The 72,089-nt window shown below is 41.6% G+C and overlaps 2 protein-coding genes across 2 annotated transcripts; one reads left to right on the forward strand and one right to left on the reverse strand.

Moving 5' to 3' along the window:
- Positions 1–277: 277 nt before the first annotated feature.
- Positions 278–23,844, reverse strand: siah2l (seven in absentia homolog 2 (Drosophila)-like). Its single transcript, XM_085289955.1, has 3 exons — positions 23,280–23,844; positions 2,262–2,441; positions 278–1,671 (listed from the first exon to the last, which is right to left on the reverse strand). Exons 1-3 carry the CDS (start codon positions 23,724–23,726, stop codon positions 1,300–1,302), a joined length of 999 nt encoding a protein of 332 aa, XP_085146081.1. The 5' UTR covers positions 23,727–23,844; the 3' UTR covers positions 278–1,299.
- Positions 23,845–29,438: 5,594 nt separating this feature from the next.
- LOC146566325 (neuronal acetylcholine receptor subunit alpha-10-like) lies at positions 29,439–54,926 on the forward strand. Its single transcript, XM_085289957.1, has 6 exons — positions 29,439–29,580; positions 48,381–48,526; positions 48,621–48,775; positions 48,853–49,099; positions 49,173–49,458; positions 50,968–54,926. Exons 1-6 carry the CDS (start codon positions 29,523–29,525, stop codon positions 51,666–51,668), a joined length of 1,593 nt encoding a protein of 530 aa, XP_085146083.1. The 5' UTR covers positions 29,439–29,522; the 3' UTR covers positions 51,669–54,926.
- The last annotated feature ends 17,163 nt before the right edge of the window (positions 54,927–72,089 follow it).

Genomic DNA, 72,089 nt, shown 5'->3' on the forward strand with positions numbered 1-72,089 from the left:
TCTGCAGCTGCAGGGATCTGAACCGGCAACCTCTCAGTCAGAATGTTGGTGTTCACATTACTCTGCTTTACCTGAACTGCTGGCAGCCTTCTTCCACCAGCTGACTCCAGGTCTGTGGAGCTTTTTCACAGTATTTGTTTTTTATGAACACAGACGGATTAACCTGCAGATCATTTTCTATACGTGCATATTAAAAACACAGCTGACAGCCCGACCCACGGCCCTTTCTTTACTGAGTTTATCAAAAAGGTTTAAAAAAGTGTGAGGAAACAGCCAATGAGAATGAGAATGACAGTTTTTAATTTACTGACACGTGACAAAGAAAACTAACGAATCAGACAAACATTTTCCTCGGATTAAAAGTGTCTAATTCCTCATTTTGCTTTAAATTCCAGTCTTAAAATGACATTTATCCTCTTTCATACTAAAACGTTACAGCAGAAATAAACATGTTCACATGCCTCACCTCTATGGACATGTAGATAGTTTTCACCAACTCCTTCAGTGCACAGAGATTATTGAAATAAGTCAAATTCACCTTGAATAATATTTCCTGAATATTTTTGGTCTGTTGGCAACAAGGTTAGACTCATTTTCCGCTCTGTCCTATAATCACTGGATGATTTCTTTGTTATATGTGATACTAAAGCAAATATCTTTACATTCTCCACTTCCTTTCAACAAAAAAGCCAAAACAATAAATAATCTGCACATTAACCAATAAAGAAGCCACGGCTGAACTCTGCATGTTCAGAATCTCTCTGTAAACAACTAATCAGACGTGAACGTTATCAGAGCGTTTCCTGAACCATTAACTGTGAATGTCGTAACAGTCGTGGTGTATTTGGCCTCTGCTGGTGAAGAACGTAAACTCAGTCTGATAGCACCAGAACTGCAGAGCAGAATATTGTGAACACGCCGGCCTGACAGGAAGCCGATTAACCCGACGCAGGAAGAGGGAGCCGCTTCGGCAGAGAGAAGTGTTTGTTTCCACCAATGAGGACCGAGTCCTCGGGAGTTTAATCTCTAACCAGGCCAGACGTCCTGGCTGCGGTCGAACCAGCAGATCCGACCGTTCCTCCATCGAGGAGTGTTGGAGGCTCGAGGTGACGCCCTCGCTTCCAGACAGGTAACCAAAGGACATTCTGCCCCATGTCCATCGTTAGCTGACCACAGAGGTCAAAGGGCTGCTGCTGACTGTTTGAGCCGACTCCTCGAACGACTCCAACTGAGGCTGTCAGCAGGTGCACTCTGCACCTCCTTAACTCCTCCCTCGGCAGGAGGCTCCCCTCGGCTCCGTCAGCACATGGAGATGGTGACGTTGATCCCCAGGTTACCATTGTCAGCGAACAGATGGGCGATGGAGGTGTCGAAGACCAGGCAGTCACTGTTCATGATGGCGGCGGCCACGCCATCGTGGATGGAGCGCGGCGTGGCCTCCCAGGTGAGCCGGCGCCGGTTGCCGTTTAGCTCCAGGCGATAAGCGAAGTTTTCGGCCTGCTTACGGGTGCCGATGAGCAGCACGACAGCAAAGAACTGCTGGTGACCTTCATACTTCTCCTGCTTCTCCAGCACCAGCATGAAGTGGTGGCTGAAACATGACTGCATCATCACCCAGTCGACGGCGCCCGGCAGATTGATGTCCGTCGCCAGGAAAACGATGTCCTCCCCCTGCAGCACGGAAACAAGTACCGATTAGGAAGAACTCAACGTTTTCACACTTCACACCTGAAATCATGAGGAAAACAAGCTGAAGAACCAAGAAGTGCTGTGGTGTCAGAGACGTGAGCAGAAAAGGTGAAACGTTCACTTACACGAACGTCACACAGTTAAGAACACTTGTGATCCCGTTTCTACACAGTGCCGTGTTTCTCTGTTTCGCTGCTGAGGATTCCTTAATAATTTACATTGTTTGTCTCAGCAGCTTGTAGACCTGATGTGTAGGATGTCCTGAAATCTCTCCTAGCTGCGTTCCAACTACATCCTGCATGTTCAGTTGGTGAGTAGTTAAATCTGCTGGTTACTTCAAACGGCGCTTTTGTTTGATTCAGAGGTTCCACTGATACTGAATGCAGGGCCTTACACTGGTTAACGGTTGGAACGCTGACATGACAGCTCGACATTCATTGTGGATGCATTGTGTTAAAGCCCCAAAGTGCAGAAACAGTCAGAAGGACAGGCTGCAAACAAAGATGGTTCCCACTTTGCCCGTGTTTCTACCCCATACTGTGTGTCTGTAGAATCAAAGTTTGGATCTTGACCTGCAGCGTGGTGATGGACTTGTGAGCGTGCATGAGGTGAGGCATGACGGCCTCCAGTGAGCCATGCCACTTGCAGGTGGCTCCTGGGCACGGGCAGGTGTACGGCCTGAACTCGCACACCTCCTCGTGATCGGGCTTCTCGCTGTGGTGAAGAGACAGCGGGCAGCCGGCTGACGAATACTGCAGGGAGGACACACAACACAGTTAGAGGCACGCTCGACCTGAAACATCAGCTGCTGAAGGAAAGTCGCATCTCACATGAATATTACATCAAGGAAATTGACCCTTTTCTCTCACCGACAATCTACTTGAACTAATGTGGAAGTGCCTTAAACTTGCATTCTTTTCAATGTTGTAACATGACGGGGAAAATGACCCTTGGCCATGACCGGTGTTACCGCTTTGATGAGTTCATGGACTCACTCAGATCATACTTAATAAAAGTCCATTAAGAGTCAAAGACTGGTTATGCTCACTGGCTAACGTACAGTTTTTCTGCCATCGTACGGTTTCTTGTTGAGATCCGGCCCTCGCCATCCAGGTTCAGCGTAAACACTCATCTTGAGGAAGTAACAACATTTATACTTTCTACAGTTAAAACTACGCTGTGTGCTTAAAACAGAATAAACACAGAAAAGTTGTAATATTTTTAGTCATTGTTAGTTTGGTTCGTTTTAAAAACTAAACTGAAACATTGTTATGTTAGTCCAGGTCCAACACAAACCACTTTTCATTTCAACGGTTCATTGATGCTTCTGTACTGATGTTTTGCCATTTCCACATTTTTCCTCCTGATAAATGTCTGAACTGTTGCCTCGGCTCAGAGGACATTAAATGAGGAGTAATTTAAATTTTCTGGATGAATTAAGAAGCTGGGATATAAAGACAGCCGATGGCTGCTGCCTTTATGCAGACAGGAGTGCGTTACTGTAATGGCTGCAGCTGTCTCCTTCATTTTCTGAAACGCTGAAGGTCACAGCGGTGAGACTCTCCCTCCCTCATCCCGTTTCATCTCCAACAACAGACTGACTACAGACAGACGGAGCTTATAGCGGGGCATGAAGGGGGGGGAGTGATGAGGAAGGCAGTAAATGAGGTATGAAAACAGCGAGGCGGTGAGGAGCTCAGGGAGACGGGAAGGCTCTCGGGGGAAGCGGACGATGTCGTTAGCGATGCTGTTTGAACATCGCCCCCTGGTTTCGGCGTGCTGGGAGAGCATCCATAAACATGAGGGGAGACACATCCAGACAAGAACGGCGTGTTCAGAAGATGACTGCTGATTGGGTGGTTTGACACCGGAACACCACACAGTACACGCTCTGCACCCAGCTGTCACAGCACATCATCGAGATATGGATCCATTATTTATACATCAAATATATGCAGGAGAGTAGCTTTGAACAGAAAACAGGATCCCAGATGCAGAACGGACATCTGTGCCATGTCTCTGATGTTCAATGTCATATCTTTCCCAGTCTTACTAACGCGGTGCTGGAATGGGGCAGACATGTGCCCCGAAGATTTTTAAACTTCAGGAAGCACCTCTCAGGTCTCATTGGCCACTTTGTTCAGCTAAAGCATGATCTCATTTTAAGATTCTTCAAACTTAGAAGAACTATGGAAAAAGGTCTCAAAGTCTTGGAGATAGTCCACTCTTCTTAAGCTCAACTTCTACATCGGTGTAGCCTACACAAGGTTCAACTGTAGCACTTACATTACATTCATACTATACATTAGTCAGTTCAAACTGATCCATTCTGCCGATCAAGGTGAAAAATGGTGACAGAAGCAGCTGGAAATGTGAGGAAATAATCACAGTAATTGTGGGCTGTGCCAACATGACATTAGCTGTACTGAGAGTGCAAGTCAGGTTATGGAGTAAGCTCTGCGTAAGGGTTTCAGGATATGGTAAATGGCCTGTATTTATATAGCGCTTTACATTTCCAGTCATCCACACATTCACACACTGGTGATGGCAGCTACATTGTAGCCACAGCCACCCTGGGGCGCACTGACAGAGGCGAGGCTGCCGGACACTGGCGCCACCGGGCCCTCTGACCACCACCAGTAGGCAATGGGTGAAGTGTCTTGCTCAAGGACACAACGACCGAGACTGTCCAAGCCGGGGCTCGAACCGGCAGCCTTCTGATTACAAGGCGAACTCCCAACTCTTGAGCCACGATCGCCACCAGGATACTCCGTAGACTCAACACAAAAGTACAAAGTAAAGTATGACTGAGTGTTTCTCTAGGACTTAAGAACCATCAGTACGTTCACACCAAACACAAAGTTTTTCTTGAACTTTATGTTCTGCTCCTCCTCTTCCCATCAGCTGGGCAATTTTTCTGTGTCCATCATGAATGAATATGTTCACACAAGCAAGAACTGGTCTGTTTTTCAGGGACTTTGGTTTTTAGCAGAGATGGCACGATACCACTTTTTCATGTCCGATACCGATATGAATCTGATATAGTGTGTTTTTAATATCTTGCTGCATTTTGTATAAGTTCATACTCAAGTTTTAAAAAACAAAACATTAAAGCTATTCTGTTATACCTGTATGTAAAAAAAAAAAAACTTTGGGTGTAAGATTCAGATAATTATTTATTAAAAGCTCGACATGACAGAATAAGAAAGAAAAGTATGTCTTTGTGCCCCCCTTTCCCTGTTCATGCCCTATCGGCCCCCCTGGCTAAACTTTGCTAGATCCGCCCCTGCACAGTTACCAGCGTCAGCTACGTAGAAAAAGATCCTCGAGTAGAAAGTAATATTAAATAAATTCTAACAACAGCTGATCAAGCTTAAACGTGCAGCTGTTGTTCAGCCGCTGGTTTGCTCTTTCTGGTGCAAAGTGGGCCAAAAACAAAGAAGAGAGACGGACTCACGACAGAAAAGCCGATCAGCTGATCGTTAAGCAGTTTCATGATTGAAGTAGCAGCAAGAAGAGGCAGTCGCTCCATATATCGCTTGTTAAGCTTAACGCAGGAATGCTTTACAAACACTCAGAGATGAACTTACACACTTGCTTTACTTCTCTGGGATCACTTCCTCGGAGATGAAATGCTGGTTTGGAATGCTCAACCAGGTCTCGCACGCCACAGCCGCTCTATCACGTGACCACACTGCTCCGACGTGCTACGGTTATGAGCCGAGTTACGCCATGTCACAAGTTTTGTGAGGTGCTTTGATGATATTTAATGGATCGGATTACATTTTTTATTTCTCTCCGATATCCGATCCAGTAATTTAGGTCAGTATCGGACCGATACGTGATATCGGATCGGTCCGTCTCTAGTTTTTAGTAGAGATGGACCGATCCGATATTACGTATCGGTATCGGTCTGATACTGACCTAAATTACTGGATCGGATATCGGAGAGAAATAAAAAATGTAATCCGATCCATTAAATATCATCAAAGCACCTCACAAAACTTGTGACATGGCGTAACTCACCTCAGAACGTTAGCACGTCAGAGCAGTATGCATCACGTGATAGAGCGGCTGTGGCATGCAGGACCTGTCGGTGGTCTGGATAGCATGTGGAGCTTCGCTAGCAACCCGGCATTTCATCTCCGACAAAGTTATCCCGAGAGAAGTAAAGCAAGTGTGTAAGTCCATCTCTGAATGTTTGTAAAGCATTCCTGCGTTAAGCTTAACGAGCGACTGCCTCTCGCTCTCCGGCTGCTACTTCAATCGTGAAACTGCTTAACGATCAGCTGATCGGCTTTTCTGTCGCGAGTCCGTCTCTCTTCTTTGTTTTTGGCCCACTTTGCACCAGAAAGAGGAAACCAGCGGCTGAACAACAGCAGCACGTTTAAGCTTGATCAGCTGTTGTTAGAATTTATTTAATATTACTTTCTACTCGAGGATCTTTTTCTACGTAGCTGACGTAACTGTGCAGGGGCGGATCTAGCAAAGTTTAGCCAGGGGGGCCGATACGGCATGAACAGGGAAAAGGGGGCACAAAGACATACTTTTCTTTCTTATTCTCATTTAAAATGTCTAGCTTTTAATAAATAATTATCTGACACACAAAGTTTTAATTTGATGTAAAATGAATAGAAGTCAATTACTGTATATAGTGACTATTAAGTCTATACCCTAGTAAGCTATAGTACTTTTTCCTTTGGGAAGGTACCATCTGTGCAGTCTGCAATTTTGTTGAAGAAAGATGTTGAATCTATTTAATATTTCTTGAAAAATAATTGATTTCTGTGCATTTTTTTTTCACACTGCATCAAATTAAGGTTGATTACGTCGATTAAGCATCATGAGGTGGAGCGTGAGGGGTGGTTCCCTATTTTTTTATTTTTTTATTTTTGTTGCTGCTGGGAGTTGGAACCCTATTAGTTAGGTTGCTTAATATTTATGCTAAGTACTCTTTAAAATACCAGAATAGGGAGGATGGTGTAGGTTTAAGTTTATTAGATTGATCAGTATTGCTGAACTATGAAATATTTTTTTTGCATACAGGTATAACAGAATAGCTTTAGTGTAGTTGTTGTTTTAAACTTGAGTATGAACTTGCAGACTTGCAAAATGCAGCAAGATATTTTAAAAAACAGTTTTGTTGATTAAAAAAAACACTATCGGATTCATATCGGTATCGGCAGATATCCAAATTTATGATATCGGTATCGGTATCGGACATAAAAAAGTGGTATCGTGCCATCTCTAGTTTTTAGTTCCTTCCTCAGTCTCTAGACTTCATTTAGACTCCTGCAGCAAATCTAAATCCAACTCACGCATTAACCACAAAACCCTTTTAACTCCCACACAGCAACGTTTCACGCCATCCAAGTTGCCGTGGTATGTGTCGGCCTAATGTGTAGTCAGATGCACATCAGGTTATGTAAAAGGTTTTAGGTTAGGGTTAAACTGGGGTTCTGGTTATGGTGTAAGCCATAAACCCGACGCAGAAGTACAATTCAAGTTTAGGAGTAACTGATATTTAGTGTCGGAGTTCCATCCATCCTTTTTTTCCCGCTTATCTGGGGCCAGGTCACCGGGGCAGCGGTCCAAGCAGGGAAGCCTCCTCCAGCGAGTCCTGGCTCTGCCTGACAGTCGATTTAGAAATTAGCTAATTTTTCTAACAGTCGTTAAAACTCTTGTTAAGTTATGAGTCACGCACAGCTCAGAGCTGGAGGTCAAGGAGGAATGCAGAGCAACCGGTGAATTAACAGCTTCACGTTCACGCTTTGCTACATTGGGAATGAGGTGGGTTGAGTTTGGCGTGGGGAGTTTCAAGCTTGTTTTGGATCTCTGGTCCTCGAGTGGAGCAGGTCTGCTGTGGCTGAGAGAGCTGAGAAAATGAAACGGACCAAACTCACAGCTCTGATCATGTTGTCCTCAGTGTCAGTGACACGCCAAACACCAGCATTCCCACTGATTCAATGCAACTGGTGTAAATGCAAAAGAAAAAAAGCTTCTGAAGCTTTGCTGTTCTTGAAGGATGGGGAGCAGGTCGTTACCCTCAGGACGCTCAGAGAACTCTTTGGTGATAAAGTGGAACATATTTAGCCTCCTGAGCTTCAGCCGCTACAGTCTCCACCCAACGAAACATTCTCACGCCAAACAAGACGCTGTGATTTCTGCTAATGTGTGCTTATAATACAGTGAGGATAAAATGTCTGACAGCAGATCTGCCTTTGTTGAAGCTCATTATTGAGGCATTCTGGCCAGTGTAGTAATCATTTAAGCTGTAAAGCATCACTCTGCTGCCTAAACACAATAAATAAACCTCAAACACGCTCTGTTAATAAAATAGGATATAACCGGTTTTGGCTAAGCCTGAAGAACTGCTGTCAAAGACTGAGCGTTATCTCAGTCGGCAGCACGATAAGTAGATTAACGTCTGGAAGGCGACTGCTGGAGAGGGTCTGGCTGTCAGGATGGATAAGGAGCACACCTACACATCTGCAGGAGGAGAAAACAGGATGATCATCCATTTATTCACTAATGTATAACACGAACCACTTCCTGTTTGTGTTAACACAGATCTGGTGAAACACTTGTCTACTACAACAGGCAGCACAACCTGCTGCGAGGTCAGGAGACAGCATCAGACTCATGACCAGGAGTCCAGTTCAAGCCTGTGAGGACTAGAGCTCCTCTTTCCAGTAACCGATGACTAACCAGCAAACTGACAGTTTCACTCAGTTTCTCAACTAAGTGCAGGCTTTAAACAAAAGCTCTCAATGAAATGAGACTTTTCAGACAAATTCAACCAGATCTGGCTCGTTAGCTTCCTTCAGACTCCCATTTCTGAGAGACAATCTGCGTAACGTAGTTTGAATTTTCCCCCCAACTGAAGGTTATACTGAAGCCTCCTATGGATGTTTCTGGGGTATCCAGGTTACCTGGATCTAAACTGAGAGCAGATGATAAATTAACCAGTGATAAACTTAAATATGCTATGATGGGTTAACCAGTTGGCGAAGAATACGCCGACTAGCCACTTCCTGTGGGTAACACTATTACAGCATCCCATTTGTTCATAGAGCTTTTAGTAACTTGAGAGTTTGGGTGTATGGATGTCATCTCAATGCAACCCCACCAAAGAGACAGTTCAACTCTAGAGACAATCGATAACCAAGGGACACAAAATAGCCTCGACAGCATTAATGATCAGAATAATGTAGCAGGCATGAAGCCACTGCAGGCGAAGTCCTCGATCGCTGCTCAGCAGGAGCTTTACTCAGTGATTAAATATTTACGATCTGCGGGTCAAAACACAGCAGCGGCTTCCTGGAAAGGGCAGCAGACACAAAGGCCACATTAACAGACTTCTATTCATTAAAGCAAACTGCTGGTTCAGATGTAACAAGCGCAGCTCTCTGAATTATTAACTTGTAAGCTAATTTATAAACTTACATGAGTTGTTCTTCATTTGTCCTGGGTTTAGATTATTTATTTGGAATGATTACTTAGTTGAAATTGTGATTTATTAACTACAACCTATAAAAAATAAAATAAAAATTGTAATATGAATATTCATCTGTTGTCCAAAACCCAGAAAACATGTCCACCACCTTCTGAAGCCAAAACGCAGATATCAGCAGAACTAGGGCTGCTCGATTATGGCAAAAATGATAATCACGTTTATTTTCACTGAAATTGAGATCTCGATTATTTGACGATATTTATTTAACAATAACAATGTGTTGGATAATGACTTTAAAGATTGTCAAAAAATAATATAAAATAGTGTGCAAATACTGATAACAGTGCAAATGTTTGCAATATAAAAAATAAATGAAAAATTAGTTCTGACTCCGCGAGCCCATAATGTTTCCACACCACTGAAGTTTTTTTTACCTCTCTTTTCAACCAACAGCAGTCACTCTCCTCTCCAAATAACTTCTGCTTAGCTTTCCGAACTCCCTCGGGTCCTCTTAATCAGCGGTCCCCAACCCCCGGGCCTCGGACCGGTACCGGTCCGAGAGTCGTTTGGTATGAGAGAGTTGAGGCTCAAGTGTGAAATGTATAGTTTTCAGGGTTTTTATCGGTTTTCAGCGTTATTTTGTTATTGTTTTTATCGTTTACTCGGTTTTCCTGGGTCTTTTCACGTGTGTTATGAATAAATCTTCTTTTTTTTTGGTACCGGTACTAGTTTTATTTTGTTGTATTTATCCGCGACACCTTAAAGGCCGGTCTGTGAAAATATTGCTGGGCATAAACCGGCCCGTGGCGCAAAAAAGGTTGGGGACCGCTGCTCTTAATTGTTGTGACACGTGTTCGAAATGCAGAGAGGTGCGCTTGATTTGCCACACGGAGCAGCGCGAGAGTAAACCACGAGGGAGGGGCTAATAATCGGCTCAGTCATTTTTAATGATCGTTGAAAGCCCAGATCGTAATCGTGATTAAAATTCGATTAATTGAGCAGCCCTAAGCAGAACTAAAAAGAACGACCTGATTTCCATGATCAATTTTCAGGACTCGATTTAGAACAGGTCAGAACATTTTGTCACTTTGTGCCAAACACACAGCAGGCAGGAATCCTCTTATCCAGATTGCTTTAGCAGAGGATTTAGAACAAAACCTGTGCAGCGTCTCATCAGGACTCCAACGGCACAACCTGCTGTCAGGAAACACCTCGCAGTCCTGACCAACACAGGCTGAACATCTCTGCATTAGTCTGCTGTGAATCTGATGAATCAACATCTGTCATGTACAGGAAAACCAAAACTGTAGAGTAAACTGTTGAATTTAAAAGCATGACAGTACTGAGAGTTACGGGCAAACCAAATGTATGCAGGGTTTTCTCACAGAGGAAGCATGGATGATGAAAAACCTGTTGGTCGAAGCACAAACCCCGTGGAACACCACGGACAACTTGTGTGTGAAGCAGATAAATAGATGTGATTCAAACCAGCACATTTCCTTTAAAGCCAACATGTGCTCAGGTAGCTGCAGTGAAAAGCTGCACTGTAAATATAAGTGTCTCATTATGTTCGATGAATTTCATCTTTGAGGTCTTAAAGTATTTTTTTTTATTTGCTGAGTCATGTTTTGATTATGAGTCAGCCATAAAAGAGAAAACCAGCTCTGTGCAGCCGAGGTATCAAACTCCACCCTCGACCATCAAGGCTGGTTTTTAGGGTAGCTAAATCTTCACATCCATTAACCTCATTTCATCATCGATCTCAGTCAAACTTACTGGACCCATTTGTTCCTAATAAAAACCCGACTGCAGAGGAGGGAGGTTTCTTTACCCCCAACTCGTTTAGCAGCACGTCTCGCTCAGCCTCTCTGATCCTTTCAGCCTGATTGGTATTGATCGTGCTGGGCTCAGCTGAGTGCTTTCCTGGCTGTGCTGCTGCTTCAGCCGGCGCAGATCTGATGAATCTGTTCTGTTGGGATTGGTGAGACGATGAAGGGCGCTGTGGTTCAGGATAATGGTTTTGGTATTCCTGCCGGCTGTTCACCACCTGCCTGAGGATGCTGCTTGTGATTACAGACACATATGTGCACAGTGAACGGCATCTGAATACGAGCTGGGACTCTGGTTCGCTTAACCAACTCTGGATTTGTCATTCGCCTCACAAAGGTGGCTTTTGTCTCTCCATTTCAACAAAGCCTATTTTTAGACCCCTTTATTCTTTTTTATTTTTAGTCATCTCTTCAAGGAGCCTGACAAGCTTATCAAACTCTGCACATATCTTAGAAGTTATGAAAATGTGTATACCTCAGTGATTATCTCTATGAGAGATGCAGCCACATCCTAAGACATTGATAAAGCCTCCTAAAGCAGTCATGCTCAAACATTGTAAACCCACAGCACACCTGCAGTCAAGAAGAGACCCTTTCACCTTATTATTAGACTAAGACATACGCCATAGCACCTTTGCTCTACCGACACTTCTCACAGCCGCAACTTTGCAGTAAGCTAAAGCACATCAACTAACCTCCATTGCCTTATCAGATACTTTCAGACAGTCTTCCTGCCTCTGGTTGAAAGAAGTGTTTCTTTAGTTCACTTGCGGTTTAGATTTAGTCGAATGAAGCAGTTGGTCTGTAGGCCGATGTAACCGCCAGTACGCTGCAGAATCAGATGATGCTCGTGGTCTTTTCAAGACCTTGTGAGGAAAAAACGATGCGACTGGTATGGTATTAGCTCTGACATGAAAAGGTGCACCTCTGCAGATGCGTTAATTGCCAAAGACATATTCAACTGATGTTGCAGCGAGGCCCCAGTCCTTTGGATGAACACCAGCTTCACCCTTTGCATTGCAGCTGGTATTTCCCGCTTATACTCTGCGACCATGATCAGTGAAGCAACACATGAACTGGACCTCACAGTTCAAGGCGGAAAGACGCAAGACTGCAACAAAAAGGACGACCAACGCTACAGGATCCAACCACCGAGCGAGGAAATTCGTGCAGACGCAGCTCAGCGATACCGGCGAGAACTGTTGCAATCCGGCTTCACGTGCAGCACAACTTTACAGTAAGCTTTTAAAAAGCTCTGGTGTACACGACAGTCCATAAGCTCAGTGTTGGTTCATTCCCTACTTTGTTTAGTGTAACAAACGCTCGCTCAGAGGACATTGTTCAGATTTTGTCTCTAGTATAGTCAGATGTTTACCTTGGCATTACCTTGGCCTCCAGTAACACTGTGAGGAACCTTGGAGTCATGTTTGACCAGGACATGTCCTTCAACGCACATATTAAAACAAATATGTAAGACTGCTTTCTTCCATTTGTGCAACATCTCTAAAGTTAGAAATATCCTGTCTCAGAGTGACGCTGAAAAACTAGTTCATGCATTTATTACTTCCAGGCTGGACGACTGTAATTCATTATTATCAGGAAGTCCTAAAAACTCCCTGAAAAGCCTTCAGCTGATCCAAAATGCTGCAGCAAGAGTCCTGACAGGGACTAGAAAGAGAGAGCAGATTTCTCCTGTTTTGGCTTCCTGTTAAATCCAGAATTCAAAATCCTGCTCCTCACATACAAGGTCTTAAATAATCAGGCTCCATCTTATCTTAATGACCTTGTAGTACCATATCACCCTATTAGAGCACTTCGCTCTCGCTCTGCAGGCCTACTTGTTGTTCCTAGAGTATTTAAAAGTAGAATGGGAGGCAGAGCCTTCAGTTTTCAGGCCCCTCTTCTGTGGAACCAGCTTCCAGTTTGGATTCAGGAGACAGACACTATCTCTACTTTCAAGATTAGGCTTCAAACTTTCCTTTTTGCTAAAGCATATAGTTAGGGCTGGACCAGGTGACCCTGAATCCTCCCTTAGTTATGCTGCAATAGACGTAGGCTGCCGGGGATTCCCATGATGCATTGAGTTTTTCCTTTCCAGTCACCTTTCTCACTCACTATGTGTTAACAGACCTCTCTGCATTGAATGGCCGATGGCAGATGGCCCCGCCCCTCCCTGAGCCTGGTTATGTCGGAGGTTTCTTCCTGTTTAAAGGGAGTTTTTCCTTCCCACTGTCGCCAAAGTGCTGCTCATAGGGGGTCATATGATTGTTGAGTTTTTCTCTGTATCTATTATTGTGCGATCTACTGTACGATATGAAGCGCCTTGAGGCGACCGCTGTTGTGATTTGGTGCTGTATAAATAAAATTGAATTGAATTATGTCTGGGCATCCATAAACAAAATGTGATGATGTGTTTTAAAATTAAAATAAACTGAAAATCTGTCTTGACGCAGCCGTACGTTAAAGCTCGCCAGCATCATTCAGGACTCACCTGACTGCCCGGCAGGGGTTTGGTGCGTCCGACAGGTCGACGGGCTCTGTCCCTGACCTCTGACCCATGCTGCTGCTGCTGTACGGTGTTAGCAGTCAGCCCTGCAGCACTAGCTGAACCAACCCCATGGCGGTGATGCCAGCCCAGAAGGCAGCGCCAGTGAGCCAACTCTCTGAGCAGAGGTAGGCAGGAGGCTGGGCACAGCATCGGCACAGGCTAGAGCTGCAACAATTTTACTGATTAGTCGACTCTAGTAACTGTTTTTGATCTTTTCAGCTCATATTTCCAGGTTTCTTTGGTCTTCTGTGAAAGACAAGTGAGTATTTTCTGGTTCTGTTGGGTGGACAAAACAAGACATTTGAACTCATCACTATGGACAATGACGAAAGCTGACTCCTGCTGAAGCCGACAGCTCACCAGCATAAAAGTCTCTCACTCTTTTAAACACTACAAGTCAGAATCAAAACTTTAGTTAAAGTTTTTCTGCACATGCTCCATGTGTGCAATTCCTTTCTTTGAAATTTGTCCTGGAAACTCAGAGGCTCCAACTCTAAATTTAACTTTGATTTCTCAAGTCTTTTGTCCCTTTGGGCTCACCATACTGAACCAGACAAAACAAGCAGCAGCTGTTCAGACAGACTGCAGAGCCACGTGGAGATCATATAGCAGAGTGATCAGAAGTTCACAGGAGGACAGAGACCGGACGAGCGTCTGACCATGTTTGGTTTCTGTTTAACTCACCAAGTCAGACGATTGGCCTCAGTCTGCTTTAGTGTGAGCTCTCAGATTTACTGCAGAGTCTTGAAAACAAACACAATGAGTTTGGTTTGAATACATGCTTACAGTACAGGAGCACCTTTATAGTCACACCAAGTATCCAAAACCATAGTAAAGCTATTAATCAGTACATTTTCTAACAGAATGGTGCGTTTAGAAAAAAAAAAAAAAAAGACCTCTTCTGTTTTCATGATCAACTTCAAAGGACCATGAAATAAAACCAAGCTGATGGGTTCAAACATCTTGCTTATTCTTCTCAGTAAAAGATTTCAAAGTATGAAACAAAGAACACACATTAATTATCAACAACGTTGATAAATGAAACAACCTCATGTTAGTTGGATTAAATAATGGGGACATTTTTTTTATACAAATATTTTTCTAATTGTCCACAAATCTCATGTTCAGACTCAAACCCTCACCTGTGACTGTAAAGTGTGCTTCAGCATCCTTTGGTTTGGGAGGCTGCTTCCATGGTTTTGTTCTCACTGTGAGGAATCTGTGTGGAAACCGGCGCCTGAGCAGCGTTAGCCTTCACCGCACGCACCATGTGAGTTTATAGAGCCATATTGCTATTTAAAATAAAAATCTGAGTGATTTTCAGTGATGATGGCTGTTTTTGTTGTGATTTATCAAAGAACAAAAAGAAATGACATGGTCTGTGAATATAAGGCCAGATACACATCAGCCACTGCCAGCAGTAAATTAGCAAAAATCACAGCGACAGGCCGGCTATAGCGATGCTGCTGATCTCAATAGACTATAGAAATAAACACATACAAAGAGCCTGCTGCAGAAACACTTTAGGTCTTTATTGCTAACTGCATTAAGTTTCCTGACAGGTGGACGATGAGACAGGTGCTAGCTGCTGCTAGGCTTCACCTCAGCTAACTGCAGAATCCTTGGACTGGATCTCTGTGCTGTGTGAGTCTATTTGAGCATTTTTAATGCAATGATCCAATAACAGGCCCGTGTGAGGCCAATTCTACTAGATATGGTAGCAAGTAACAATAGTTATATTGTTACTTGCTACAGTTATTTGATATTATATTTTGCACTATCCTACTGTATACTTGTATTCTATTGTACATATTGTATATCTTATTCCTCTGCTGCATTGAGCATGTGTATGACAAAAGAATTTCCCTCGGGATAAATAAAGTTCTTCTTATCTTAAATTCTACAGTATCTGAGCATTAATTAGCAGGTATCCTGTGTCTGTGAGGCACCATTACAGCCAGGCTAGCTAACGTTAGTTGCTAACGTAACACCCTGTTGTCCAAATACAGTCCAACATGGCAGCAGCCAAAACACCAACACCGAGACCAACAAACCAACACTCTTTCTTTTTATATTAGAGTCAGTTAGGCACTGTTTTCATTTACTGAAAACTCTTCATACACTTTTAAATGTATAACTTTTTTAATGTTTTTGTGGTGAAATCGTAGCACACTGTGACTCAAAACACAGGTTTAGTGTTTAGTTTGAGAGGGTATGAACATGAGCTTTGTTGGCAGAAAGAATAAAATGTTTTATATTATTTTTAATTATTAAATAAAAGAACTTGTAAATATTTTAAAATAAAAATGTTTGCTGTCCAACGTCACACGTCAGCTACCCCCCAATTTGTTTAAGCAGCGCCACCCTGTGGTTCAGTGTGAATGTTTATTCTAATTGTTAATTAATCTGCCAATTATTTTCACGTTTCATCGTCTGGGTTTAAACTGCCCAAAGACACTCCGTGATTTTACAGCATTTTTGAATGAAGCGTTTTCTTTGCTGCAGTGATTAACACATTCACTGTGCACGCCAGTTTGAGACCCGGACACAAATACAAGATCCGGGTCACGAGAGTACTCCGAGTGCTGGTCCCAAGTCCGGATCAAGTGGAGGAAGATCCAAACCAAAACATGTGGGGGCCATTTAAGAAACACCGGAGCAGCCAAAAGAGACTTACGTGCTCGCTGTTTTCCATCTAATGTAGATGAAATTGATTCAGTTTAGTTTTATTTATGTTTTATTTATTATTATATGCCGATTCACACTAACAGCCACCTCAGTGTAACGCTTAATTCAACTGTTTTTGCTGTAAATTTGTTTTTTTAAATCTGTGAAAACACCGAGCCTCCGAGTCAAACCACAAATGCTGTACAAACAACATAAAACAGTGAAACGTCTCTAACATGGGAGGAAGTAGAAATAGAAATATTTTTCATTGGCTTTTTTTGGCTTGAAGAGCAACAAGCAGTAACACAATCGACAATCAAATACTCATTATTGCTGCTTCACTGTACACACATTTATTATCATTTTAATTAATGAGGAAATTAACTGGCAGATTAATCAGACCCACAGCTGCACCACCAACATGAATCAGGTAATCGATTACTTTGACAAACAAAAACATTTTCATACGTTGTTCTGATCAACAGCATTCGTCTCCAGTTCAGGCGGTAAAACATCAACATCGGTTCAAACCAACCTGATGACTCAAATCAATCGATAATCGATCGGTAAACGTACCAGAACCTGTCGGATCAAACAGACGCAGCCGTAATGCAGCTGAACCTCGCTCGCCCGCTCTCTCTCTCCTGCTGCAGCAGCAGAAAAGAAAACACGGGCAGCTGTTTTCTTCTTCTGTGGTGACGAAAAAACAAAACACGCAGGGCCTAAACACACGCACACACTGAGTGTGAGCTGTGTGGCGTCCGTCTGACTGACCGGCGGTGAATAACACCGACACACACTCGATCACTGTTTCTGGTTTTTAGTGAATGTCTCTCGGAGCTCTCCCTCTCACTGTCTGAGCAGCAGAAAAACGTGCGTCCTCCAACCGACACTGAGACACTGCAGCGTGTGCGCGCACACAACACACGCACACACACACAGTGGGGGCGGGGAAACATGAGAGAGAGAGAGAATAAAAGGGGAGTATCGCTTAACCGAGTGCCATCCTCCTCCTCCAAGCATCTGTCAGCACTGCTCTGCATGCACAGTGTGTGTGTGTGTGTGTGTGTGTGTGTGTGTGTGAGAGAGACCAAACACAGGACCTCTGTCTTCACTCTTTTGTTTTGTTGTGAATATAGAAATAAAATAATTTCTATTCAATTTTATTTCTTTTGCAACATATTGGTAAAAAGGGTAAATGGCCTGTATTTGTATAGCGCTTTACACATGCAGTCATCCACCCATTCACACACTGGTGACACAGTGTGTGACCAATACAACAACAATTTCCTCAAGGTGCTTTATACTGTGAGGTAAAGACCTTACAGTAATACAAAGAAAGTAGAGATAGTGTCTGTCTCCTGAATCCAAACTGGAAGCTGGTTCCACAGAAGAAGGGCCTGAAAACTGAATCCCCATGAATTACAGTCGTCCAGCCTGGAAGTAATAAGATAAGATAAGATAAGATAACCTTTATTAGTCCCACACGTGGGAAATAAATGCATGAACTAGTTTTTCAGCGTCACTCTGAGACAGGATATTTCTAACTTTAGAGATGTTGCACAAATGGAAGAAAGCAGTCTTACATATTTGTTTAATATGTGCGTTGAAGGACATGTCCTGGTCAAAAATGACTCCAAGGTTCCTCACAGCGTTACTGGAGGCCAAGGTAATGCCATCCAGAGTAAGAATCTGGTTAGATACCATATTTCTAAGCTTTTCAGGGCCGAGTACAATAACCTCAGTTTGATCTGAATTAAGAAGCAGAAAGTTAGCGGCCATCCAGGTCTTTATGTCTTTAAGACATTCCTGCAGTTTAACTCATTGGTGTGTGTTATCTGGCTTCATGGACAGATAGAGCTGGGTGTCATCTGCATAGCAGTGTAAATGTATGCTATGTCTTCTAATGATGCTGCCTAAGGGAAGCATGTATAATGTAAACAGACTTGGTCCTAGCAAAAATCCACGACACTTCAGGCAAAACCTGACTGATTTTATTATTTGATGTGCCTGAAGTCTGTTCCTGGTGTCTGCCTCCTCACTGACAGCTCTTTAAAACAAATTCAATGCAAAATGCTGTTTGCTGGATTCACATCCACAAAGAAAACCACTACAAAGCGCTGATTCACTCCTGACATCTGTAATCATTCTGAATACAAAGCCTTCTCAGATTTGTTCATCTTGCACCACTGTCAGATCAACTGTAGAAGCTTTAAAAACATGAAAATTAAAGCTTTTTTCCAAAAGTCTATAAAAATGTCCATGTGCCAGTAAAACTGACCTGACAGGTTTCAGGTAGGACGGTAAAATTATTGCCAAGATTAAATAACGTCTACATCATCACACCATCTTGTTTTCAGCAGCACAAAAGCTCTGCATCAAAGCGCAGAGCAAACGTCAGAGTGCTGATATACTGGCTCACACTAAACGTAAAGCCTCAAAGACATACAGTAAAGATTGATGTTTATGCCTCAGTTTAGATTGTGTATTTATCTTGTTGTATTTCAAGGAGTTACACAGAACTTCCTCCTGTTTGTCCAACGACTGAATGTTGCCAAATACGTTCTTCACACACAACCACCTCCTGGAGAAATCAGCAGCTTACCTCCTACCAGTCACCAGTAAAAATGAGGGAAATATATATTTAATGGCAGCTGGCATCCTTGTACATGCAGTGCTGCCATCTTCTGTCACAGTCCGTTATTACACTCTTAAATCCTGCTACTTATTCCTGCGTCTTTTGCGATCTTACAAAGCTTCAAACGACGCGTCGACTATTAAATCAGTCGTCGACGATTTTGATAGTCGACGTAATCGTGGCAGCCCTATTTGAAAACCATGGCACACAGTATATCAGCAGAAATGTGCATGACTAGCTTGACAGTTGATCCTTGCTGCTCTCTGCAGTTGCTTAAATACAATAAAGTTCCTACTCATCAAACCAGTGTTTTAGTATTTTGTAATAAAGCTACTGTGTTAGTGTACAGTGTTAATACTGGGACTGATCGATCTGCTTGTGTACTCACAAGCGCGGCGCAAATTTTGGGTTCTTCGCTCTAGTTAGCGTTGACGCAGCGCATGCCACATCCGATTTGTAAAGACAACTTACTGCTAAAGAGAGACAGACGGCAAAGTGGGCAGTACATCCTCAGTTTAACATTAACTCGTTGCTGCAGCACTAAAGTGATCCCACATCTGAAAAAGCATGCGGGGCTGCTCGTGTGTTGAATTTATGGCAGTGAGGTGCAGGCCTTATCATTTGCTGCAGGAGTTCAGAATCATCGTTATTGTGGCAGTGTACATTCCTCCTGACGCTAATGCTAAGGAGGCGCTATGGGAGCTGTACGAGGCCGTCAGGGACCTGCAATCTCTCCACCCCGAGGGCTTTTTCATTATCGCTGGGGACTTCAACCAAGCAAACCAAGGACATCAAGCTCAAAGAAAGTCAGTGATCTCTTTGCCTGGTCAGGAGATTCTCAGCGAATGTGGCGGGACATCCAAACACCTCTCAACCAGACGCAGTTAACACATTCGATGCCAGGTTTGGGACTCAAAACAATGAGCCAGCATGGAAAACCAGCCCCTCGCCAGACAACCAAGTGCTGTCCCTGTCCACGGCCCGAGTGAAAGGACTCTCGCTAAAGTCAACCCACACAAAGCTGCTGGACCAGATAATATACCCGAACGTGTGCTCAGAGCCTGTGCTGACCAGCTGACCGATGTCCTAGGACAGCGGTCTCCAACCTTTTTTGCGCCACGGACCGGTTTATGCCCGACATTATTTTCACGGACCGGCCTTTAAGGTGTCGCGGATAAATACAACAAAATAAAACTAGTACCGGTACTGAAAAAAAGAAGATTTATTCATAACACACGTGAAAAGACCCAGAAAAACCGAGTAAACGATAAAAACGATAACAAAATAACACTGAAACCGATAAAAACCCTGAAAACCAGACATTTCACACCTGAGCCTCAACTCTCGTGGCCCGGTACCAAACGACCCACGGACCGGTACCGGTCGAAGGCCCGGGGGTTGGGGACCGCTGTCCTAGCAGACGTCATCAACATGTCCCTGAGCCAAGCTGTTGTGCCACAGTGCTTTAACCCCCCCCAATCAGACCTGTGCCAAAGACAGCTACAGCCTCGGAGCTCAAATACTACTGCCCAGAAGCACTTACTCCAATCATCACAAAGTGCTTCGAGCAACTAGTCCTGAGTTACATCAAGAAGCAGCTCCCCCCCAAACTGGACCCACTACAGTTTGCATATCACGATCAATGGGTGATGCGATCTCATTGGCACTCTGCCTAGCTCTATCACACCTGGATCAACGCAACGCCCACATAAGAATGCTGTTCACTGATTTCAGCTCAGCATTCAACACCATCATCCCCCAACAGCTGATCAGCAAGCTGGACCTGCTCGGACTCAACACCTCCACCTGCAAATGGATCCTGGACATTCTCACTGATAGACAGTACAGGTTGGAAATATAAGATCCAACACCATCACACTGAGCATAGACGCCCTCCACCCCCCAGGGATGTGTGCTGAGCCCACTAATCACGCTGCTGACCCACGACTGCACCTCCAGCTCCAACACAATCCAAATGATCAAGTCTCCAGATGACACCCCAGTGGTGGGACTCATCAGGGACGATGATGATGCTGCATACAGAGAGGATGTGCAACGGCACTTTGGTGCAAGGACAATAATCTATGTCTCAATGTTGACTTTAGGAAGACCAAGGCTGTCCATCTCCAGCTCAGCATTGCTGGTGTCGCAGTAGAGAGTGAAGAGCACCAGATTCTTCAGTGTTTGCATCACAGAGGACCAGCAACACCAAATCGGTGACAAAAAGAGCTCAGCAGCGACTGCACTTCCTGAGACGACTAAGGAAGGTTTTGCCTCCCCAAACCCATCCTTAACACCTTCCACAGAGGCACCATGGAGAGCATCCTAACCAGCGGCATCACAGTCTGGTATGGAAACTGCCACAGTCTGACTGCAGAGCACATTATTGGCAGCTCTGTACCCAGACTACAGGATGTTTACACCTCATGCTGCTATTCAGAAAGCCAATAGCATCACTGTCACGACTTAGCTAACATAAACTAATGTTAGTCTGTTAGCCACAACCAGCCAACCAACCACATGACGTCACATTCTGTACGGACAGAAGATGGCACCAAACATCTTTTTAAAACTTTAAGCACTTATTTCTTAAATCCGGCTTCACAGACAGTGTAATATATGTCAGGTGTGAGAGCAGGACTTAGTGGTGTAAATCAGCCATTATATGTAGAGTTTCATGTCCTCTCTACCCCATCAAGGCTGCAGTTCTTCCTCCTACTGTAGAGAACAGCTCAGTAAATATTGGGTCCTACGTAGAATTTTCGGGCTTTTCAAAACACAAACCTCCCCTGAAAAAACCCAAAACATCTGTGACCAAATGATTTGTATGGCTGACATCTACACCAGCCTGCAGACACTTACCAAGAAGCATTAGACGAGGAAGATCATCACAACAGAAACAAAAAACATATTTTAACAGCAACAGTGAAACAAATGAGCATGAGCCTGCTGTCTGCAGGAGGTATAACGACACAACATGATTACAGGGCAGCAGGACGTGTACGAGTGGTGAGGAGATTCTCGTGGGTTGAAATCTAAATGATGACGAAACGCTCGTCGACCAGCCAAATTTTATGCATGATCTTCACTTACAGCTTCAATAAACTCAAATTAAGCTGAATTTAATGTTTTCTCCCCTAAACTCTTGGGGACATATTCTGTTGAGGTCACGTGCACTGCATGAAAACACCACCAGAGGGCAGTCTGTCCTGTAACCAGCCTGCTGAGCTGAGCGAGCTGTGAAACATCTACTTTCAGTTTGTATCAAGTCTTTCTGTACTATGCAGGTTGGAAACTGTGTCCATATCAGACCTCCTCTTCCTCCTCAGGGTCAGAGTCAGGACTCAGTTTTCAGCCGCCGACACACAATTCAACTTTAATGTGCGTGTAATGGAACCAGAGCCGCCGCTCCAATCAGTCGACACGCTGCGAGGCCAAAGGTATGTGGACAGCTGCACACTTGTTGGACATGTTATTTAAAACCTGGTCACGATTCTCACTCTACAGTCACTTTGGTATGCAGGAGATTAAAACACCAGTCATCCATTTTTATCTGCAGGTTTTAGACAAACAGAGGAAACAATCAGCAGAGTGACGAGTCCTGATTAATCAGTGGACTCATCACTGCTGGCTGAACTATGTTTATTACAGTTACTGAACTAAACACAGACTCTGGACTTTCCTGGTTGTATTACTCTGACAGAGTATTAGGGCCACGTAAAGAAAATAAAAATCATTGATATTTTTGAGAATAAAACCAAATGATATTGCGAATGTGTACTTTAAAATGTGTTTTAGTTCCTTTAGGACATGAACACAGTGCAGTGGGAGGCATAAGGACACTGAAAAGAAAGGAAAGACCAATCAAACAAAAGAACAAACACACAATCGTGGAAGCGTTGGCCAAATTTGTACAAAATGAAATGGCAATGAACAAATGCCAGGATATCGATGATTACACCTGCAACAAAGAGGATGGATGTTATCACAAGATATGATAGGAAGATGTTTCAAAGCAAACAAATCCTCTACAAAATAACTAATTTGACTTTGAATTTTGGTTTTATTCTCAAATTGATCAATCATATTTTTTCTTAATGTCGTCCTAATACTCTTTCTATATTACATAATGAACTCTGTGACATGACTTTCCTTCACTGATTGCACGCAGTGAACTAAGCAGTGATGCTTCAACGTCCGATTATTACTACAGGCAGTGAACTCAGCACGGAAAAAATAAATAAATCCCAATTTTCTGGAGTAACCTTTGACCTTTAACTCCGTTGACTGTCTGTCAGACGTTTTCCTGGAAAATCAATCGAAATTCTAGTTTGGCTCTGATGACGTCACGTGACAGGTGTGCGTGGAGGAAGTTGTGCACAAACTGAAGTGAAGAGAGTTGTGATGTAGTGTGTGAGTATCAGCTGGGCCGGTTTGTGTCTGTGGGTCTACCTTGCAGGGGAACGGCAGTGTGGAGGCCACCTTCTCCATGGCCAGGTTCCGGATGCTCGGGGTGAGCGGGCCTCGGCAGGTCGGGCAGCAGCTCAGCTTCTGACGACACTGGTTACAGACCAGGTGACCCGCCTGGCACTGCAGGATAGGCGGCAGGACGTAGTCGAAGCATACCGGGCACTCGAATAGCGCCGTGAGCTCCGAGGATTGTCCGACGAGGCCGGTAGCCGGCATGGACACGGTGGAGGAAGGGGGAGCAGACCCCGACCCGGCCACGGAGCTCACGCCGGCGGCCGCTGCGGCAACAGAGGCGCCTGCCGCTCCCCCGTGCTTCCCTCCGCCTGCTTTCCCGGCCCCGAGTCCCCCACCTCCGGCTGAAGATGGACGACTCATAGCTTCCAGCTGCGGTCCCGTTCCTGAGAGCTGCCGAACAGGCGGTACCGTCATCTACTGTTTACTACCGGACGTCCCTCGAGGCCCCCGGAGACACAACATGGCGGCTGCTAGTTTGTATCGCCTGTCGGCTCCTGCCATTGGCCGCTACGTCAAAGATTGACAAGCCGCTCGGCCAATCAGAGAGTGGAGTCGTGTTCGGCTTGAAAGCAAAAGAAAAACAAACAGCGTCGCATAAAAGAACAAATATATACAATAGAACAGGAGAGAATATTGGAAACTTATTTAATTATAAATATTAAAAAAATGAATGAAGTGAGAATTTAATGTTTTTCTCTTCTTTGCTTTTTGTTGTTGTTTTATTCTTTTTGTAACTGAGCAAAACACTTTTTTGTGGGATTTTTTTCCCCCTAAAATGATGAATCATGATAATTAAGCACCTCAGCGTGGTCGGAAACGGCTTTTGTGTCGGTCCTAGCAGAGCTGACCTGTTGTAGCCGCGCTGGGCTGCTCCTGCTTGGTGGCCAAAGTGACAGTCTCCTGTTTGCTGCAAACTTTTGTGAGTTTCATAATCTTCTACAAAGTTAAACAACTACGGAAACAGTTGTAATAAATTAAGAATTAACAGAACTCAAGCACGAGCAGTTTCCTTCATCCCTGAAAACCCACCACCCAATATTTATGCTTCTTTTTGTAAATGAATGACTCAATTACACCAAAAAGGGTTTAATTTAGAAGTTTACGCTCCCTGCTCAAATCACCTGAAACTCGCTGATGCCCTCTGCTGGATGTTAGACTGACACGACCGCCTTCTTTGCCCTCATTATCTTCAAATCCAGCGGATGTTAATAAACGGAGACACAAAAGCTCTCAGATGAGCTTCAGATGTTCCTTCCTCTGTGTTCATGTCACAGCAGACCGTGCAGGTCACATTAGGCTCGGGACTTGTTTCATTAAAGCTGCTGCACACGTTTCAGTGTCAGCATGTTGTTTGTGGAGTGGAGCAACAAAGACAAACCAGATGTGTGGATGTGTTTGAATTTATAGAAACCAAATCTGAATTTATTCTCACTTCAATAAGCAGTGACTCCACCGAAGGTAAAACAAACAAACAAACAAACAAACAAACAAACAAACAAACAAACAAACAAAAAAACTCTGAAACTGTATAAAGGACGAAAGAAAGAAAAACTTTTCATATTTATTTCCCCAAATGAGCGACTTTAGAACAACAGTTGAAATCTTAGCAAACAAGATGGTGAGAAAAGTATAAAAATCAGAGAATATTTACAGCTGCTGTGCAGCAGTAGTTTTTATTTTGTTGATAGAGAAAGACGGGAATATAAATGTGAAGCTATCGATAATAGAAATCAATATTATTCTTTGTCTTTCGACTGCTCCCTTTGGGGACTGACACAGCAGATCATCCGTCTCCATCTCACCCCCGCAAAACTTCCACATTTAAAAATAGTTTTAAACTTTCCAAAGCAAAGCTGCCAAAAGAATCTGAGGAAACTAGTTTTTTATTGATTGAATCTTTATTTTGAACATGTTGAAAAACATAGAATTCAAAGAGACAAATGAACAAAGCAAAACAAAAGGAAAACGAGCAGCCACAACTCCAAATAAGGAAACTACAGTTTTCATTTTATATCCAGAACATTTTTACATTGTGTTGAAATAAAATCATAAAAATCAACCCACACATGTGCAATAAGACTGCTATATGTGAAATTCTTTTTCTGACAAAGTTGTACTTTAGTATGTTCTTACTCAGTTATAGCATTTGTATTCCATTTTATTCTATATAGTATTTTATTTTATTGCATTCCAGTGTTTTCTAATTTCTGCTACATAATTTTGCACTTTTGCTGTAAGGAAACAAATTTCCCACCTGTGGGACTAATAAAGGTCATCTAGGTCTCGCTCCCTTAAGGCCAAAACAGAGAGAATGAGGAGGAGCTTCTTCCCCCAGGCTATTCGGGCCCTGAACCAGGTGTAGGTCTGGACTCTCACACACATCACCACACATTTCCTATAATCCTATAATTTATAATCTTTATAATCTTTATAATCTCTTCTGCTATTTGCACATTCTTTACTGTAAATTCATAAGTTAATTTGTAAATTTTGTAGTAACCTGTAAATTGTAAATATTGTAAAACTTTTCTTCTGTCATTTAATGGTCGGGCATTGTACAGCTACAAGCATTTCACCCCCATGTCATACTGTGTATGGTTGTGTGTGTGAGACAAATAAAATTTGATTTATCTTATCTCTGACCTTCCCAAAGTGTGGGGCCCGCCCCGCAGAGCCATTGCGGGGGGTCGCGGTATGAAAAGGGAAAAAATAAAATAAAAACAACGCTTGGACACTGCCAGCACGGGGCTCCCACACAAACGCAAAGCAGGAGATGAAGCATCGCTGAACATGTTTCCAAACCAACTTCATTCTAAGACAAAGACTAGAAAATATGATGAAGCAAATCTGCCCTTTGGTTTCACCTGCACAGGTGCAGAGGGAGGTCTCCCTGCAGGATCAGTTTCCCCGTCTTCGGGAGCAGCGCTGGGCTGTTTAGATGACGGACAAACAGGATCCCACATTCTTGATCTTTAGTTCACAAACACTTGTTGTAATGACTAACTGCTCCTGACATGTTGGAGATGTTTGCTCTTTATACAGTAAAGCAGTAGCGTTTTAGATACGGGCGACACGGGCGGTTGCCCGGGGCGGCATCACGGGCATCGGCACAAAAAAAAATGCTTGTACTCATGCTGCCCCGACATCAGCCAGCGCATACTGGGAATGGTACAGGCACCGATCGGTTTTCTATCGCCCATTTGCTGGGAGTAAGGGCGCCCTCCGTTTGCGGGGTGCGCCTGCTGTTTGCGGCGCAGGGAGGAGAGGGCGGGGCGGCGGGGAGTCTCTGACCGGCTGGAGCAGCGTCTTATAACCAACCCGCAAAATAAAACAAAATAAAAACAAAACGACAAACACGAAAACAGCAGACATCATGATACAGACTCATAATTTGCACCGATGTTTTTTCGAAATTCTGTACACGAGTGAGCGCGAGAGCCCTCGGTGCGCGTGCTCGCTGCCGAAGTCAAAGTAAACTTTATTGTCATCTCCGCTACAGACAGTCCAGCACATAGAGACGAGACGACGAGGCTCCAGTTACAGCAGTGCAAGGAAACAAACAAACTACAGTAAAATAATCACAGCGTGACGCCTCTGCCTTTGTAAACAGAGGGACAGTAACTGCGTGTAAAACCTGCAGACAGTCAGATTAACAGTATTTCGTCTCTATCTGCCATTCTGTTATTCCTCTCATGTAAACAATAACGTGGCCACAGCGTGACGTGAAAAAACATACCTTTGACGTTGCGTGACGAACTCTGTATTCCTCGTCCACACATAAACGCAAAAAAAGGAGTTTTAAATAATCTCCGTTTCGAAACGTCGTTTACGTGGACGAAACAGCTGCGTGTTCAAAAATACCCGTGTGTGCGGACGCAGCGTAAAAGAGTTTATTTTCTTACTACCTGTAATTTATAGCAGGTTACTTGTATTTGCTTAACTGTTCACTAAATGTTTGAGGTGTGAAATAAACCGCAATGGAGCAAAATATGGGCGCGTGTGGTTGGAGGATGTGTTTGTGCGTGCGTGCGCGCGTGGGGGTGGGGGCGAACATTTTTCTTGTTAAAATAAAGGGGGGGGGGGGGGGGTAGCATAAAAAGTTTGGGCACCACTGTCTTATCTTATCTTATCTTATCTTATCTGAACTCTACTGACATGTAATACCAAGCTGCACCACAAGATGGTGCACTTCAGTCAGTATATGCTGAATATGGGAAAAATAAACTACATAAATAAATAAATTCACCTTTATGTCCAAATCATTATTTTCAATGTTGAGAACCCACGCAAACACGTGGAGAACATGCAAACTCCACAGAGAAAGACCCCGGCCTGATGGTCAGGACCTTCTTGCTGTGCAGCAACAGTGCTAACCACCGTGCTGCCCATTAATCCATAACATGAGGATTTATACCAGCTGTAAAGCACAGGAGGAAAATGTATAAATTCACATCTTTATTCACATTTATGAGCTTTGAGGTATTAAGGTTTTAAATTGATTTGTTGACCCTGTTTTCACTGATTTAAATGAAAACTGTAACTGATAAAAAGAAAAAAAGATCATTTCTGTGAGCTCAGGTGTGAGTTGGACTTTGGCACATCAGACTGTGTGGAGGGACACCTGAGCCTTCCATCACACTGGTCTGGTAACACCTGCTCCCAGTATCAGTGCGCATTGTTAAAGTTTGGCTCCATAACTGGTTTCTGTTGGCCGGTTCAGGCCGGCTTTGGCCCTCGGCCCACCTGAAAGGCTTTTACTTTTATTTTCCAGGAGGAGTTATAAGAATTAGCTGTCAGCAGCGTCCCAGCTCAATTAACCTTCAGATGCTTTTGAGTTCGCTCAACAAAAGCAGCTTGAGAAGACAAAAACGCTGAGCAAAGCCAGCTGGGAGATCTCTGCAGTGCTTTTTAAAACCTACTGCTGGAGTATGAAAACTGAACATGTCAGACACACTCCTGATCTGCAGCTTCTTTAGTAAAACTAAATGTGAAATGTTTCAGGTTTTAGATCAGCTGCTGTATTCAGCTGTTTTATAATGAACCCTCTTACATTTCATGAAATGAAATACAAACTACCAAAGATCAGAGCACTAACCTTTCTGGGGCTCACATGAACGATCGTCTGTGATCATTTCAGTGGAGCACAAACTGGAAGATTGTAGATGTTTCTGTAGAAACTGACATCATTGTTTTAAACTTCCACTGAGTCACTGGTAAACAAAGAGAAAACCAAACTGGACAATATGCTGCTTTTTTCCTTACTTCTGTTCCAAAGAACAGACTTTAACCTCTGACTTCATCACCACGTCTCTGTCTGCCAATTTAATTCCTGCTAATCCGCTAATCTCCTCCTGATGTCATCACATCACTTCTCAGACTTTATTTTTTCAGTCGGCTCTCCACACGAGTCACACCAAATACACATGTGGGCCAACAAAGTGGGTTTCACACGCCACACAGCAGATTTTGAGGTTCTTGAAATATTAAAGTTGTGATGAGTTTTTAAATGTAACCGCACATTTAGGACAAACTGTCAGACAAGCTGGAGATGTGATCGATGCACTGAGCTCCTCCATCCTGCTCATCCTGGACGTCGCTTCGTGTGACACTGATCGCTGGCTTGTGGATTATTGTTTGGAAGGATGGAATTTGTCATTTTGGTTGACACCATTTAGTTTTCTTTCACCTGGATGTCTGTTTTATAGTTTGAATAAAACCAAACCTCTGCCACCTTAAAATGAAAACAGTTTAAAAAATGATGTTAAAGGGAAAAAACAGCAGAGAAAGATAAATAAATGAATCAGTAAACTGCACGAGACATTCTGAGAATGTTGTTGGTTAACCCAACAATACAAAGTGTAACTGTAACATCAGTAAAAGTGCAAAATTATATTTAAGAGCTACAAATTGTTAATCTGATGTTTGAAGGTTTTGTAACATGTTAACAAAAATGTCATCATAGCACCTTAAGGAGGATTTTTAGCCAACATGGTTAGCAGGAATCAGAAGTTGTTGTGACACTGTTGAGCCCCCATACAGGGACCACCGCACTACAGCAAACACACTGACCTGCATCATCAGCCCTCTCTCCCTCTCTCTCTCTGTCTCAGTGAGGTTCCTCCTCCCTGCTCTGTGGTCGGACTCTGATGTGTGTTTGCACTGTTACTAATAGACTGTTTTTGCCGGGTCAATAACAGTTATCAGAACGAGATGAAGTTCCTCTGCAGTGGATCAATTGCGCCTCTCGTGCTTCTCCTCATCCTGCCAGGTAAAACCCCTTTTCAGCTTCACTTCAGGTATTTTTAAAGTGCAGAACCATGAACACAGTGAGTGTTTTTCTCATTATTGTTACTGATGTTGATATTTCAGGGTTTTACTGTATGTTTTCTTAAAGTGGGGAAAGTGTGAGCTTTTTTAAACAGTGTTCAGTGTTGTATGTGAACGGTGATATAGCTGAGGATTAATGATATTGATCTCTGTGCTGCTGCTGAACCTCTGAACACGCTCCATTCTCCTCCATTACAAATCGCTCCAAGTGATATTTTATTAGCGGTGAATCTGAAGATTTCTATCTATGATTAGTTCACTGTTTCATTCCCAAAGTGTCCAAAAATACTTTATATATGCCCATCATATTGGATTCAAAGAGGCACACTGAAAGTGCCCTAAAATATAAAAATAATATGATAAACAAAAGCTTTAAGTTTTGGAATATTCCTTTAAAATGACTGATATTTAAAGCCCTACACCCTGTAAGCATGACCTCCCAGGCTTTATTAATAACCATCTGTGTCTTTGTTCATTAAACAGTGAACATTTGCTTCTATGATTCGTTTCATTCTCTGAGACATCAGTGTGAGAGCAGAAGAGAAGCTCTGAGACCAAAACATTGTTTGGATTGAAAATTGGACCTTAAAATGTAAAAAATGTTTTACAAACAAAATATGAAGAAGTTTTCTGGAACTAACAGACCAGACAGACTCGTTCACACCGTGCGTCTTGTGCATGTTCTGCTTTGTGTTGTATGCTGTATATTCTGCTCAGCCTTACTAATAATGACATCAGCGTATGGGCGGTAACCCCTGTGACCCTCACGCTGCTCTGAACACTCAGCTTCACACTGCTTTCTCCTCACTGTGCTCTGTCATGTCATAAGGGCAGAATATCCTTATATGATCAGATCAGGCACACAGCTCTGGTAGTGATAATAGAAGCCCCGCCCACCTGTTATTTAAGATTCTTTTATGAGGGGCAGCCAATCAAAAGAAAGCTGGCTTAAAGCAAGGATTGCCTTAAATGGGGAGAAACTAAAACAGCTTATTTCAGACAAACCTGGGGGCCTTGCTCTCAGGCCCATATAAGATTATCATGGATTGTTTTAAACTTTGAATCATGTAAAGCTACCACGAGAATAAATTATGGAGCTGGAGCTGTGGGAGACTGCAGGTTTTTCAGGACACCACTGGTACTTTTGTATCTTTGATTGATTGAATCTTTATTTTGAACATGTTGAAAAAGTATTAAAAAAGTAGAATTAAAAGAGACAAATGAACAAAGCAAACAAAAGGAAAACGAGCAACCACAACTCCAAATAACGTCCATGTTCAAAAAGGAGCAGGAAGAAGCATAAGCTTATTTAATCCCACCCCTTTTCCACTATCTAGTATCAATAGACTACAGAAATACCTCCTCTCAATTACATTATATGTTATGTGTAATTTATTTATTTTTTTTTAAATATATACACATATATGTTTCTATCTATCCATACATACGTATATACACACATACGCACATATACACATTTTCAATAACCCCATTAACACCTCAAGGATACACAACCTACAATTATATATATATATCCATACCAACAAACCCGTGCATGCGCACACACATGAAAATATTAGACAAGAACATCCTATCAAATCTCTACCTTTTCCCTGTACCCTGTAAAAACCAACATCCTTAAACCGCTTTTTAAACTGCGCCATGCTTGGACTTTGCTTCATATCTTTACTTAGTCTGTTCCACAGCTTCACTCCACACACAGAGATGCAGAAACTTTTTAATGTTGTACGGATACGAGGATGTTTTCAATTTAATTCCCCCCTCAAATTGTATCCCCGTTCCCTTTTAGAAAACATTTTTAGAATATTGTCAGGAAGCAGGTTATTTATTGCTTTATATATAATTTGTGCTGTGAGAAAATGAACCAGATCTGTGAATTTTAGAATTTTTGATTTTAAGAATAGTGGATTTGTATGATCTCTGTAACCAGTTTTATGGATTATCCTTATGGCCCTTTTTTGTAATATAAAGATTGATGATAGCGAACATTTGTAAGTATTGCCCCAAACCTCTGCACAGTAATTCAAATACGGTGCAATCAGGGAACAATAGAGAATGTGGAGTGTTTGTGGTCCAGAATGTGTTTTACTTTACTCAAGATTGAGACACTTCTTGAAATTTTGTTATGTATATGATTTATATGAGACTTCCAGTTTAATTTATCATCTATAATCACACCAAGAAACTTATGTTCAAGTACTCTTTCAATTTCCACACCATCTACATGAATCTGCACTTGTGCATTTCTAAGGGAATTCCCAAATAAGATAATTTTAGTTTTACTTAGATTTAGCGATAGTTTGTTCCTGTTAAACCATTTTTTAATTTTGCACATTTCTGAAGTAATTGTATCCAGCAGCTCCTTTAGATTCCCCCCAGAACAAAAAATATTTGTGTCATCTGCAAATAATACTAATTTTAATATATCAGATGCCTTACAAATATCATTTATATAAATAATAAATAATTTTGGACCCAGTACAGAGCCTTGTGGAACACCACAAGCATGATGAGGAATGGACACCCAGCTTCACAAATTGTTTCCAGTCACTTAAATAATTTTTCACCAGTGCAGTACAACCCCCCTAATCCCATACCGTTCCAGTTTATTAATTAATATGTCATGATTGATTGTGTCGAATGCTTTCTTGAGATCCAGAAATACTCCAGCTGCATACTGTTTCTGATCTATAGCATTCGTAATCTCCTCAATTGATTCGATTAATGCCAGAGATGTTGATCTTTTTGATCTGAATCCATATTGACTGTCAGAGAGTAATTTATATTTATCTAAGAATTTGTCTAATCGTTTATTAAACAGGTTTTCTAGGATTTTGGAGAATTGTGGTAGTAAAGAAACAGGCCTGTAATTTGTGAAGTGGCGTCTATCCCCGGTTTTATACAGCGGCACAACTTTAGCTATTTTCATTTTGTTTGGCACTTTTCCCGTCTGAAATGATAAGTTGCAAATATATGTTAGAGGTCCTACAATTCCTTCAATGACCTTCTTGACGATTTTCATGTCAATATCATTACAATCAGTGGATGTTTTATATTTACACATGTGTACAATGTCAATTATTTCTTTTTCCTCCACTGATGTGAGGAACATTGAGTTCCTATCAATCAGGTTTTCACTACAGTCTACTGATGGCAGTGACTCAGGAATTTGTTCTGCCAGTTTTGGTCCAGTATTTACAAAATAATGATTAAAGCTGTTGACCTTATCAGCAGTGTTTTCCATAATATTGCCATTATCGATAAAGTATTGTGGATAACTTTGTTGTCCAGAATTATTTTTAATGATACCGTTTAAAACATCCCATATTCCTTTCATATTATGTTTATTGTTGTTCAATATTTTACTATAATACTCCTTTCTACATACACGTATAATATTGGTCAACTTATTTTTGTATTTTTTATATTTATTTTCAGCATCTTTTGTTCTTTGTTTTAGGTATTCCCTATAGAGTGTATTTTTCTTTTTACATGCATTTTGTAAACCCTTAGTGAGCCATGGTCTATCTGAATATTTGTGCTTTCTGTTGTATTTTATTGTTGGACAGTTTTTATCGTACAACTCCATGAATATTCTTAAAAATATGCCATATGCAATATCAATATCAGCTTCTTTGTACACCTTGTCCCAGTCCTGATTTAATAGATCGTTCTTAAATGCAGTCATAGTTTCTTCTGTCCTTACACGTCTGTATCTCAGTTGTTCTTCATGCTGATTTTTCTTATAATTAGTGTCATAAACTGCAAAAACTGGTAGGTGATCACTGATGTCATTAATTAATAATCCGCTCACAATGTTGTTTTCCATATTGTTAGTGAAAATATTGTCAAGTAAGGTGGCACAATGTGGTGTAATTCTGCTAGGCCTGGTTATTTTAGGATGTAAACTCAAACTGTACATAGTGTTTAGGAATTCGTCGCTCATTTTATGCTTTTTTGGATTCAACAGGTCAATATTAAACTCACCACAGATAAACATAACTTTTTGATTTGTTTTAGAGAATATTTCCTGTATGAAGTCATTAAATACTTGAATACTAGAGCCAGGTGTTCTATATATACAGCTAATTATTACATTTTTCTCTTTTTCCTTATAAATTTCAATTGTTATACATTCTAGTAAATTATCAATTACAGTTGTCATACTTTCTACCACCTTGTAGTTTAGGTTTTTATCCACATACACAGCTACTCCCCCTCCACTCTTGTTCCTTCTATTTACAAAATTCACTTCATATCCCTCCAGTCCAAAGTCCGTTCCTTTCTCCGCATTGATCCATGTTTCAGAAATGGCAATAATTCCAAATGGATTTGTCAACTCATTTAGATATTCCTTTATATTGTTGAAGTTGGCATACAGACTTCTGCTATTAAAATGGATTATTGATCATTTATTTTCCGTGTTGATGGTGTGCTTAAACTGTTCATCAGTGAAGTAGCAGCAGTTACAGCTGATGTTGTAGAAGAAATTTTTTTCCGGGTCTATATCCTTTTCTAAGTCTAGAACATTATGGTCTGTGTATCGAAATGTTCTCAGTTCCAGATTATCATAAAGAGAATTCCAATGAGTTATGTTGATATTGTTGCCGGATGCAGATGAAGTTCTTTTGGACTGTGCCATGTGTTGTGTTGTGTGTCACGTCACATGTGTATTCATACCTCCAGAGTAAGTTGACCTCAGTATTTGTCCAGCTCCTCCATATTTCTGATGACCAACACTTTGGCTTGTTCCGGTGTTCCATTGAGTTTAATGAATACTTTGCAGTTGGTGGTCCATGTATTTTGAATTTTTCCCTGTTTCTTCAAGTAACGTGCTTTCCTGGCAATGTCCGCATTTCTTTTTATCAGATGTTCGTTCATGAAGACATCGGATCCTTTCAGTTTCCTTCCTTGTTTTAACAGTGCTGTTTTCTGTTTTCTGTTTGCAAATCTCACAATGATGGCTGGTTTGTTACTGTCATTTTTTCGGAGTAGAGGGTGGCAAGCCTCAATGTTGTTATAATCCACTTCCACACCTTTGGACCGTAGAAAGGTAACCACTTGATGCTCCGTGGAGTTGACATCTTCCTCTCCTGGCCCTCCTACATTGTCAGTGGCGACCGCCCGGGCGTATGACCGGGGTTTGATGCGAAGCCCCGTGATGATAACATCGTTCCTCCGGGTGTACTGCTCCAAATCCGCCACTCTGTTCTCCAGGTACGCCAGCCGCCGATCCTTCTCGGCGTTCTGGATGCGGAGAGCCTTAACTTCCTCGACCAGGTCCAGGATGGCTTTCTGCTGCAGTTTGACAGTAGAAATCTGCTCTGTCATAAACTCCAGCGACTTCTTAATATCGTCTCCTTCCTCGGCTGACAGAACTTTTTTCGGGCCCATGCTGAGAGACGCTCTTGTAGCTTTGCCGTGACGACCGGCTAGCTAGTTGATTCTTAATCACTTATTTAGGGACTAAAACTAATCGGTTAGGTTGAGAAAAGGAAGTAGTTTGAATTAAAATGTGGGCCTTTGCTGCATTAAATATGCAAAAATGACAGATTTAGAATTTTTCAGATTAAGGATGTTCACTCACAGTGACATCACACAGAGCCAAGAGTCGAAAACGTGCCTGAAACTGAGTGTTGAGAGCTTCTAGCTCACAGGGATTATTGGACATGACCTCATTATTTAAGACTTTGGTAATGTTTATTATAAGAAATTTATATTATATCATCATGTAAATGAAAGAAATGGAGGAAAAAGTAAAACAGTTGCAATTTAATGGGATAATTAATTATAAAAATTGCGCATTAAGATGTAGAAGTACTGATGCTGCAAAGCAAAGTTAACTATGCTGTCGGTGAAGTCTGCTGACTTTGAAAAAGTCATATGATGGATTTTTTTATTTTTTATTATTAGATTAGACCATGAGCAAAGAATCCGAATACTTTATTATCTTTGAGCAAATTATGTGTTCACAGTGTCAATGTCCTGCATCTGTGCTCATGTGATTTGTGCAGTAATAATACTACACTAATATAGTAACTCATGTAAAACCTCACATTAAAGAAACCAAATGATGACTTTAAGGTCACAAAATGCATCATCAACCATTTCAATAGTACAGGTTTGTGTTTAGAGCCATCACTCTGGGCCCTTTCTCTATATATACATTCAAACAGAGACGTTGGAACGTCTTCTGAAGAAAATCCCGACGCTGTGCAGTACTGGCAGGCAGGATGTTCAGTGATAAGCATCAGTGGATGGAGGATTAAAGCTGTCTGGTGACCTGTGCACTAGTGATGTGTCGGTCGCGAACGAAACGGCTCTTAGAGCCGAATCTTTGACGTGAACGACGCGAGCTGTGGATTTTTTTTCTCTCTCTCTCTCGCACTTTTTCCCGCTTCACTCCGCACGTGAGTCTTGTGCTTTGCGCTGGGCAGAGGGGGGAGGGGCGGTAGTTAGGGAGGGAGAGAGAGAAAGAGAGGCAGGGACAACAACATTAGAAAGGTATAGTAAACATCCACAACTATTTTCGGTTGCAGATGATAAAGGATTGAGAAAGTTTATTCATGCAGGTCCATATGACAGAGAATATGCATCTTCTTTTTGTTTTCATATTTTAATTTATATTTAATTGTGTTGTGGTTTGCAGTGTTTTGTGTTGTTTCACTTTAAATTAGTTTAAAAGGAAAAAGCTGAAAATTAAAATAGTTAAAAGTTGAAATGTGAATAGTTTATTTTTGTATTATATGATATATTTATTACATTTTATATGGAGTGAATAAATAAAAGTATATTTACGGTGGCCCCTACAGACAAAGCACATACAAACTCCAAAACAAAAGACAACGGAGGTGCTCCACGATGCTAGGGGGCAGTGTTGAGCTTTTGTTACCTCGTGGCTACATAAGCCAGCAAGTACCAACGACCAGATTTGGTGTGTGGTAGTAACAGGTAAATGAACATTTTTTTTTTTAAATTTTTGAATATATATGAGTGCCTGTGTATAAATACACAAACAATACACACATGCTTTCAATTGTGTAATTTAAGTGATCTAGGTAGCACTGTTTGGAAGTTCAGTTCATGCTAGAAATGTGTTTTGGAGTTTGTACGTGTTTTGTCTCTAGGGACCACCGCATATATTTATATATAAACATATAAATAAAACCACTTTTTTTTACATTAGTAATTCTTTTTGTGCATAATTGTATATTATTGTTAATAATAAATCAATAAAGCAACAAAACAACCTGAAGAGCCGGTTCTCTAAAGAGAGCCGGAAATCCCATCACTACTGTGCAGTACTCTGACTCTCACCCTATCACATCTGGGATAGGTCCCTGCAACCCTGGTAAAGATAGGATGGAGTGGAAGTTAATTTAAAACCATTAACATTTTATGGTAACCAGACTCTAGACTTTTTTGAACACTAAAAAAAAACCTCTTTAAATGAACTTAAAATAATCATGGGAAGGATTTCCACATTAATAAATGGCTTTCTATTCCGATTAAGCATTTTTGTTGCACTAATGTAATTTGCATGGGTTGGATCAAGGCCAGAGTGTGTAAAATCTAATTATATTTCTGTAATACAAGTATAAAAATAGCTAATTTTCAGCTTAGTAGAGGCTGCAGGCAAGGCTGTAGTTTATCTTCCTATCTTTTCAACTTAGTAATCGAACCTTTAGCTATGGCTCTTAGGGAGGACAATCAGGTTGCCAGAATCTCTAGGGGTGGGACAATGCACAAAGTATAATTGTGTGCAGATGACTTATTGCTGTATAAATCTAATCCAACTGCATCAGTCGCTAAACTGCTCAAGGTATTAGATCACTTTGGACGCATATCTGGATACAAATGTAACTAATCGAAAAGCCCACTGTTCCCTATTAATAACATAGAGCAAGATCTCTCTGCCTTCCCCTTTAAATTAGAAAAAGAAACGTTTAAATATTCGGGAATAAATATAACCCGCACAATGATGGAGGTGCGGATTCATAATTTTGACACTTACCAAAAGTACCAAAAGAGGCTGGTGGGCTAGGGTTGCCACTACTGGGCGGCTAATATCACCAAATTATTGCACTGGAAATATGTTTATGAGAACAGCGAGGGTGAGGCTTGGGTAAAAATGGAACTGATGTCTAATCCACTTCCCCTCCTAACCTCATCCGTAGCTCGAAATCAAAAACAGAAAATAACAAATCCAGTTGTAGGAACATCTGTTAGAATATGGCTTCAATTCAGAAGGTGCTTCTGTTTGCAACAGGTTAGTAATTTTTTCATTGTTGCTTTTAACCCTTTTATTGCCATCCGTTTCAGATAAAGCATTCCAAATTTGGCACAATAATGGTTTGAAGTTTTTTTTACAATTTACTTTCAGGAGAAACTTTTAACACCTTTGATGTTCTGATGAGATATTACAATATACCAACCTCACATATGTTTAGATATCTGCAAATACGAAGTTTAGCAAAAACATCGTTTCCTTCATTCCCCTACCTACCTCCTAAAAATCAAGTGGATACCATTTTGGAAATGGATCCTTTTGGCAAAAGGCGATTCTCCGTCATATACAAACTGATGCAGAGCTTAAGGCCTGTTACTTGGGAAAAAACTAAAAATAATTGAGAAAAAGACGTTGGGGTGGATTGATCTGATGATGAGTGGAGATCTTGCTTGAATCGTATACATACTTCCTCCCTTTGCATTCGCCGTGGTTTCATTCAGTTTAAAATTCTTCATCGTCTTCAATATACAAGAGAGAGGCTTTCAAAGTTTTTCCCAGAAGCCGATCCTGCCTGTCCCAGGTGTGGACATAATCCAGCAAATGAGGGTCACATGATGTGGTCTTGTCCGAACCTGGATAATTACTGGGGAAATATATTCAAAGTATTATCTCAGTGCGCAAAATTTAGTGCTTCATTTCCTCATTGGCATTTTTGGAGTTATGCCACCTCAATATGAAATTAGTAAATCTCAGGAAAATGCCATAGCGTTTGCTACGTTGCTTGCCTGTAGACTCATTCTATTCCACTGGAAGTCTGATAAGGCTCCTTCATACATACAGTGGTTAAAGGAGGAGCTTTTCTTTTTGCCACTGGAGTTCTCTCATCACAACAAAAATTCTCTGCGACTTGGAACCCATTTCTTGACTATATAAAAACGTATTTTCCAGATGTGTGACGTACATTTTTTGTTTGTTTTGTTCTGTTTCTCTTTACATGAGCCTCGGGTGGGGAGGGAGGGGGGTTTCTTTCTTTCTTTTTTTTATGTATAATCGCAACGTTTTCATTTTGTATTGAGACCATGATTTGTGTAAAGCGATTAAATTTAAAATAAATCTAATAAATAAATAAATAGTGGATTAAGACATAATGTACAGGATATATTTGCTTAAATTGCCAATAATAATATAAAACATTAACTTTGAATAGCTGGAAAATGTTCTTGTGCAGTCATGTAAAACTTATGCTACAGCACGGGCTTTTGACAGTTTTTCGACTTTTTTTAATTCAAGGGGTTTAACAAAATAATTCGTATTGCAAAAGTCTAGATTTAATCCTAACAAATAATAAGGTATTTAAACTGTACCTGTCCACAAGGGTTGGATTTATTTCAAGAAGGAAGCAATTTTAAGATGGCAGAGAAGATTTAATAATGAAAGGAAGTGCTTGCAATGTTGAAAGCATGAACTGGTAAACACTCTGTGTCTCTATCTGTTCATCTGAATCTTGTTAGGGTGCCTAAGAGCTTTGAGTTTATTATATTATTGAACTTGATATTGAAATTGATTTTGATATTATTTATTATTTCTAGTCTTTGGTTTCTTTGTTAGAGTTCTGTCTTGTGGTTTGTGTCTCTGTGTTCTCTAGTTGCTCTGTCTCCCCTGTCAGCTGTATCCCTTTGTCAAATCCGCGTGTCTGTGTTATGTTTCCTGTTTTACTTTGAAAGTCCGTGTCTCATGTTAATGGGTCTGGTTTTGCTTCCTTTGTGTCGTCAGCCCTGATTTGTCCCAGCTGTGTTTCCCTCCTGTCTCTCGTTCCCTGATTGCTCCCCCTGTGTGTTCTCTTTGGTCTGTGTCGCGATCGCCCTTATCTACCCTCATTCGTGCTGTGTTCTGCCTGCCTGCGTTTATTCTTTGTATTTTGGAAGTTTGTTTACTTTGAGTTCAGCATTAAAGCTGTTTTTGTTTTTTTTTAAGTTCACGTCTGTCTGTCTGCACTTTGGGTCCTGTTCCTGCCTGCACACAGCCGTCACATAACAAATCTGAGCTTCTTCATCATTTCTTTTTCATCATGAGAGGTGTTAATTTGTCTGCATGCTGTAACGGGTCTCATGATCGCAATATGCTTTCTTCACAGCAATAATTGCTTGTGGAAGTTTGTGGTAGGTCTCTGTTGTAACATGAAAACCAAGCTGGAGAATGTCCAGATAAGAGCAAAAAAATCCCCCCAAAAACAAAAACTCGTTTTTTTGCCAAAAACTTGTTTTTGTGACTCAGAGTGTATTGACAGAATCAAATGTCAGCAAAGGTAAACATTTGCACTGAAACGTCTGTATTGAACCAGTTGTCGAAGTCATTAAAGAAGTAACAACAAAAAACCCTAAAAAAATAAAAATTGCCCTGATGACGGCAGTCAGGGAGGTTTCCTCTGGAGACCATGAATGATGATTAGATAGATTTAGATATTTTAGTTTTTATCAGTCACTCACTAAGACCAGTCTTTGATTTCAGGTGGGGCAGTTTGGTGTTCTGATCCATCTGCAGAACTTCCACTGGCTGAAGGATTTGTTTGTTAAATCAGGCTGTTTTTAAGGAGACTTTGTTGCAGTGTTTTGCGCCTTGTTTTTTTTTTATTTGTCTTAAATTATTGTCTTTAAAAAACTTCAAAAATCACTTCAACCTACTGATTTTACATTTTCCAAAAATGAAGCACTGCCTAGCTAACACAGATGTTAGTGTGATGATTTCGTTTAGCTTTGGTAGTGTTGATCAGAATCGGATCACTGATGGGGGATTTGTGTCAGCGTGCTGCGCTGGCGGGCGGCGTGGACACCCGGGTTTGTGACTGTGATAACTTGAGAAAGAGGTGACGCAGTTTCTTGAAATTCACACCACAGATACATGTACAAAAAATTTCAGATGAGTTTGAACTTTTCTGAAAATCTTGTGAACACAATAAATGTAATCTAGGATGTTTAAGACGATAGCACAGGTGCATCTACAAGGAGGCAGAGGGCGGCACTGACCGCCGCCAGTATTTCTCATTTTTGTTCGTGTGCACAGCTGTTAGAGTGGCTAACAATGTTGTTGCACATATGTACTTATGTCTGAGTATTTGTTTGCTTTTGGTGACTGGAGAAGCATTTGGAGATTAGTATTTTCCTCAGACCACACTGAAGAGATAATCCTATTTGGTCTGGGAACACTCAGGAACTGCAAAACATATACAGGAGAAAATTAATGAATGTGTGAAGCAAACTATCAATAAACCCACCTAATGAGGTTATTAAAGGCATACTGCCATCCTTATCGAGATAAATGACAAACTGTTGAAAACCCTCTTTGCTCCATGGCAGTTTGTTTGGTTAGCATGGTTGCATACATCAGTGGGATCATGAATCAGGAGAGCAGAACTGAGAAGTTTTCCTTCAGGTCCTCAATTCAGTGAACAGTGAGGTTAAAAGTTGATGATGGACCAAAGTGCTGGACAGGACATGCTCACATCATATGACATCGTGGTAAAACAATGTTTATATGAGCATGCTAATATGCAGATATTTGTTTACCAGCACTAGACACAATGGACATACTTTGAACTGAAGATGAAAAAAGTCAAGGCATCATCAAAATCAGCCGCCCTCTGCGGCAAACAGTTGCACAACATTTCACAAAAATCCAGCCAACAGCTGCTGACGTCCTGTTTGTATGTTAGGCCGTTTTGATTCGATCTGCTGAAGATCATCCAGACAATTATCTGACAGGAAAAAACAATCGTAATGTTGATGCACACACTGAAATCACAGTTGGTCAAACATCTGTTGGTTTGTAGGGACAGGAAAGAAACTGATGAAGAGTCACTGGCCCATGCAGTGAACTGTCTCCAGATGGTGAACTTCCCACATTTACTGCTTCTTTTTGTTTCTTATGAAGTTAGATAGTAAGTGCTAGTTGCTAGTAAACAATAAACAGGCATTGCTAGGATCGGTCAATGAAGACTGATGTGTAAAGAATGAATGAAATTTGGTCCGTTCCTGTATTCCACTACAGATTACAGATTACATGCCCCAAAATGTATTTTGTATCGTATTCTGTTACGTTACTCAATGAGAGTAACGTATTCTGAATACTTTGGATTACTTAATATATTATCATGCTTTTTACAACTGAATGTACTATTGCTGTGATTTATTACTATTACTGAAGGTTACCAACACCAACTAGATTTTTAAATCTTAATATAAATGAGTAACAGTAGGGTGGACATTAGGTAAGGCTGCTGCAACGGAGCTTATTGTTTCAGAGGAAAACACGAACACAGCGTACAGTCGAGTCTTAACAGCTTACTCACAGCTGGGCTCGTCAGTGGTTATTATTATATTTACATGCTTCATACATGCTATGCCTGTAACACTCTGCCTGTTGCCTTCATATTAAATCATTTTTTGAATAACACTTTTAAAAAATATTTCTTCACGTCATTATGCAGCCGTAAGTAGAGGTGACATGGGCCGCGAGATTGAGACACAGACATTAGAGCCTCTTGATGCGTGTTTGGGTTTCCCCCGGCGTGGAATCACCAAAAATAGAGACGGCATAGCCGAACATATGAAACAGGAAAATACGGCCGTGTAATCCATTTATTTCAGCAAAGTAACTGTAACAGAATACAGTTACTCATATTTTGCATTTTAAATACGTAACGCCGGTACGTGTATTCTGTTACTCCCCAACACTGTCCATTCCATACTGATCACAACAGATCACAAAGTTTATCGGTAAAGACTGGATCTGCATCCAGATCCAGGAGATTTTGGGCCCATCAGGGTCTTCAAGTGTTTTTCTGTTAGTCATTAATGAGGAGGTTCAAGTACTTATTAAAGAGGTACAGTCTGTGATACGTATGTTTAACACCTTATGGAAAAATGTTAAGCAACATGTTCAACTGGACTATCCTCCATTATCATCAAAGCACCAAATAAGGATATTCTCATGCTGTTGTGATCCACGTGTATATTCTTACAGACTCTACCCCGTCCTCAGCACCTTTATGCTGCGTTTCACTTTCATTTGTCATCAGTTGGTTTATACGCTGTCAGATCTAATGGATTTCTGGCCCATAGTTGTTTGGATATTTCGCCTGGCGTAAGGTGTTGAAACTAGAGACATGAAGGGTGTTTTTATTGCAGATACATTTCCTCAGCTTGCTGAAGCATTAAGTTTGTGTCCTGTCCTTGTCCCTGCATAATCCCCAACTCTAACTCTCACAGTAGGATAGAATAGAATAGAATAGACCTTTATTGCCATTGTACATGTACAATAAAGTTGTGGCTGCTCCACACTAACTGTGCAGATATAAAATGTATATAGTAAGATACAAACAAAGTGAAAGCAGATAACACAAGAACAATTCAATTTCAATTTTCAGTTTTATTTATACAGCTCCAAATCACAACAACAGACACCTCAAGGTGCTTTACATTGTAAGGTAGACCCTACGATAATACATACAGAGAAAAAGCCAACCAGCAGGTTGTAAGTAATTGGAAGTCGTGCAAAAGTAGTGGGCAAGAAGTCTGGTTTTTATTAAGTTGTGCTCCCAAATGTTGGCAATCAGGGAAAAATGAAAATACTTTGAAATGAAACACATGACAAAAATTTCACACTCACTTCTGGCATGTTCTGTGCTGTAAATGTTGTGTGGTTCAGATGTGGTCCATGCTGACATTTGGTGCGTGTACAGCAGACCAGTGGTAAGTTAAGGACACTGGAACTCGTCCTGAGTGAAAGTCATGTTAATGTGGCTCAAAGGAAACTCCAGTCATGGGTCACATCTGGGCCGAACATTTATTGCTGTTTGGGTAAAAATACCATTAAAATGCACAATCTGGAATACCAAGCTTAAATATTTTTATTAGTGTGAATTCCGATTTTTACTAAAAACACAGTAACTTAGTAAAAAGTACGTATATCTACTTATAAGCACTGCTGAAAAGATGAGTTAATTTAAATCAAAAGGTAAAATGTTGTTTGTTTTTTATGCCAAACTATCAAAAACTTTACAAACCACTCAGTTAATTTATGGATCTTTTTTAAGTAAAGATAAGCTATTTCTATAAATTTGCTCCATTTAAACTGAAGATTGTCACTAATTTGGGGCTTTACCTGCAGGTATTTCCTTCTAACCTTGTCTTTGTAGCACATTTGGTCAAGAACAGAACCTTAACCTTTTCTCCATCAGTGGGTTTGTTTGCAGACAAAAACATCAGCTGTGAATCAGCCTTAAACACAGAAACAGAGCTGAAGCAGAACTGGACCATCTCCATGTGTTCCTCGAAACGACACCCAATCCCGTTTTCTTCTGTTGCACAGATCCAGAGCTTCACGTCCACATTTCCATTTTAGTACAGACGATGTGAACACTCTGACCCCCCTCGCTGTGTCTCTACAGTCATATTGCAGTAATCTATTATTTCCTGTTAAGTGAAGGTCGTTAAACCAAAAACGGAGTCTCGTGTGTCTCCTTTTTTGTGCAAAGCATGTGTGTTGTCCTTGTTATCGAGTGTTCAGAGTGGGTGAAGGTTTAGCATCTGAGTTTTTATTTTACTTTATTTTATCCGTAAAGGTTTCTTTATTGCGCCATCTTTAAATGAACATCACGTAAAAAGCAGACTATTAGGTCTGGATTTTGTTGTTATGTAGATTTTAATTTACTGAATTTGAATCGAACAGTTTCTCTACAGTCTGTGAAACAAAAGAAGTCATTTCTATTTTCCCTCTTATACAGACTGTAGGTCTGTAATAAAGTGTAATCTTTTTATTACATAAAGCCAATAATCTGCGAGGTGTCAGGCAGAAAGCGACAGCATGTTGTGGTTGCGAGGTGATTTTCTCAGTGAGCGTCACTCTGCAGCCAACAGTGAGGTCTGTGCTGTTTATCTGCTGCTGTCTGGCTGAGAGTTCACATGAATCATCAGCACTGCCAGCCACGATGTCTGACCTGATAACAACTTTGGAGAACATGAAATATTTATTCTCCCCCTCAGACACCATTTTATTATTCCTACAGAAATGATTCATGGGCCACTATTATTGTTATTATTAGAGAGGGTGAAGGGCTCCAAGTAAAGCTGCTGCCCTCGACATTAAGAGGAAGCAGCTGAGTGAGTTCAGGCATCCAACCAGGATTCCTCCCTTATCCCGAGAACACATCAGGACTTCCATAGAAGAGCATGAGAGGGTGGCTGAGGTGACAGAGGGTCAGGCACAAGCTGAGACTACTGCCCCTGTGACCCAGGCTGGGATAGGAGAGTAGATGGATTATCATTCTCATCAGATATTTACAGTGTGATCTTGTTGCAGAGTAAAAACACATTCAGGAAAGAAATATGGTGTGTGAAAGGTGAATATGCACAGTTTGTGAATGTATTTTATGCTCGTGAAAAAATACATTTGAAACTTGAGTTGCTTTTTACACTGTAAAAACTAATGGTAAGACCACACACCTTTGGAGTGGGAGTTGCAAGTTTGATTCAGAGTATCCAGTAAGGGTCCTGACCAGACCGCCCATGCTAAAAAAACAAACAAACCAAGCCCTGGAATGACGGCCACGTCTGCAGCTCGGACACAAGCACATCACTCATGTTGTACTATATAGAATTGTGTATGTGACAAATAAAGCTTGTTTGTTGTTGTTTGTAAGTACGACTCAATAATTTCATCCTTTGTTGTTTGTTCCAGTTTTTATTATGTGAAAAATCTATTGGACAGACTCATAAACAGAGTCATCGTTTGCCTTCAGCACTGCTGTCACCATCATTAACTGTAAACAGGATATTAGAGCAGTTATCAACCTGCTGCTGCTCTGGAGACCCTCGCTGATTAAACGCTGAGGTGATTACTGGGTTAATTGAACTGGGAAATGTGGTTTGCATGTGTGTGTTATGGTATGTAGCGTTGAGCATTTCTGTAGAAAGGATCCAGCAGCAGATCAATGCAGAGAAAAGCAACAGAGAAATTACATAAGACTTGACAACACTTAAAGTTTCATGTGCAAAATATTCTAAAGATGTGCACCACAGCGTGAAGAGTGAACGATTATACACCTTGACTTCTTGATCCTTTTTACGTCATCATCGTTTATTTATATAGCACTTTAAAAAACACACCTGGTAGACCAAGTGTTGAACAATACATCTATAAATAGTAATAATATAAGAACTGAACAAAGCAATTAAATCAATAAAGAGTTAAAAGCCAGAGAATAAAAATAGGTTTTTAATCTCGACTTAAAAACCGGCACTGATGTAGTCTGTCTAATATGAAGAGGAAGATTGTTGCAAAGCAACGGGGCCACAGCAGAGAACGCCCGGTCTAATCTGAGTCTCAGCCGTGACTTAGGGACTGAAAGCAGCAGTTGCTCAGCTGACTGGAGGGAACGAGTTGGAACGTAAGGCTTCAACAAATCGGACAAATAAACAGGTGCCAAAGCATTTAAAGATTTAAAAACCAATAAAAGAACTTTAAAATGGATCCTAAATTTGATTCAAAGCCAATGTTGAAAGGCCAAAACCGGAGTGATGCGGTCGAATTTCATTTTTGCACTAATTGTAAGCGTGACAAAGTGCCCAGCCCCTATTAAAAGGGAATTACAGTAATCCAGGAGTGAAGTAATAAAAGCATGAATTACAGCTTCTAAGTTACGTTTGGAGAGAAAGGGCTTGATCTTCGATAGACATCTGAGGTGGTAGAATGCTGATTTTACCGCCCCATTCACGTGGCCATCAAGAATCAATTTTTACTCCAAGATTTGTGATTGAATTCTTCAAATGAGAGATCAAACAGTGAAATCAACATCTGGAGGGTCAGGAAATGGATTTGGGCCAAATTGGACTCTCCACCATTTGACCTTAGAACTGAAGAAGCTTCTCGGATGAGAGGTGAAACGTCTTCAAGCAACTTAAAGAAGTCCAGACGCTTTTCTTTGCAAGCTCCTTTGACTACGATGACCTGGATGACTGAGAACCTTCACAGACATTTGGGCCAAATAAAATCACTTCCGTTTTTCTTTTCTGTTTACATCAGCACAGGATTCACTTCAGCTGATTAGAATGTGGTCACATCGTTCCTAAAGCATGGACAGGCAGACCTTTAACTAACAAATTGACATGATGCGCCGTCTTTTTAATAAATCCAGGAAAGCAGTTTCTTCTCCTTTAAACAAAAATATCAAATACATTTATCGCCATCATTTAAAAAGCGTATATACTTGTGTTCTGGGGGCCTCTGGATGTCTGGAGTTTTGATCTCCTCCATACCTGCTTCATGCCCTGGAGGACGGGGCTGTGGCCCCCCCACACCCTCTAGCAGATCATTACATGAAGGAACCTTTTAAAAACAAGCGCGTCCATGCTCACAGGTGTGCACACGGGTGATCACACCCACAAACTACACCCTTTTTGGCTCCTACCTCAAAGCACACTGTGTTCTGTTGATCTTATGTGCTGCACAATAATGTTTAATATTTAGTATTTACTGTCATATTCCCATATATCATTGTGATGTTGTTTATTCTATTACTCTTGTTCTCTTCTGCTTGCTTTCTTTTTTCTTTCTCAGCAGGTGATCCAGGTGATTGATATATGCATTTTTTTTTCTCTGCCCGTTCTGTTGGTTTTTGTCTTTTGCCCTTCTCCCCCGTCCCTCTTCTCAGCTGTTTCTCTTTCCCTCTTTCTTTCTCCCCTTCTTTCCCCCAGTCAAGTCTGTCCTGTATTCAGTAAGTGAAAATAAAATAAACAATAAAAGGTGAATCAAATGGACCATTACGGCAAGGCTGGGATGGTCAATTTGGTAAAGTAAATCCGTTGGGCATCTTTCTTTGCCTTTAGACAACAATTCTGATGGCAAAAGAGCCAAACGGGACAGGCCAAAAAAAAAAAAAAAAAGTGTACATACGCTTCACACTCCATTAGCCTGAAGTATTTGGTCCTTGAAAGTGATCACATTTAACCAGTACCAGGTACCAGTAGTTTTTATGGAGGAACTTGCCTGCAAACATTCAGCAGCTGTGAAAAGTGAAAGAGAGAACATCTGTCTTCAGAGTAAAAGTGTGTCTCATGTTCTGAAACATGTTGGCTGCAAAGGTGAGGCACAACTTTTACTCTGAGGGCAAATGTTCTGTGTTTATATCTGATGTCACACTATAGCTTTTGCTAGCACCTAGCTAATAATTAGGCACATCTCAGCATCTTCCATGCAAACTATGGATAATTGCATTGACCTGCTAGAACCAATGCTATTGCAAGGAAGGTTTTGGTGCAGCACCCTCTTTGTGACCAGTTTCACTGAGCGACTGCCACAGCAGGTAGAGGTGGGTTGCAAAGCAGCCTGTAAATGCACAACAGTTGTGCATCAGTTGATCTGTTGCGATTGCAGGTAATGACTTTGAGGTCTGCCTGACCCGGCACTATGCTTGTCATCTGTTTTCTGATCCTCAGTTTCCCGGGCTGCTCATGGGCGCTTCGCTCAGAAACTGATGAAAGACTTATTTACCAACTACACCAATGCTCTGCGGCCGGTGGAGGACACCGACTACATCATCAATGTCACATTACAGGTCACTCTCTCCCAGATCATTGACATGGTAATCAAACCCTGAATGCCTATCCAGCTCTTTATGCTGTATCTAGTCAGGCAGGTACTGGTGTGACCTTGCCGTTTTCATGGATTTTCACCAGGATGAGCGGAACCAGATCCTGACTACCTACCTGTGGGTCCGCCAGGTATGGATGGATGCCTTTCTCACATGGAAGAAGGAGGACTATGATGGCCTTGACACCATCCGCATACCCAGCAGCTACGTTTGGAGACCCGATATTGTTCTGTATAACAGGTAGGTGTATCATCCTGCTGGCTGATCTTCAGGATATTTATTGATGTTTTCAAACTCCTTCCTTGTTTCTATCATAGTGCAGATGATGAGTTTTCCAGCTCCATGGAGACCAATGTTGTTCTTCGTAACGATGGCCAAGTCATGTGGGACCAGCCAGCCATCACCAAAAGCTCCTGCTCTGTTGATGTGGCCTTCTTCCCCTTCGATTTGCAGCAGTGTAACCTAACCTTTGGCTCCTGGACTCACAACGGAAACCAGATGGATTTGTTCAATGCCCTGGACAGCGCCGACTTGGCCGACTTTGTCCCCAATGTGGAGTGGGAGGTCAGTAATGGTGTCATGTGTTTAGCACATCCTTAATGAATGTTTTGACGAACCCAAAATTTTCTCTAACCAGGTTCTGGGAATGCCAGCCAAGAAAAATGTCATCGTGTATGGTTGCTGCTCAGAGCCATACCCAGACATTACCTTTTCCCTCCACCTGAAGAGGCGGGCCTCCTTCTACATCTTCAACCTCCTCATTCCCTGCATGATGATCTCCTTTCTGGCTCCGCTGGGCTTTTACCTGCCAGCGGATTCAGGTGAAAAGGTTTCTCTGGGTGTCACAGTGCTGCTGGCCCTCACCGTGTTTCAGCTGCTCGTAGCTGAGAGCATGCCACCCTCTGAGAGCGTCCCGCTGATAGGTGAGAACAGCCTCTGACTTTTATTTACATCTATGTATTTAAAAAAAACATTCATGATGAATCAGAATTATTGTAATGTTTATATTCATCATCCCTCCTGCAAATGTTACATGGCTACACTGTATCTGACAAGTTACTAATATTTGAGGGTGCCTTAGGATACCTCAGACAGACACATTTCAGCCTTAGGGATGTCCCTAGAGTGTATCCTCGGAGTAATCCAAAGAGATTTTCCTGTTATGCCAATGTGTTAGGCAAGCAGAGCTTCCCTGCAGAAAGAGTGCAGAGGCTAAGCCTATGTTTGAAGCCACTGAGGTGTTTGATGGGCGGGGTTGACATGATGTCACTAATATAACTGAAAACTTGTGGTATGGAGAAACTCCAATAGCTCCAGCGTTGTTTAGATTAAGCATTTATTGCTCATCATTGCTTGAACTTGCTGTTCCACAGTTCATCTTAATATCCAAAATAAATCCCAGCAGTCACAAACTGTTTGGTCCCTTCAACCAATTAAACCTGACCCTAATTAAATGTTCCTACCTTAAATCCAATCATTTACAAACACAAAAAGTGAAAACTAGTCCCACACATAAGATAATACACAAAACATGAAAATGGCTCCTACAATGAGGTTCAGGTTAAAGGGAAGACTAAATGGGATTTAGGAGTCACCAAAGAGTCAATCAACAGGAAACGGAAAATCACTCTGAGGTCTCCGAATGGTTACTGGACATCTCTCTGAGGGATGTTCTTGCTTACCGTCGCGCTGATCTCTGTCTAAAATCGAAGCTGGAGAAGGTGGAGCTGTTTTTAGATTACGTGAAAGATGTAATCTTTTGTATTAAATCTATTAGCAGAAAATACTGGTGATTGCCCAACAACACCTGATGCTGACCAGTTTATAAAGTCTAATTTACACTATTGTGTTCATTGATTGTTTACAGTCAGACATGACCTTCACTGACTTCAGAAGTCTTTTGTAGATGCCTTTAAAGTATGTAATTTGGATAAAAGTAGCACATCTCAGTGATTGCTGGGGCACAGTTGTTGTCGATGGATTTGAGGACCTTTCAAAACCTCCAGCTTGCAGCTCTCATTGAGTCACTGAGCCTTGGCATCAATGACAAGAGGACCACTGACAAAGAGGATTCAGATACAGACCCAATCAAAATGATAGGTGGAGCTTGGATGGAGGTGGGTTGCAAAGCAGCTTGGATCTTACTCTAACTGTGATTTTCAGCTTTCAATTTTCAGAGACTTCAATGCAGCAATGCAGCAACTACCCAAGTGCCTCTGCAGTAAATAAAGAAGTATAAGAGGAATGTTTGCTCGTCTGCCGCTGTCTGTAGTCACACCCACTTTAGACTTCACAGGGTTAATTAGAGTGTCCTATATTCACCAGCTGTATGCTTTTACTGCAACTAAGACTAAAGCTTGATTTGGAGTTATAGGGACAGCAAATAAGGGTCACCAACCTCTACCTGACTTTTCGGTGTCTTATTTCTATAGGAAAGTACTACATTGCCACCATGACCATGGTCACTGCATCAACAGCGCTCACCATCTTCATCATGAACATCCACCACTGTGGCGGGGAGGCTCGTCCCGTGCCTGAATGGGCCGAGCGCTTCATCCTCAAGTACCTCGCCCGCATCTGCTTCGTGTACGAGGTGGGTGAGAACTGCCTCGGTGGCGCCAGGAAAGAACCTTTATCACAGGAGGGGTCTGACAGCCCATCAGCCAATGGCGGCAGCACCAAAGGAGCAAATTGGGATGTCAATGGGAAGGCGTGGGGAGGAAAGGTGGAGGTGGAGCCTCTGAAGATGGGGCAGGAAGTAACCAACCAGACAGACTGGAAAGAGGATCTGTTTGTGACCATTGACCACTCACAGGAGAAAGGAGCTGCTGTAGTGCGAGGGGAGGAATCAAACTGCGGTGAGCACGAAGAGGAAAAGAAAGGCGTAGGTGTTGAGGGAGGAGGTGGAGATGGGGGGAACAGGAGGGAGATCTTGGTGAAGTGTTTATGCCAACACCAGGAACTGGGCAAGAATGTTGAGTACATTGCCAACTCCTACCAGGACCAGCGAGCAGCACAGCTGCGCATCGGCGAGTGGAGGAAGGTCGCCAAGGTCATGGATCGCTTCTTCATGTGGCTCTTCTTCATCATGGCCTTCTTCATGAGCATCCTCATCCTGGGAAAGTCCGTCTGATGGAGCTCAGCCTAAGAATTCACGAGATGATAAAATTGTTTGTTTAACGATTAAATCATTTTTTCTTCCTTTTTTTCTGACACACGTAAACAGCTAAAAAATAACTGAATGATGGTTTTAAGGGTCAGTTTACTGTTTTGTAAGCTGGTACCTGGTAGCTTTCCTCAAAATCATTTCCACCAGAATTTAAAATGCTTATCTTTGGATTTGAAAGAGACTCTGAAGGCTGATGAAAGTAAAATGATTGGGAAAAAAATAGTTTCTAATTATTTACAAAGATCCTAACAAATGCTGGAGAAGCTAAACACCTCTCTGTTGGACACAGCATGAAGGGAGAATCAAGGGTGGGTTGCAAAGTGGTTTGCATGATGCAGCAACTGAAATTTACCAGTTAGATGTGTAGATGGGTGTCTGCAGAGCCGTTAGTTGAGAAGGATGAATGAAATGAAATGAGTAGAGCTCTAAGCGTTAATCTCAGCGTTAAAATTACATTAACACCATGACCACATTAACGTGGCAAGTATGGTTAGCAAATTATCACGGATCGCCCCGTGCGTGGGGCTGGATAGCGCTAACGCATTAACGAGCTAACCGCGCTAATGTGTTGACGCGGTCCAGCCCCACGCTCGGGGTGATCCGTGATAATTTGCTAACGGAAATTTGCCGCGTCAATGCGGTTATGACGTTAACGTCATTTTAATGAGATTAACGCTGACAAGATTAGAAATAAGTGATCTGCTGTTTTTCTTAATTTAAGTTGTATCGTGCTCATATCTTCAGATCACAGAGGTTTTAGGCTTGCAACTGTTTTCATTCCAGCACTGAATTGGTCACTCTAGATTTCAGCATTCAGGCATTTATGAACCCATTCATCATGCCTTAATACTTTTCATTGAGCTATCTGACTCTCAGAACAGCATCCCCACCACCTTTGTTCCTGAGGGTAAGTTGGTATCGGTGCTTTGATGCATCTGATCTCGACTTTGTAGCCTTGATGAAGTAATAATAGGTTCAATTTGTCCTTTCTTGTCCCACATTATTCATATTTAACACACTTTAATCTGAATCAATTCTGTCTGGCAAATACAGGCTTTTTATACTCTAAATATGGTAATGCTGCTTCTGTGATTACGATCTGAACTACAAACTGTTTTCTTGCAAATAATCATAATCTGGAAACAAAAAGGAAAAAAGGGAAATCTCATAAGAGTCAAATCTGGTTTTTCCCTCCAAAAATGCTTTCTGGTACATTTTGCTACTGAAGAAAAAAACAAAAACAAACTTTAAATGGTTGATAAAACATTTTCAGGCTCAATCTTAAACAAACTAAAATTCACTCACAAGTTGTGGTCATTTAAGTTTCTAAGAAAGCTCAAATAAACTGTAGTTCCAGGAGAAAAAACCCCTGCAATTATATGTAGTTTACTTTTATTTTAAATCCAAACACACCTCACACTTTTACTGCTTTTAAAGTCAAAACCAGTGACACAGAAAATCACTTCCAAATATTTGCAGTGATCAAAAGCTAAACAGCTCTGCACAAAGCCTCATATCAGAGTTTGAAAGTCTTACTTTACACGTCTGGATGTTTTTTTTATTGACGCTGTTTGCAAAATAATCGGTTTCATCACATCACACAGATTCTTTGTTCAGCATTTTGTCTTTTACTACAGCATGTTAAATAATAAGAGTAAAGTCTCATATGATCGTTTTTTTAATCACGTGGGTTTGTGGAATCGCACAAAAGTTTACAACAACTGAGCAAAACATTTGAGAGCAAACAAACAGAGACATCAGAGAGGACGGGTTCATGATGCTAGAACGCTAGCTCAGACGGGAATGACTGCTTGTCCCAAATGTGCCTCACATCTGCAGTTTTCTTTGGCTGTCTGGATAGTTAGCCGACTGTATCCACAGACTCTATTGGTGCAGCTTTGTAGACACAGATCCGGCTAATTAGTTAATAACTGATGAGTAAAGCCCTAAAATTCCACTCACCAAACTGGAGCTCGGGTATGTTAGATCAGCGGTCTCCAACCTTTTCTGCGCCACGGGCCGGTTTATGCCCGACAATATTTTCACGGACCGACCTTTAAGGTGTCGCGGATAAATACAACAAAATAAAACTAGTACTGGTACCGAAAAAAAGAAGATTTATTCATAACACACGTGAACAGACCCAGGAAAACTGAGTTAACGATAAAAATGATAACAAAATAACACTGAAACCGATAAAAACCCTGAAAACCAGACATTTCACACCTGAGCCTCAACTCTCACCGCCCGGTACCAAACGACTCACGGACCGGTACCGGTCCGAGGCCCGGGGGTTGGGGACCGCTGTGTTAGATGATCTGTTTGTACATTTAACTGCACAGCAGTCATATTAGTGGTTAAATAAATACTCCAACAGCACAAACACGGTCCAGAGGTCCATTTCAGGGACTCCAATCAGCTGTGGTGAAATAGCCGAGGTGATTCACAGCTGTCAGTCAAAGACACCAAAGATAAGTCACATCCAGCACAGTTATCATGAGGATGCAAAACAGCTGCAGGGATAGAGTGGATATCAGAGGAACTGCAGCTCTGGCTTCATCTTTCTGTTTTGCAGGTGTAACCTTGGCTCACATACAGTCTGCAGTAAACTGTCTCATGTGTGTTTCCCTTACAATGTTCGCCAGGTTGTTTTTTTGTTCTGGTTTGGTGTCTTTTTGTAATCCAATGCATGTGATTCAGCACGTCTGCACAATGAAACACTGAGTGTTATAATCCTGAGTGTGTGATGATCCTAACCTCACAGAGGCACAGAGTTTATCGAAGGTTCACTTGAAGAAAACAGAATTTTCTGTTTTTTTGGTTTGGTCTCTATAAATGCAGCTTCAGGGTTTGTTTATGTTACCAGGATGGAGTAAAAATGCATCAACTTTTGTTTGTTTTTAAAAAAGAAGCTGTTTTACAGACTCATAGAGCATTAACGTCTCTGTGAACTAGTTTGTCCTCTGAAGGCCAGAGACAGGCTTTTGCTTTATTATGAAAGGAATAAAAAGGCAAATTTATGAGACTAAATATTTAAGACTAAAGATAAAAAATCACTGTAATTTTATATGCATGAAACCAAGAAAAATGTTACTCTGCTTATTTCTTTGCTGTGTTTGAAACATCCAGTGTCAGCACAACAACTGTTAAATTTATCTGCCCGTGTTTTTGGTTTGTGAGCTGTTCACACGGGACACTCTGTTAATGCCGTGAAAGTTCTTATTAAAACTGTTTTGTTCACAGAGGTTTGTTGGGACTTTTCTGACATGATGTGTGTGTGGTATTGTGGGTCTGTGGGGTTTGCTCTCCGTGTGTGTGTGGGGGGGTACTTTCTGATTCTAGATCACACTTAGGTGTGAAGGTGAGTGAATGGTTGTCTGTCTCTCTTTGGCCCTGGTTGGCGAGGTTTCCAGGGTGTAACCCACCTCTTGCTGTATGGTTGCTGGGAGGGGGATAGACTACGGCCCCCTCTGGACCCTGAAATGGAAAAGGCAAAAGAGCTTTTACTTTAGAGTATATTTTAAGGAGTCTAACAAACACTTATTATTGTTTTAACCAGAAGAAACATGAGATTGATTTGAGAAGAGGTGAGTAGAAGGACGTGTCAGGTTTACTTTTATTTCTTGATGTTGCAGTTTGGCTTCTCTGCAGAAGAGGGCAGTGCAGCTGCATCTTTGGACGGTTGCTCTACATAGATAACCCGCAATCAGAAAGGTCATGTCAGTCTTGAGATGGGAGGAGCAAATAAAGCACAAAACTGCACAAGCTAAACCCAAGGACAGCAGGTGATTTTAAATATATGTTTCTTTAGAACTTGTGGATAATTTTCATGTATAAAAACATCCCACACTGTCCTAAAGGTCTGAAGTCTGACTCATTTAACTGATTCCTAAGATCTAAACATTGTATGATAGATGCTGCAGGTTTTGATGCAGCATCATCAGACTGAACAAACCTCTGGGAAATGTTTGATCCTGTAGTTATAAAAATACATGTCAGCTTTCTTCTGCTTTCCCTTTAAAATGGAAACAGTGAGAGAAGACGGTGCAAAACCAGCACATTGCTTTATTATTAAAGTGGCTGGCCCCAGGGAGGGGTTACCTGCCCCTCCCTTCCTTCCCTCCCCATCTCCAGCTGCCTCTCTCTTCCCGCTCCACCACAACCACCCAGTAGAGGTGGAGTAGGGGTATGTCACCAGGGTGCAGAGGAGGCTACCCCCCCCTCTGTCCCCTTCTGGCTGCCTCTGCCTCAATTTTATCCCACAACTTAGACATTCACATTATTCACACTCTCATTACACATACATATAGGATCTTGGGGGTGGGCACGATACACGGAGTCCAAATTACCATCAGGGTGTACACCTCACCCCTGGCGTCGTTGCCCACCTCTCAATTTTAAATACACGTAGACATTGAGGGCTAGCAGGAGGGACTATGCGCTTACCTGCTGCTCCTTGGCAGGTAGCTCCATGCCCTCCTGGGTTTTAAATGCACCTTAGAACACACATGCATCAACATTACAATGAGCGGGTGGAGGGAGGTTTGGAGTCTTCTCTCACCCCCATTCTCTGCGGCCTGCTGGAGCGGGAGGGCTAGGTGGAGTTGGCCGTCCGACTGCGGTCTGGAGTGTGGGGCCTCCCTGCTGCTACGGAGTTTGTAGAGTACGCTTGGGGAGTGTGATCGTGTGTACAACGTCTCTTTATGTCTGTCTCCACGTTGGTTGAGTGTGGAGTGAGTGCATATGAGAGCATGAGGGTGGGAATGGATGTTTGTGTCTGTGTGTGCCTGTATGTCTGTGTCTATATGTCAGGTTGGGTATCAGACGCCACCTCTCTGGGGACACCTCAGGCCCTCCAAGGTTTGGAGGCCTAGCTCCACCCACCACCACTTCCCCTGCCGGTGGCGGACTCCCTCAGGTGTCGGTGCGTTGGTGGTTCTTTGTGTCTGTGGATGGGCGTCCAGGTACACACCGGCTCACTCCTTGGCGACCGCTTATCGGGGCCTGGAACCTGGGGCTCGCTCGGGCCCCTTCGGGGGTGGGGTGCCCCCGGCCTCTCGGCCTGGGGCTCGGTCACTCAGGCACAGCTGGCTGCCGGCGGAGCTCACGGGCGCGTCACTGCAACTCCCCCTGGCTTCTGCTCCGCGGCTGCTGAGTGAACCCTCATCTGGGACTCTCCTCAGCTCTTACTGGGACAGTGGCGCGGCTGCCCCTCTGTTGGTCTTCCTTGGTCTCTTGTGTTCTGGGGGCCTCTGGATGTCTGGAGTTTTGATCTCCTCCATACCTGCTTCACACCCTGGAGGACGGGGCTGTGGCCCCCCCACACTCCCTAGCAGATCGTTACATGGAGAAACCTTTGGAATACAAGCATGCTGATCCACACAGGTATGCACACGGGTGTTCACTGCTCGTAGACCCAAATTACACCTTTCTTGGCTGCTACTTCGAAGCACATCTGTCCTGCGTGCTGCACAACAACATTGAATATTTAGTATTTACTGCTGTTTACACTTAGCTAGATTAATGCGATGGTGTTGTGTTTAGTATGTTGCTTTGTTTTTTGTTTTTTTTGTCTATTTTTGCTTGTTTTCTATTCTTCTCTCAACAGGTGATCCAGGAGATTTTTATTTTTTTTCTCCCCCCCTTTCTCACTGTCCCTCTCCCCTTCTGTTTTTCTTTTCCTTCCTCTTTCTTTCTCCCTTTCCTATCCCTCACTCATGTCTGTCCCGTCTGTAACATCTGAAAATAAAATATAATAAATAATAAAAACAAAGATCGACCAAATGGACCAATACGGCAATGCCACGATGATCCATTTGGCAAAGTAAATCCATTGGGTATCCTTGTTGGTCTTCAGACAACAATTCTGACGACTAAAGAACCAAATGGGACAGGCGAAAAAAAAAAAAAAGGATATATCACAGTTTTAGCTTTTATCAGTTTAATGTTCGCAACTTAGAAGAACCAAAACAAGCATTTGTAGCCTGACTCTTTTGTCTGTTTTCAGATAATTTACTGGAGAAAAGTTTAAAAAGTGCATTTTAATAAATTTACATGGGTTATTTGACAACCAGGTTATAATAGCACATGAATGGTCTTATTATTACTTGCATTGCAGGCTCATCTTATAGAGATTGAAAATGTGACGTCATTCGGGGTAAAACCGCAAAGGATTCTGCGAACTCGTGACAAGCGGTACTAGCGCACGCAGGCTTTCAATTGAAATTACATTACACAGTGATAAAGAAGAAGCTGTTGTATTATTAACTGCAATAGCCGGTCGCATGACAGCCACGGGAAGCCGACGGGTAAAAAAAAACAGCGAAATAAATGCGCACAACACTGCGTCGCAGACCCAGTACCATGAAATTTTTTGTCTGAATTTCTTAGGGTGCCTGGGTCATCAACCCAGAGTTTTCAGTTTTGCGTTATTATTGAACTGATTTTTATATTATTTATCATTTTGTTTTGGTTTCTTTGTTAGAGTTGTGCTTTCTGGTTTCTCTCGCTGGTTCCCGTGTCTGCTGTATCCGCTTGTCAGTGATCACTGTCAGCCTAACCATCGGGAACCCTCACGTTAACCTTTATCAAGTGGAAAAAAGTTAGCTTTCATCCTCCAGCTTCACTGTGTTTATGCTAACATAGCTGTGTCGCTAGCAATCACGTAGCACATCATTATATACCAGCTAGCCCAACTTCAGTAACCCTACAAACGTCACAAAGAGATCGGTTGTTATCGGATTACGTCGTGGAAGAGAAATTGTTTGAGCCATGTTTCCGAAGTAACAAAGAGCCGACGGATGGCCTGGATTGCAGCCATTCAAAGACCAAATATAACGTCCCAGAACACTCCAGCTCACTACGGAGCCTCGCAGGGGACATGGGAGAAAAAAAAAATTAAGACGGACTTTTGCGAGATCTCGCAACAAACTCGGGATCTCGCAAATTTTTAGCCGCATTCTTTGGAGGCCGCCAGCTCGAAGCCGACCGGGAGGTCGAGGCACGATGTGCCGGGAAAGTGGTGTTCCTCCTGGCCTCCTGGCTCGACCTCCCGTTAGCTTCGAGCTAAGGGTGTCAGATCTCCGAAAACGTCGGAGCACTTTTGCAAATATGTGATGTCTTGTAAACCGAGCAGGTATCTGACGTTTACACAACTACATTCACGCCTCAAAATATCTCAAAAGTGTATTTTGTGACCCAGAAAGAGTAATATTACAACTAAGTAGCTGCTGCCATTGTTGGAATTGTTAAAATTGTTGAAATTCAACTTTTGCGAGATCTCGCAAAAGTCCGTCTTAATTTTTTTTCTCCCATGTCCCCTGCGGGGCTCCGTAGCTCACATGTTAGTCTGCTCCAAGCATTTCCACAAGTCTTCTGTTGTAGTTATTACATAATTTATCATAACATAATTGTTGATGTAGGTTACAAATAAGTCTTATATTGATTTGAATTGAATTCGTTGTGCTATGCTGCTTTGTTCACTGTGGCTTTGCGGGCTAATGTTTGTTGTGTTTTGTAGGAAAACCAGCCTACAAAATGCAGGAATGCGATCCAGACTGGGCCCTTCCTTCCACACTGAGATGACGTTTTTGGTCAAGGAAAACTGAGCTTTTTGAAAAAGCTCTCCAAAGTGGATTAATTTGAAAACGCCGTTTTCATGTCGTTTGCCTGGCCTTCTCCATACTTGGTTGATCTTGGTTTCATCCGTCCAAAGAATATTTTTCCAGAACTTTGCTGGGTTTTTTAGATTTTTTTTTTTTTTTTAGCCAATTCGTATCTGACCTTTCTATTCTTGAGGCTTATGAGTGGCTTGCACCTTGCAGTGAACCTTCTGTGTTCTCTTTATGGATACCAATACTCCTACCTCCTGGAGAGTGCTGTTCACTTGGTTGGCTGTTGTGAAGGGGTTTCTTTTTACCATGGAAATGAATCTGTGATCATCCCCCACAGTTCTCGTTGGTGGATGCCTAGGACTTTTTGTGTTGCTGAGTTCACCAGTGCTTTCTTTCTTTGTCAGGATGTACCAAACTCTAGATTTTGCCACGCCTTATATTGTAGCTCAAGTTTTCTGATCTTTTTTTTTCTTTCCTCTTTTCGCAGTTTAAGGATGGCTTGTTTTTCCACCATGGAGCTGTAGACCACACGTTGTCTGGTCGCAGCAAAATCTTCCAAATGCAAGCATCTGCTTAACTGATAATGACATAACAACAGAATCATTCAATTTGAATGTGGATACCCTTAAATGAAAGCTAAGAGTCTACACTTATGTCCAGATCCATTATACAGCTTTGATTGGAATATGTTTCAGTAAACAGGTTAAAAAAACTATAACTGTACCTAACTGCATCGGTATTTTACTTCACTATTTATCTTTTAATTCGTTTTTCTTCCTCCAAAAATTATGAAACATAGCACTCTTAAAAGAAAAAGTTTTTCTTCAATCAAACAAAGCCTCTTGTTCTCAGTGATTAAACTTTGTTGTAACTTTGTTGTCTTAACCCTTGCATGTTTGGAGCTGAGGGAGTACTCTGCCAATTGCCAATTGTTACAGCTAGTAATGAGCGTTAATGTTTTTGAAACAAAGGTAATTATTGATGACGTCCCCTGTGGGCTGCTTCTTAATGCAGCACTTATTAACAGCTTTTGGTGGTAATTAGTCCTCTGGGAGAGAGAATGTAGGTCGTTAATAGTTCCCAGAGGATAACACAGCAGGCAGTAATGATGATCCAGGGAATTACAGGTCTTACACATACAACAAAGAAAACTTTGACTACTGAGCTTTCTAAATCTCAAACAGTAGCCAGTTGTCAAAACTTTTGCTGTGGACATTCAGAAATGGGGTTTTTTTCTCAAAGATTTATTTATTGCTTTTCCAACAACATTTTAACCAACAGGAAGGGAGAGTTCTAATAAAATAGAGGAGGAAATTAATTTAAAAAAATTGAGTGTATAATAATAATGTATGTACATCGTATATGAACAGTGTTGGGCAAACCCATAGATATAGTTATACATATTCTCCCATGTAGATCATTCAGATATTATTGCAGAATTTTTTTTATATAGATAAATAAAATAAAACAAAGCAAAAACAACTCCCCCCCCCCAAAAAAAACAAAAACAAAAAACAAATAAGGGGAACAGACAGTGCTCCAAAAAACACAGTGAGACATTCAGAAATGGTTAAAAGTATCTGTTACCTCTTAACTTCTTTCTAGTGCTGTCTCAGTGTTTTTACTCTGCTACTGTATGCTAATGTCAGGGATGCATACAGTTCCTCCTCCTCCTCATAACCCGATTCACCTCAAACCCCGCTATATGCCTGTTTTGAACAGGGAGCCTGTGACCACTAGCCTTCCTGTCAGTGTTCAGTTGTGGGGTGACCACAACTGGAGGGCTAGAAGTATTAGGAGGTGGTCATAGGTGGCCATAGCAGAACTACAGGGCTGTTTTGAGGTGAAAGACTGGGAGACACTAAGAACCTAACGGAGAGGATACAATGGTAATCTTATTATTACCTGAGGCCCTCACTGACTCTGTATAAGTCATCCACTGCAGACACTTTATTCACTTTTACTCACTTACAGTTATTTTAAAACTGTGTATATAATGTATATTCTGTGTATTTATTATCTCAGTCTTTATGCACTGTCCTTATCTTCAAAGGCATGCTGCTCTGTTGTATGTTAATTGCCCCTTGGGGATAAATAAAGTACATAAAACTTTTGTTCACAAACTTATTGACTTACCAGTGTTGAAAACCCAATTCTTTGATCTTCGGGCTGAAGGAAGAACAACACTCGGTGTTTTAATGCTCAATCAACAATCTCTTTAATCAGTACAATTCTCTTTATTCCATACAAACACAATACAAACGTCCGGATGGGAGATGTGCATGGGAGGGGGTCCGGCAGATCTCGAAGTGTCTGACCGTTTCACACATTCTTATAGCTTCTTCTCCCCTCCAAAGTCATAAAATCTAAACATGCACTTTCTTTCTCTCCCTCTCAGTGAGCTTCAGTTATGGCTTCCTGTGCAGTATGTTTTGTTCTCCCTAATCAGAGAAATAAGGCCATGATTCTATGCAAACAGAACTTCTTATAAATCAGCAGTATATTGCACCATAAAACAGTGTAATATTCCATTCCTGTTTTTCTCTCGAACCGGGCCGTACAGTCATGACAAAAAAAACCCCAGACTGTTAGGATGCCTGGGTCGTCGACCCAGGGTTTTTGAGTTTATTATATTATTTATACTTCCTAGTTTTTGGTTTCTTTGAGTTCTGTCTTATGGCTTATGTCTCTGTCTTCTTTAGTTGCAGGTGATAGGGGAGACAGAGCATCCCCTTGTCTAGTTCGCGTCTATGTGTATCTTAAGTTCCTATATCCCCGTGTTCAGTCAGTGTTTTGTGTCTGCCCTGTTCCCACGTCTCTGTTCCCTTTGTAGTGCCTGCTTATGAGCCTGTGTCTTTGTTCAGTCTGTGTTATGTGTTTCCTGTTTTACTTTGAAGGTCTGTGTCTTGTCTCAGTGTGTTCAGGTTACACTTCTTTGGTCTCGTCAGTCCTGATTTGCCCCAGCTGTGTTTCCCTCCTGTTGTCCATTCCCTGATTGCTCCCTCTGTGTATTTAAGCCCAGTGTTTCTCTGTGTCCGTGTCGCGATCTACCGTTTATTTTGCTGTGTGTTTTGCCTGTCCACCGGTGTAAGTTTATTTTGAGTTTTTCCAGTTATGTCATGTTTGCGTTCAGCATTAAAGCTGTTTTTGTTTAAGTTCTGTCTCCGGAGTCTGCACCTTGGGTCCTATTCCTGTCTGCACACAGCCACACCTAACACAGACATGGTTAGGAATGTAATCCAAGCTGCTTTATTCTTTTAAACAAATAAAACCGAAAAGAACCCTACTGTCAAAAACAGAGTGGTGTGTGTAATCAGTACCACCAGTAGTGTGTGAACGAATGGATGAGTGGAAAATGATGATAAAAACTCCCTAACACATGTAATAGTGTCAAAAGCAAAAACCAAAACAAACCTAACGCAGCCAAAGTCAACAACCAATTAATTTTATTACATATACATGGGGATTTTCACAGGTCAGCATCCAACATCAAAATCTGCTGGGGCAGTCCCAGCAGCACACATTTAATCACAGACATCAACAACCTTTGTCTCTCAAACTAGGTTCCTGCGGATCCCTCTCTACCTCCTGCCTCCCTATCTCACGTCCTTGCTGCCCACTTCTTCGCACACTGTATTCTCCTTGCTTTGGCTTACCAACTCCTTATCCCACTAACGGCAGCTTTTCTGTCGCCTCTGCTTCTCACATACACCTGTGACCTATTCTCCCAATTCTATGTGTGAATGTTTAGTAGCTTTACCTGTGACCTACTTAAAATTCAAATCAAATCAAATTCAAATTTTATTTGTCACATACAAAGTCATACACAGTACGATATGCAGTGAAATGCTTACACAACTGCTCGTGACCTAAAGAAAAAAGAAAAGGCTACGAATAAGATAGGAAATAAATATGAAAATTAAAAAGGGTAAATTTAACTAGGAAGGAATAAAATAAAATATAAAAATTAAAGTTGAAAAATAAAATAACTGTACAACAAAATACACAGTATAGAACTATATACAAATGTATGAGAAATATAAATATATACACAATAACAGCAGCTGTACAAGTATTAAATGGAAATGAAGAATATAGTGACCAGTGTTGTGCGATCCACATTATGTCTTGTGCAGTGCAAATATGCTTAAAGTGATTTAAGTGATGAAGTGACCAGAATGTTCAGTGTGTGTGTAAATGAATGATGAATATAATGCTTTACTATGGTTAATACAACTAAATCCCCAATAATACGATAATCTATTCTCACACTTGTCAGTAAACATCAGTTTATTTATTACCATTCATCAACATATTAACAGTGTCATGATAATGTTGTTTGGACTTTGTGTAAAGTTATACTTTCCCATATGTAGGACCCAGCAGGAAATAATCTGCTTCAGATTATTGTGTTTTCTGGATAGAGCATGCCGACAGTTGGAGACATGGAAATTCTCCATAGTTTACGTGCACTATACCTACATAGTATATCAGAGTTTGAGCTGACATGTTAAGGACCATAACATTTAATAACGCGCAGCCATTACTTTCTCACATTCTCCAAAAAACAGACTAATGGTACATATTTTCAGACAATCTCTGCAAAGAGATATTTAATAGTGTTGTGTGGTTTGCATATATGTAGTGTGAAGCAGGCTGTAGCCAGTTAATCAGCTAAGTGGTGTTTGTGTATGTATTTAATTATTAGTTTGTTAAAAAAGTGATACCTGGGATCTTAAAACAATAAAAACAAAGGGGAAATGAGCGCAGCACACAGACAAAAATGGGGAACATAAATGTACTGTGAAGAATCAGATAAATTAATCTGATTACATTTTTACTATGAAACCTGCATGAATCCAAACTATCTTACTGATGTTTGAGGGATCTTTCTGTCTGAATGAGTGTTCTTCACCAAGCTGGGAAATGTTTCCTGTTGGAGTCAAATTGTTAAATGTTGCCATCATTGTACTTACATTTGTAAGTCTTGGTTCAAACTATAGGATCAAAGACATGTTTCGGACCCCCTCCCCAGCCTGTTGAATGGTGGGGGAGGCTGTAGTGCTTTATTATAGGCACATGAAGGTTCTGTTTTCTTGTTTAGTAAACTTCCTGCCTTTATGACCCTTTTGTGAGCAGGAGGTCTCACACACACACACACACACACACACACACACACACACACACACACACACACCTAGTGCTTGACACCATAGGGGGGTTTACAATGGGTGTTTGTGTAAACTGTGTGTCACAGAAATAAAAGGCTGCTGTGGGGTGGTGGTTCTTCGAAGTGGTCTGACACCGAAGGCAAAAGGGCTGCTCTGAGATCCTTCCCTTGCTATAGCATGTGAAATCCCGGTTAAGCTGTTTGTCTTGCTTCGTTAACGGGAATAAGTTTCTAAACCAGCGGGGCCTGTGGAAGCGCAGACACAACATTTATTTGGTCCTTCCGAGCCAGAGCCCAGCAAATGGCTTCCACTGAGGAGGGAGAGACGCCGACGCCGCAGTCTGCTAGCAGCCAGGACGTCCGAGATGCTTGATGAAAGCCCCGGTATTTAATTTGTGGCCAGGCCGGTGAGTTAACGTCTGGCATCCAGAGACTCTCCCTGTGAACGAGAAGCAACACAACAGCAAGTAAAGAGAGAGGGCCTTATTCGTCACCGTGACCATGCGATTAAACGCATGTACGGCAGCGCGCTAGCTGTGCATGCAGATGCAAGCTACCTGGTTTCCCCACCAGTTTTTTAAGGAGGTCTGGTTTCTCCGCAGTTTTTTTAAACAGGGTTCTCCGCAATTAGGGCCGTTGAGTTTTTAAGGATGGTTTCTCCTCTGCTGTAAGGGAGATCATAGGCCTATTTTGTGTGTGTGTGCGGGATGTGAGTGAGTACAGACCAGACGTGTTCTGTGTGTGGCTGAAAGTTGTCTTGAAATGGGGAATAAACTGAGTAAGTCTGCCTTGAAAGGGGATGGAATACATTGAAAGTATTCACCGGGCAGCACGTAGTATGTAGGTCATTGAAGGAAGAAAATAAGTGCGCAAAGCAGGTGAATGTGTCTGATGTCAGTGTGTGTGTGCGTGCTCCAGAAGAGTGTGTGTGAAGCGGTCTCCAACTGGGGAAGAGGTGAGTCTGCAGGTCACCTTCTACTCCAGTGGACACAAACGAAAGAAAATAGTTGCGTTGTTGATGAAAACAAGCAACAATAATATGCAGAGTGTTTGGTGTTTCTCAGCCTAAAACAACCACAATCAGAACAGGAAGAGCTAGACAGTGTTGTCAGGAACAGTCGCAAAGTGAGTTCCTGTCTGAAAGGATTTAGCGAAGTAATCTAGTCTCAATTCTTTTTCTTTTTGAAATGGCATCATATTGCTGAGGGTGGAAACGAAATGCGACGATAGATTCCACAATCAGCAATGAATGAATGAATAATGAATGAAAAAATGGGGAACTGACTGGACTGGTAAAAGCTGACAAAAGTTGACTGACTTAACACCACTATGCAAGGTTACCCCCACCCAGATGTGACAAAGGGGTGGATTTATGGGTGTGTGTCTTTTGTTGCAGGAGAAGGAGGAGACCAGAGGAGGAAACTTTGAGTCACATGACAAAGTGTGAGCTCTGTAAATTTAACCTTTTAGCTGTAATTTTTCTGGGTGTCTGAATTTACCAAATAAGCTGAAACTCTTACAGTTTCATCAGTGATAGTCGAAAACTATCCTGGATTTCACAGAGATAACTGGAACTGTTTATATTTAGTTTTTGTTGATCTTCTCTTGTGATACAAAACAGAAGACACACACACACACACACACACACACACACACACACACACACTGTTAAAATGAAAAAATATAAGTCATGTATATCCTATGTTTATGTTTCATATTAGCGTCATTGGTCTAACTATAATAAGGAATATTATTTGTTCAGACTCTAAAGGTTCATTGTGCAATTAGTTTGAAACTAGGACACTTTACTTGCAGAATTAACTCTCGCTAATAAGACATGAAATGATCTCAGCAGAGGAAAAGAGTCCCAGCTGGACTGATTTTCTCTGGAGTGGCTGTAGTCACTAATGAGTGCCGTCACTGCAGCTCAAAGAAACAAGCACTCGGCCCTCAGTGACTTATTTGCTCCTTGTTTGTTGCTGAAACCGAAGTTTTGGAAAAAGCGTCAAACTGTTTAACAAGCTTACAAAATAATCACAATGACTTAGTAAACTGAAGGCTGACTCTCAAAAGCTTTACAACAATTTGTGCCACAGTAAAAGTAATGACTGTGTGTGTCAATATCTACCTTCCTGTGTAGATGACACCTAGAGACTCTGATCTATGCAGTTATCACCTCTTGTCTGGGTTATTGCAATCCTCTGTTGATTCGGATTAGCCAGTCCTTCCTCTTTCGTCAACAGCTGGTACAAAACGCTGCTGCACGATTTTTAACTGGTACAAGCAAACGAGGGCACATAACTCCGGTTTTAGTGTCGCTTCATTGGTTCCTCGTTAAGTTTTGAATCCATTTTAAAATTATTTGATTTGTTTTTAAGTGTCTTAATCGTATTTGTCTGTGCTGTTTCACCATCACATGCCATCACATGCTCTAAAGATCAGCTAACCAGGTGCTTTTGACTGTCTCAAAGACATTTTACAAATCCAGAGGAGCCTTTGAAGTTCTCGCTCCTAAACTGTAGAATAACCTGCCTCTGGAGGTCGGGCAGGCTCCAGCCCCTGCTTTTTTTTTTTTTTTAACTCAAAAATACATGTTTTCTCCTTGACTTTTTACCCAGTGTGAGTTGTAATCTGTGTTAAACTTTTTAACCCTTGTATGTACCTCAGTGATTCCTGAGATCAGGGACAAAACAGGTTTTAATTTTCTAAAATATATTTTTTGATTTTTCAAAAAGATATGGGAGGAAAATATATGGTTCTTCAAAACAGAAAAGTAAACAAACTCCATATTATGGAGTTGACAACGTCTGACGGTGGTGACAAACTAGTAGAAAACAAGATATTATTTCTTTCAAAATGACCATTAAACCTTAACAACCTTTGTAATATCACAAGACGCATCATAACAATTCTGTTTTTGCACACGTCAAGTTCTGCATCTTAATAGTTCACCAGCAAGCAGCCGCCTGCTGCTGATTCCTAAAGTTCTCTGTGGTTGTGTTTAGACGCTGCTGGACTTTCTCTCCTTTCGTCTCTGTGCTTGTTTCCTTCTCTTCTGACTTTTTTCTCTTCCTTTCAGATCACTGATGTTCTTTATTTTTCTCTTTTTCACTCTTTTTCTCCATCTTTCACTTTATGAGAAACTCTTTCTTCAACTCAGGCTGGCTGTTAATGTTTTCTCTCCTTCTTTTTTAAATATCATTGTTCGTTCTCTTCCGTTCCTCTGACAGCTTCCCCTTTGCTATTCTAGCCTGAAATGTACCATTTTGTAATTACTATAATTTTTCTGAAGCATGTGCATTTATACAGATTAAGGATGAATATTCACAACACAATTATGCATTAAGCAATAGAGATGCTATCCGGTCTTTAAGTTTGATGTCATTAGCTGTTTCCAGGTCCAAACTCCGCTGCAGGTCCCAAAGTCAAAGGAGCTCTGCAGCATTACTGAGAGTTACAAACTGTCTAAATTCTTTCATCTTTAATAAAACGATCAGTGTGGCTGTTTTACCAGGTGTAACATCCAGGCATCCATGAAAACAGAATATATGAAATTTAACAGTTAGAAGTTAGATTGTTTCCACCTGAGCATGATACACCAGCTCTGCTGCCACCTCCAACATAAATGAAGACAGAAAACTAAACAGCAGTGACGTTTGTAGGGTTACTGAAGTTGGGCTAGCTGGTATATAATGATGTGCTACGTGATTGCTAGCGACACAGCTATGTTAGCATAAACACAGTGAAGCTGGAGGATGAAAGCTAACTTTTTTCCACTTGATAAAGGTTAACGTGAGGGTTCCCGATGGTTAGGCTGACAGTGATCACTGACAAGCGGATACAGCAGACACGGGAACCAGCGAGAGAAACCAGAAAGCACAACTCTAACAAAGAAACCAAAACAAAATGATAAATCATATAAAAATCAGTTCAATAATAACGCAAAACTGAAAACTCTGGGTTGATGACCCAGGCACCCTAAGAAATTCAGACAAAAAATTTCATGGTACTGGGTCTGCGACGCAGTGTTGTGCGCATTTTAGTTTTATTTCGCTGTTTTTTTTTACCCGTCGGCTTCCCGTGGCTGTCATGCGACCGGCTATTGCAGTTAATAATACAACAGCTTCTTTCCATTTTTTGTTTCTTTTTATCGCTGTGTAATGTAATTTCAATTGAAAGCCTGCGTGCGCTAGTACCGCTTGTCACGAGTTCGCAGAATCCTTTGCGGTAGGAAGGAATCTTGTGTTCTTTGTTCATTGTATTTAGTTTCTGTGAAGTTGGACCCTTTACACACGTACAAGACACAGACGTGGTGACAGCACTTCTTTATTTTGACATTAGGTTTTAGTGTGATTTTACAATGGAACAAAGACAGTCCTGCTCCGCTGTCATGGCCGCTCTCCTTCCCCTCCGACAGTCACTGTGAACATATAAAGAGTCACATTCACATTCCAGCACACCTGTTCACCCCGCCCCTGCGCTGCTTCGGGAGCTCATTGCGTCACCCTCCTCTGCAGCTGGCCAGAGACCACACCCACGCCACAGTTTCACTTCCCCTGTCCCGTCATTCATGTGTATCAGCTGTTTCCTCATATGTTTTCACTCCCCCTAATCATCCTAGTGTGTATTTAGTCAGTGTGTATTGTCAGGATGTCTGTTATCCTCACCACAGTCTGTCGTAGTGATTCGTAGTGTGTCATAGTTTTTTCATAGTTTTCATGCTCATCATCTGCCACCAGACAAATAAAGGCTTGCCTCTCCATTCATCTGCTGTTGGCTCCTGTTTCAAAAAGCTTCCAACTGCTGGCCTCTGCAGAAGCCAGCACCAAACAGTGTTGGGCAAGTTACTTTGAAAAAGTTATTAATTATAGTTACTAGTTACTTCTTCAAAAAAGTAACTGAGTTAGTAACTGAGTTACAAGATTCTAAAAAGTAATTAATTACTTCAAAAGTAACTATTATGTTACTTTAAAAAATGTTTAACCCTCTGGGGTCCAGGGTATAATTGGCCATTTTTAACTACGTCTGATGTTTCCTCCACATTTCACCTTTAAAAACTATTTATTTGCCTTGTTTGGTCTCATTCTTTTCAGCACAGCCTCACGTGTCTGAATTTACAGCTTTGTTTTCATTTTGACTGTACTAACACAACTGATCTAAAATCAGACAAAAAACATAAAATCCGAGTAGAAAAAGTGATATTTTTTACTGTAACTTGTGCCACTCCAGATATTTCTGTCCACTATAAAGGAAACATCACAGCCTGATACCTGCAGGTCTGACAGCAGCAGGTGTGTCACTCCTGTTTCTACCTGGAGACAGCAGTCGCCTCAATGTTCTGACACACAACACAAAACTATCCACAACACTACACACTAACTACACAACACAACACATTAACTACACACTGCAAACACGCTAAACGTCACAAATCTCTCACATCTCAAAACTTGCTCTCTCTCTTTTTCTCTCTCTCGCTCTCTCTCGCCGTCACTCCTAAATCTTCCGCCTCTTCCTAAACAACCAAACGTCATGTTGCCAAATCATTTTTTGATTGGTCGACATGGTGCATTTTTCCACCAACACAAACGGGCTGTTTTATGTTTTGTTTTTTTATTTCTTGCTCATAAGCAGAGCGTGCTCGCTGCGCTGTCCTTAGACAGTAAACGTGACGAAACTATTGAGGAAAAAATGCTGCGTATATCTTGTTTATCATGACTCTGGTTTTACGTGGCCACACAGTTTATAAACTGGTATATGTCACCTTGTTGCTTTGTCTGTAAGTGGTCATGTGATTGACCACGACTACTTTATTCTTCCTCAGTCAAACAGCAGCACTCATGTGATTGTTTTGCCCCCTGAGCTCCAGGTGTTGTGCCAGACAGTGATCATGATCACCGTCCGTGGGAGCGCAGCTGCTTAAAGCCGTAGTGTCCAGATTACTTACAGCTACTTCCGTGCAACTGATATAAGTTGCGGTAAGCTGAACACAGCTTCAACCGTCTGTTTGTTGAAAAATAGTAACGGAGCGCAATTTCTTGTTGGTAACAGTAACGGCTTTGTAACGATAGGAATAGTAATTAGTTAGATTACTCGTTACTGAAAAAAGTAACGCCGTTATTCCCATCGCTGCAAACAACTGAGTTATTTTTACACATCGGCCAGCATCTGGCCAATCCACCACCTTTCATTGTTTATACCACACAAAAAAACTAAACAACAAACAAACAAACAAAAAAAACATCGGTCCATAAAAAAGAGAAATCACAGTCCAGCTATGCATGTTGCCATATAATTTTTTGATTGGTTGACATGATACATTTTAACACGCATAGCAGAGAGTGTATGCTAGAAAATGCATTTTTTTTCCTGCAGGAAATGCGACAATAGTATTTAGGAAGAAACACAGCTTACATTTTTCATAACTGCTCTGGTGTTACATGGCCTATCAACACAATTTGAAACCGGTATGTAGTTTGAAGTCTGCACTTTAACACAAAGTGAAATGGAGACTCTGGGTCACTGCATCTTGTTGCAGTGTTGTCTTAAATTGGTCATGTGAATTGCAACCGTCGACCCCAGAGGGTTAAATCAGTGCTGCCTCCTACTCTTTGCCAGTTCATCCTGCTACATTTGGTAGTAACTCTTTTGTTCTCAGCATATACTATTATATATTGTACATATATTTATTAGTTTCAGATGTAGCCATTCTTGTATTTTGCTTGTTTACATTCTTGTATTTTGCACAACTCTGTTGCTTGTGAAGCTCGCACACAAGAATTTCACTCACATGTGCTGTACCAATGTACCTGCACATGTGATGTGACAATAAAAGTGATTTGATTTGATATGCTCATTTCACCCGTGTCTACCGTTGCCTCTTTGTGTCTTCTCCTCCTGCCCTGTTACTCTCCAGTGCTGGTTCAGGTTGCTTCCACTTCTAAGGTCTGTCTACAGCAAAGGTTTCAATATTCATCCCGCTTATCTGTCTGCCCTCCTGCCCATCGTGCCTCCCCTGGACCCCCTCTGGAATCTCTGGAACAGGACCTGCGTCCAATCTGTACATAACACACTCCCACCAACTCCACGACAATCAGTACTCATCTTTAGCCATTTCCTTGCCTTCTTGTCCAGTAACCCCTCTTTCCTTTGTTGCAGAGTTGCTGCTCCATCATTCCCTCTGTTGCCCGTCACTAATCATTCTCCAGCAGCAATCTCTGATGATCCCTTGCCCTGGCGATGCTTGTCATCTGAAGTTGTGTTGTGATTCTGAGCTCAAGTTTGTGAGTAAATAAATTATTGTAAATAGTCATTTGCATGTTATGAGTCTGCATTTGGGTCCAAAAACTTTATATGAATCTCTGGTTCATTACATGTTGCTTTCTATTGCATAGATGGACATTTTAACATGGAAGCTTTGAGTGACTGATTCTGGAGCCAGAATCAAATGGCCATGCAAGGAACTGCAGTTTGTGGCACTTCAGGCACAGAGCTTATTGGTTGTATCCAGGATGGAGGCTGATGTTTCAGTGGTAAACATGAATGAGAAACGATCTGCAAATTAATAAAAGCACAGCACAGTTTCCTCAAACAGTCAGAGCA

This window comes from Mchenga conophoros, linkage group LG10 (assembly GCF_057382185.1).
Source record: "Mchenga conophoros isolate Kocher_MC1m ecotype Shallow Benthic linkage group LG10, M_conophoros_male_GT1.1, whole genome shotgun sequence".
Lineage (NCBI taxonomy): Eukaryota > Metazoa > Chordata > Actinopteri > Cichliformes > Cichlidae > Mchenga > Mchenga conophoros.

Excerpts from the sequence above, each read along its gene's own strand:
- siah2l (XM_085289955.1), bottom strand. The coding sequence starts at position 23,726 with ATGACGGTACCGCCTGTTCGGCAGCTCTCAGGAACGGGACCGCAGCTG. Across the intron at positions 2,442-23,279 it reads CACTGCCGTTCCCCTGCAAG|TATTCGTCAGCCGGCTGCCC; the intron begins GTAGACCCACAG and ends TCCTCCCTGCAG. Across the intron at positions 1,672-2,261 it reads AGTCCATCACCACGCTGCAG|GGGGAGGACATCGTTTTCCT; the intron begins GTCAAGATCCAA and ends TCCGTGCTGCAG.
- LOC146566325 (XM_085289957.1), top strand. The coding sequence starts at position 29,523 with ATGAAGTTCCTCTGCAGTGGATCAATTGCGCCTCTCGTGCTTCTCCTC. Across the intron at positions 29,581-48,380 it reads GCTTCTCCTCATCCTGCCAG|TTTCCCGGGCTGCTCATGGG; the intron begins GTAAAACCCCTT and ends TCTGATCCTCAG. Across the intron at positions 48,776-48,852 it reads GATATTGTTCTGTATAACAG|TGCAGATGATGAGTTTTCCA; the intron begins GTAGGTGTATCA and ends TTTCTATCATAG.